The 67,067-nt window shown below is 35.9% G+C and overlaps 3 protein-coding genes across 3 annotated transcripts; all 3 read left to right on the forward strand.

Moving 5' to 3' along the window:
- The first annotated feature begins 20,225 nt into the window (after positions 1-20,225).
- Positions 20,226-30,254, forward strand: LOC142357883 (transmembrane protein 104-like). The gene is made up of 7 exons (XM_075409381.1): positions 20,226-20,310; positions 20,380-20,637; positions 27,089-27,290; positions 27,575-27,609; positions 27,687-27,820; positions 28,693-29,025; positions 29,444-30,254. Exons 1-7 carry the CDS (start codon positions 20,281-20,283, stop codon positions 30,057-30,059), a joined length of 1,608 nt encoding a protein of 535 aa, XP_075265496.1. The 5' UTR covers positions 20,226-20,280; the 3' UTR covers positions 30,060-30,254.
- A 2,564-nt stretch (positions 30,255-32,818) lies between these two features.
- Positions 32,819-41,581, forward strand: LOC142357894 (uncharacterized). The gene is made up of 5 exons (XM_075409389.1): positions 32,819-33,634; positions 35,610-35,652; positions 36,176-36,368; positions 36,901-37,061; positions 40,114-41,581. The coding sequence occupies exons 1-5, from the start codon at positions 32,850-32,852 to the stop codon at positions 40,978-40,980; spliced, it is 2,049 nt and encodes a 682-aa protein (XP_075265504.1). The 5' UTR covers positions 32,819-32,849; the 3' UTR covers positions 40,981-41,581.
- Positions 41,582-46,366: 4,785 nt separating this feature from the next.
- LOC142335187 (peptide methionine sulfoxide reductase MsrB-like) lies at positions 46,367-54,280 on the forward strand. The gene is made up of 3 exons (XM_075383568.1): positions 46,367-46,612; positions 49,031-49,307; positions 53,982-54,280. The coding sequence occupies exons 1-3, from the start codon at positions 46,413-46,415 to the stop codon at positions 54,105-54,107; spliced, it is 603 nt and encodes a 200-aa protein (XP_075239683.1). The 5' UTR covers positions 46,367-46,412; the 3' UTR covers positions 54,108-54,280.
- The last annotated feature ends 12,787 nt before the right edge of the window (positions 54,281-67,067 follow it).

Here is a 67,067-nt window from a genome sequence, read left to right on the forward strand (position 1 = left end):
AATTTTGTTTTTTCTTAAACACTAGCTCCTGGAAAACAAGCTCTTAAGGCTTTGAACTCTTAAACTGTTCTTCAAAATTGTGTAAACTGGGTCATTTTAATGGTTTTTTATTGGTGATGTTCAGTTTAAAAATTTACAACAGCTACCAATCTTTAGATTACAATTCAAAACTTTGCGTGCTCTGGTGTTTCATTTGCTCAAATAGAAATTTGTTTAGCGTAAGCCACAACTTGATCAAAATTTCGGGTAAAATGTTTTTTCTTAAATTCGTAATTTTATTTTTATTGATGCTCATTTTTCTGCAAGTGCTTTCAGAAAGCAGATGCTCAGCAAAAAAATCTCATTTGGACATTTTCCTTCAAATCTGAAATCAAGAAGAGAAACTGATTAACCCCATAAAATACAATCTTAGATGACCGATACCTGAAGTTTTTTCCCCTCTGTCTTAATTACAACCTCTGAAACCTATTGGCATGGATACTTTCCATTATATCTCATCCTTTAGAAATCCTGGATCCTTGTAGCAATCGCTCCCATTTACAAAACAGTTGAGAATATGGGCTCTGATGATTTGTTCCCTCTAAACTTTTATTTTTTTTGTTTGCGAATTCTTGCGTAAATTACATCAACGCAACTTAATTAAAAAATTTTTTTGCCGATCTGTTCAGTTTTTGCATCAGTATTGGTTTAACAGTCGTTGGTTCCAATAAAGTGGTTGTATTGTGGAAGCATCGTAAGGATGCGCATTGTCCAAATTCCCGGAAGATTTTGTTTTTTCATAAACACTAGCTCTTGGAAAACAAACTCTTAAGGCTTTGAAGTCTTAAATTGTTGTTCAAAATTGTGTAAATTGGGTCATTGGAATTATTGACTGTCAAATTTTAATGGTTTTTTATTGTTGATGATGTTCAGCTTAAAAATTTATAACAGCTATCAATCTTTAGATTACAATTCAGAACTTGGCGTGCTCTGGTGTTTCATTTGCTCAAATAGAAATTTGTTTAGCGTAAGCCACAACTTGATCAGAATTTCGGGTAAAGTGTTTTTTACTTCCTAATTTTATTTTTATCGATGCTCATTTTTCTGCAAGTGCTTTTAGAAAGCAGATGCTCGCAAAGAAATCTCATTTGGACGTTTTCCTTAAAACCTTAAATCAAGAAGAGAAACTAATTAACCCCATAAAGTGCAATCTTAGATGACCGATACCTGAATTTAATTCTCCTTTGTTTTAATTACAATCTCTGAAACCTATTGGCATGGATACTTTCCATTATATCTCATTCTTTAAAAATAGTACAAAAAGGATATTTTTAACTATGGAATAACACCAAAATTAGTCAAACACTCCTACAGTAACGTGTCTTGATTATCTGTATACATTTTTAAATTTTTCTAGAATTCCATAATTTGCACCTTAAAATTGTTGAAACATTAAAAGAACTTTAAAACTGTTAATGTGAGATTTTCAATTGTATCTTTTGATTGAGAGATCAAACATGCCCACTTGAACTTTGCTTTTTTATAAAAGAGAGAATACTATATTTTTGTATTAGAATAGCTGTCGCTAAAAATACAATTAGTGTAATCTATTTTTGTAGAAACGCAAATTGTTCTTTTTAAGTTTAACTAATCACACTCCATTTAAAACGGAAATCAAACCATGTGCTAGCCTGTTGGATTTTAACTGCTGTTGACTCGGCTGTCATAATTGTTTTCATTCAACTTTTGAGTACTTGTAAACGTACACTTTTATCTCAAAACAATAGAGGTAGTGAGTTTCACTTCAACAAAACATAAATACATAATGAAAGAATGATTGAGAAGAGGATGAAACTATTAGGATAGACTATTCTCTACAAAAATTATATGTTGTTTGCGCTTGTTAAATCTATAGTTGGCCATAGGTCACCAGAGCAGCTATTTTTGAAAGATCTTTTCATTTTTCTAATGTATTGGAAGTAGTACGTTAAAGTTTTCAACACCATCAGCTGACTCATACCAATTATTTTTTACGTTTTCTTAATTCTCTTGACAACTGGCTACTAGAACAAAAAATACACACTCCAAAGCCCAATATAAGTGTTTCTCCAAAAAAGCATGAAAACTGAACTGATTTTAAATAGATTTAAAGCAGAGAACTCTAATTGACTAAGACAAGTGCGTGAGAAACATTACTTATACTGTGGTCGTAAACCTATGTTGTAGAGTTTCATTTGACTTGATACCAACAACTGTTGTTTTTATAATTTTTTCAATTGTGTGTGAAAACAAAGGTGACTGTCTATGGTAAAAGTGTATTGTTTACACTGGTTCGATTTTCTTATATTGCTGTCTCTACAACTACAATCCCAGAACTGTTGAGATTGTTACCCTATTTGCGCGAGAATGATGTGATAAAAATAAGAGTTTTGGCATTCAAATCTAATGCAAAAGAACGTTTCCCAACTCTTAATGTCTTCCTGCAAAATTTTTTCAGCAATTTTGGTGTTTTTGAGACTAAAAAGCAATAACCAATCATCCGAAAAAATTTTCCAGTTCCACTTATTTGCGCACGGAGGTCAATAAAACATAAGTTGATAAGAAGTTGTTCAAAAACTGACACTTTGCTTGAGTTCAATTCAATTTGACACAACTCCATTACCGCGAAAGTGTTTTCTGCAAAAAATATGAACTGTAACGCAGCCATAGAAAATTTAGAGATGGTATTTTCTTTATAGGATTTTGGTGTAACAGTTTGTCAAAAAGTTTATATAAATCAAGCAAAACGGTTAAAAAAAATTTTACTTTATTTATTTTACTATATTAAATTTTACTATATTAATCAAATTCATGTAGGAATGATTTATTGAAATATAGAATAGTGTCTTGTGATGATTCCATTCGTCAAAATCCACAAAATCCAAATTGAAGCGGAGATAGTAATTAACTATTTTCAATATAACTTGGGAATTGTTTGTACAAGCTTTTATCTAACAGTTTAGAAAATGAAGTAGTTGTCGAGATAAGCCGATAGTTCACCAGATCCTGCATGTCATTTTTCTTATATATTGTTGTTATGACAGCCCTAGTGAGCATCGTAGGGCAAACAGAGTCATTAAGGCATTGATTTTTTTAATAAACTTCAGATGGGCGGTACTGGTACTGGTACTTTACCACGACCAGTTGTCTTGTAAGGATTTAGATCTATAACGATATCAGAACAGTTTTTTCATATTGGTCAAAAACTTACTGAAGAGTCAGCAACATCAAAAAAATGTGTTTCTTCATTTTTGTTACCAAAATAAATCAAAGTTTTGGAACACAAATATGGACTATTCTGAAATTTTTTGTCGTCAAAAATAATCTCAACAAATTAATTTTTTACAAAAATTTTTACAGCTGCTTATTTGCCCCCTGACGTTATTGATAAAGCTCAAGCAATGTTCAGCAGTACTAAGTGAGCGGAAACAGGTCCAAGAGGATTTCTCCTGTTTTTCCTTTAATATATTCAACAGTTTGTTTCAAAGCTTACTGTATAGTGACCAATTCTCTGCCTAAACCTCAAAAGAACATTTTGATACACTGTTTGACATTCACGCAAAAAACTTCTGCATTTCTCGACAAACCAGGTTTTTTTCTAACAGTTGAGGAGTGTTTTTCATGAAATCAATTTCTTAAAGGGTGCATGCTTCTACAATGTTCTTGATAAAAGATAAACAGAAAAATGATTCATGTCAATGGCATGTGATCTGATCAGTCATGTATTTCGAACTGTGGCATATCTGACAATGAGCTGCTAAGCACATTTAAACAAATTGTTTTATCCCATTTTTTTATTATGATCTTCTTTTGTCTTCCAACGCTTACTCGGTAAACAAAACAGAACCAAAGTGGTCGGATTTGAAACAAAAAAGTCAATTAAAAAATATTGTCGTTGGCAGCATTTTTAGTTAAAAAATGATTGCTGTGAGTTTTCGTTTTCTTTAATACAGGCGAAAGCTTTGACTAGCTATTGACAAACAATACACTAGAATTACTGATTCAATTTTTTTTTGCGAAAATGAAGTTCATCTATGCTACAGTGAGCCAAAAAGCTGATTGCAAGATGAAGTATCCATATTACTCAACACTTTTTCAAGGAACATATACTGATATACTTTTAGGGTTTAGTTTTTTTGTGTGTTATGTTCAAAAAATTGCAGCCCTTTTTGAATCGTACTTTGATTGATCAGACGGTTTTATATACTTACCGTCTCTGGAGCAAGTTTCAAGGGCGCAAAAAGCATTACACAGCCCTCTTTCTTTTTTGAGTTTATTGAATTTCTATCAAAACTATGTAATTCATAAGTATTGGGAGCTACATTCCTTAAGAACGTTTTATCATCTGCTGTCCCCCAATTTTCTGATATAACCAGAATAGCATTTCTCCGATGTCTTTAACAAAAAAGACTTCAGTTGTTTACGCTTTTTAGATGCTGTATGAAAGTTAATATTAGCAACGCGTAAATTTTGTTTATATCTTTCCGACACAAAAAAAAATTTTGTATCTAATGTTAGCGTCCCGATTTTGCTCAATGTCACCACGATGGTTCAAAAATAGTTCAGCTCACAAAATAAATGTGTGTGCGCAAACGGATGCGTCAGATATCCCAATGTTTCAAAAAACAATTTCCATTTTTACAAACATCAGAGAATAGTTCATTATCTGATTTTTGGAACTTGTACAGATTTTTGAACCCAATCTATTCAGTTATCCGTTTTGGGCTATTAACTCCACTTGGTAAGCGATGAAATTTCCGACATCCATTGAAGTGATTGCAACACAGGCCTTCTCAGCTAAATTCATCATCATTGCACAGGCATCCTCACCTGGCTACTCATCCACACCAAAGATACGCTTAAATTACCAGCGCAATTACTGCTTATCGTGTTAGCCTCTATGACTCAAGACAGGTCCTCCACAGCAAAGCAACGCTTCTTTTCCAGTTCCCGGTCAACACAAAAACCACATAGGAAGTGCTTTGTAAAATAGTTTTTGGGGATGGATGTCGGCAAAAGGGTGTTTGTCTAGATGATGCAGCCACTCCCATGCAGATGATTGCTGCCTTCTTCTTTCTTGCCCGATTTGTTTGCAGATTTATTTCTAGTATGAACCATGTTGTCTTGATGTTTTGATTTCATTTGATCTGAAGAAATTTATTTTACAATCGGAGCTCTTTTACAAAGTTATAGCAGCATTTCAATTCATCACAACGTTTTATTAAATCTTAGTTATCATCTCTATTTCTCTTTTGTAGTGATAGTGTCTCTTGCATCCCCTCGTTAAACAATTAACGTAACTCTAACTATTTAATAACATCAAAGTTGTACAAACAATCTACGAAGACTGTACAAAAATCAATTATTATTTTCTGTACTTTCAACCCCAGTCTGTTTATGTGAATCAATGGCGGGTACCTTCCGGCAATATGCTTTGTAGGTTTTTTTTTGTCAGCCAGGTCTGTGGGCAATTTTTTGTGTCCACTCTTATAGGAAGCTTTTGAATTTATTTTCATCTTAACGCTAAGAAAAAACTGTTCCCAGACCCGATGTCATTGGGCAGATATAAGGCAAGGTCCTGGCCGTCGATTGTCTTGTTAGATATCCGCTTTGTGCTCTATATATTTCTTAATGTGTCTCAAAGAAATTTGTCTTACAAGCAATTTTATTACAAGTGGGAGCCATTTCTGTGATACCGTGTGATTTCGGAATCTCAGATGCCGCTTTATTTTTGTGAAATATACTCTCATTGGTAGGACTAGGAAAAGATATAATTCCGTGTCTTAGAAACTTTTGTATTTTTTACAAATTTTTGCGTAAAACTTTTTAACGCCAATTTATTAAAAATCGTTTTTGCCAGTCTGCTCAGTTTTTGCTTGCTTTACTTTGAAAAACATTGGTTCCAATAAGATTGTAGTATTGTGGAAGCATTCTAAGGATGTGCATTGTTCATTTTTTTTAAATTGTTGTTAATTTTGGCAATTCTTAAAATGCCCTTTTCTGTGTTTTAATTACAATCTCTAATGCTTATTAGTATTGATACTTTCCCATACATCTCTTCCTTAAAAAAAACAGGAGTAAGTCTAACTGTGGAATAACATCAAAATTAGTTTGCACTCTACTACGAAATTTGTACAAAACTTATTTTTTGTTTTTCGTCTGTTCTTTCATTTCCTCTCGGGGTTTTGGGAATCAATGCCGGGTATATTCCCTGTTGAGTTGGTTTTGTTAGTGTGCCAGGTCTTTGGAAATTTCTCAGTAGATTCTAACCTATCCAGTATGTGCCAATATAACTTATCTTCCAAAAATGAGATTCTGTTTGAAATTGTGAACTTTGCTTTTACTTGTCTGCTGTGCCTTCTAATGATGTATTTTTTTGTTTACGGATTTTTGCGTAAACTACTTTAGCGCAACTTAATTAATTCGTTTTTTCCAATCTTTTCAGTTTCTGCCATCGTATTGGTTTGACGGTCGTTGGTTCCATTAAGTTGTGGTATTGTGGAAGGTTTTTAGGGTTGCTCACTGTCCAATTTTTTAAAAAGAGTTGAAGAAAGTTTTCAGAATTTTCTTACACACTAGCTTCTGGAAAACTGCTCTTAAGTTTTTAGATTTGTGTTTAATCTTGTGTAAATATGGTCTTGGGATTTTTTGAATGTCAACTTTTGATGATGTCTTACTGTTTATGATGTTCAGTTAATGATGTTTTTCGTCTGTTCTTTCATTTGCTCTCGGGAATTTGGGAATCAATTGCGGGTAAGTTCCCTGTTGAGTTGCTTTTGTTTGTGTGCCAGGTCTTTGGAAATTTCTCCGTGTGCAGTTTGATAGGAAAGTTTTGATTTTAATTTCACCTTAATGCTCAAAAAAGCTCTAACAGTAGATTCTAATCTATCCAGTATGTGCCAATATAACTTATCTTCCAAAAAAGAGATGCTGTTTGAAGTTGTGAACTTTGCCTTTACTTGTCTGCTGTGCCTTCTAATGTTGTATTTTTTTTGTTTACGGATTTTTGCGTAAACTATATTAGCGCAACTTAAATTATTCGTTTTTTCCAATCTTTTCAGTTTCTGCCATCGTATTGGTTTGACGGCCGTTGGTTCTAATAAGTTGCTGTATTGTGGAAGCTTTTTAGGGCTGCGTATTGTCCACATTTTCATGTAGAGTTGAAGGAAGTTTTCAGAATTGTTTTACACACTAGCTTCTGGAAAACTGCTCTTAAGATTCTAGATTTGTGTTTAATCTTGTGTAAATCATGTCTTGGGATTTTTTGAATGTCAACTTCTGATGATGTCTTACTGTTTATGGTGTTCAGTTTATGATGTTTTTCGTCTGTTCTTTCTTTTCCTCTCGGGGTTTTGGGAATCAATGGCGGGTAAATTCCCTGTTGATATGCTTTTGTTTGTGTGACAGGTCTTTGGAAATTTTTCCGTGTGCAGTTTTATAGGAATTTTTTTATTTCAATTTCACCTTAATGCTCAAAAAAGCTCTGACAGTAGATTCTAACCTATCCAGTATGTGTCAATATAACTTATCTTCCAAAAATGAGATGCTGTTTGAAGTTGTGAACTTTGCCTTTACTTGTCTGCTGTGCCTTCTGATGTTGTATTTTTTTGTTTACGGATTTTTGCGTAAAATACTTTAGCGCAACTTAATTAATTCGTTTTTTCCAATCTTTTCAGTTTCTGCCATCGTATTGGTTTGACGGTCGTTGGTTCCATTAAGTTGTTGTATTGTGGAAGTTTTTTAGAGTTGCGCATTGTCCAATTTCTCAAAAAGAGTTGAGGAAAGTTTTCAGAATTTTTTTACACAATAGCTTCTGGAAAACCGCTCTTAAGTTTTCAGATTTGTGTTTAATCTTGTGTAAATATGGTCTTGGGATTTTTTGAATGTCAACTTCTGATGATGTCTTACTGTTTATGATGTTCAGTTTATGATGTTTTTCGTCTGTTCTTTCATTTCCTCTCGGGGATTTGGGAATCAATGGCGGGTAAGTCCCTGTTGAGTTGCTTTTGTTTGTGTGCCTGGTCTTTGGAAATTTCTCCGTGTGCAGTTTGATAGGAAGTTTTTGATTTTAATTTCACCTTAATGCTCAAAAAAACTCTGACATTAGATTCTAATCTATCCAGTATGTGCCAATATAACTTATCTTCCAAAAAAGAGATGCTGTTTGAAGTTGTGAACTTTGCCTTTACTTGTCTGCTGTGCCTTCTAATGTTGTATTTTTTTTGTTAACGGATTTTTGCGTAAACTATATTAGCGCAACTTAATTTATTTGTTTTTTCCAATCTTTTCAGTTTCTGCCATCGTATTGGTTTGATGGCCGTTGGTTCTAATAAGTTGTTGTATTGTTGAAGCTTTTTAGGGTTGCGTATTGTCCAGATTTTCATGAAGAGTTGAAGGAATTTTTCAGAATTGTTTTACACACTAGCTTCTGGAACACTGCTCTTAAGTTTTTAGATTTGTGTTTAATCTTGTGTAAATATGGTCTTGAGATTTTTTGAATGTCAACTTCTGATGATGTCTTACTGTTTATGATGTTCAGAATATAACAGGTATCAATTCTTTAGATTACAAATCAGAACTTGGCCAGCTCTGGTTTTTCATTTGCTCAAAAAATTTTGTTTACCGTAGGCCATAACTTTTTCAACATTTTGGGGAAATGTTCTTGACTTCCCTAATCTAGTTTTATTCTTTGCTCTTTCTTTGCAAGCACTTTTAGAAAACAGATGCTTAATAAAATAAACTCATTTGGACTGTATCATAAAAAACTGAAATCAGAAACAAAAACGTAATAACCCCATAAAGTGCAATTTTAAATGACCGCTACTTAAACTTCAATTTTCGTCGTCTTAGTTACAATCTCTAATGTTTATTGGTATCGATATTTCCCTTACATCTCATTCTTTAGGATCAAGTGCATTTTTGACAATAAAATGACATCAAAAATAGTCAAAAAGTGTTTAAAAGGGATATAAAATTGTTAAATTGCAGTAACCTGCATCCTCAGAAGCTAAACGCTTGGTAAGTTAAAAATTTACAATTTTTCATACTTTCATTAACGTGTCTTGATTATATTTTTATAAATTCGAATTTTCCTAAAATTCAATCAGGTTTCTTTTTATATTAGTTAAAAGGTAAAAAGAAATTTAAAACTGCTAAAATGAGTATTTCTCTTTATAAGTTTTGAAGAGGAGATTTTGGTTTTCATTATCGATTTAACGTTGCTCACATACCAATTTAAAGGTTTTTTTTACACAAAACATGCTTTCTGCAATTAATATTTCATTGTTGAAACCCGCCTCTTGTGCTCGTCCCGCGTTTTCAGTTGTGGCTGGCGTCTAATAATGTGTAGAGCTTCTATGGTCATAAGTTTTTCAGTATCCTGGCACTGATCTAGTTATCTAATCAAAAGCTGTTAGAGGCATTCCACAATATGTTGGCCCACCACTTAATTATTTTTTGTACGATCCAAAACTCTCGTGTCAAATATTGACAGGTTTTGCCGACATAGTGGGCAATGAATCCACAAACACTGATTTTGTATACCACATTAGAATTAATATTGTTATCAAAACTAGTTTTCTGGAACAGTAATCGTGTTCATAGTTTTCGCGTGGCAAAGATGGTTGTCGTTTTGCTCGTTTTTTCCAAATATCGCTTCAATTGCAAGCTGAGGTTACCTCGGTACTGCAAAAAAACATCCTTCGTTTCGAAGAAGATTTAACATCCTTCACTTCTGATTTTTGTCCTTTGTACATCTGTTGTACTTTCTCGCCACCACTGTTCAGTTGAGGTTTACCTACAACTTTTTGTAAAGTATTATTGATTATCCTAGAAGTCCAGAATCCAGGGTTTCGATTTTTTGACCAAAGTTTTTCATTTTCCCTCAAAGCTTTTATGAAAATTTAGCCATTTTGCAGTGAACAGTCTGTTGTATGATATTTTTCTTTCGTTGGATTTATGCACAGCTTTGGAAATTCTTGACAATACTCCCATAACAGCTGTTTCCTTTTATCACTCATAATTAATTTATTTACAGCTTTTCACATTGATCTTCATGTCTGACAATGCTCAATTAATAATTTCGTCTGCCCTCTCTTTTGTGAATTATAATTTTCTATGAGAGGTGTTGGATTTCTGAGCAAACTGTGGTGAACTTTCCGGCTAACTATCTAAAGTGTTAATTTTAAGGCAGTTAGACCAATATCATACCGTGTTCTCCGCTTTAGCGTAAAGTTGATCATCAATATTTTGGCATTTTTTATGGAAACTATTCTTGCATTTTTCACAATTGACACCTCGTTTATAAATGATTTTACGATTGCATTCTGATTAGGCCTCAAGGTCATCTTAGGGCGTAAATTTACAATTTTTTTGGTTGACTTGAAATGATGTTCAATTGATTTTATTGAGATGTTTGCCAGGGTTACTGCAAGTGATGCTTCTCCTAATAAATCGTCCAGCTAACGAAACCATTCAGTCATTGTGTTTAAATTAGATATATGTCTCAGCTAGCTTCCAGAGAAATTCAAAGTCAATCATGATATCTCCGGGGCTCAGTCATTATAATACAGGCGTCTCAAAGCTATTTTAATTAACTCAAAAAATGGGTAATTTAAAAGTCGTTCTTGAAATATCTGCGGCGTGGTCACTAGAGTACAGGCTCCTCAAGGCTATTTCAATTACCTCATTAACTAGGACGTTTATATAGGCACTCTACTACGAATATTGTAGAAAAATTATCTTTCATTTTCTGTTCTTTCAATCCATATCGGGTTTATGGGAATCAATGGCGGTTATTTTCCGACAATCTGGTGATTAGGTTTTGTTTGTCTGCCAGGTCTGTGGTCGATTCGTTGTGTCCAGTTTGATAGGAAATTTTTGATTTTATTTTTACATTAACGTAAGATTATATCTTTTTCCAGAGCCGATGTGATTGGGCAGAGATAACCCAAGGTCATGTCCGTCGATTCTCAATTTATCTATCCGGTTTGTGCCGTAAAAATTATCTGTTGATATACTTTCAAGAGTTTTTTCTGAAAACCGATTTTATTTCAGGTAGGAGCCGAATTTGTGTTGAGCTTTGTTGTGGTAAAGGGAAGTTTGTCAATGCCCAATGCTTTTGGCGATGCTGGATATCTGCTCGGGATCATTATAATCTGCTTGACTTACTTCATCAGCTACGTTTCTGTTACCTTTATGACAGAGGCACTCTTTGTTGCTAATGCTGTAGCTGCTAAATCTAAACGATCAGCGTAAAATATATGTCTATATATATATATATATACATATATATATATATATATATATATATATAAAACCTCGCAGTTTAAATCAATTAATCTCTGGGTTGTTGCGCAACTTCACTTGCTGCAAGTGAGAGAAAAAAATTTACCAATGAAATTTGAACTAAAGCTAATGTCTGCTGTTGGTGGCGAGCTAAAGGCAAAAGTGATCACAAATAAAGCATAATCAAAGTATAATTATATCAGTCTCTTTAAACAAAATGAATAAACTATTGTTAATTATGGATATTTCCAATCAAACTTTGCTCAGGTTCATTACTCTTGACATTTGAAAATGTCATACAATCCTCCTTAAAAAAAACTGGCCCTCCAGTTTTAGAACAACGAATGCCAATTTTCCATTTTATCCAAATGAATATCGTCTATGTTCTTTCAGTCATGAGGGCTCTGGAACTCATTAATTATATGCTGTTGATGGTACGGAGAGCTACCGTAGAAACCATTCACGTTGTTTTTCCGCATTGCCTCGCCCTGGAAATTCTTCAGAAGACAAACTATTGTAGCACGGGTCACATGAAAAAAACCCATTTTTTAAAATTGAGTTCTTTCGCACTGGTTGGTAAATTGGTCGGTAAGTTCTCCCACATTGCAGTTTCAGTTGTTGTGTTAGGTTCGAACGCCAGTTTTGCTCCACTGCTGTTTACCATGTAAGATATATATATATATATATATATATATATATATATATATATATATATAAACACTCGCAGTTTAAATTAACTAATCTTAGGATTGATGCGCAACTTCATTTGCTACAAGTAAGAGAAAGAGAAGTTTACTAAAGAAGTTTTGACTTAAAGCTCACGACTGTTGTTGATGGTGAGCTAAAGGCAGAAGTGATCACAATTAAAGCATAATCAAAACAAAATTGTATCACTCTCTTTACACAAAATAAAGAAACTATTGTTAATTATGTTCATTTGCAATCAAACTTTGCTCGGTTTCGTAACTCTTGACATTTGAAAAGTTCATAATCAGCTGGAAAAAAGCCTCACAAATTGACGATGGTCAGCTAGTGTATCACAAACTAAAGTCTGACGTCAGTAAATTGTTTTTAAAATTATAGTTAAGTTAGCGGTCAATTTTCCTTATTTCAAAAAGATTGTCACAAAAAATTGGGTTTTTCTCATTATTACCCCAATTATGGTATAGTTACCATGATTAGGGCAATAGGTTATATGATCACTAAGCTGGGGTTATCATAGGAAAGACCCAAAACTATATCACTGGATTCCTTTTAGTGTTTTGAGGAGACTCATTCTGCCCAAAGCATAATGCCCATAGAGAAAGGTCACTCATTGAAAAATTAAAAATTGTGGGCACCAATGCCTTCTTTTCTGTTGTTATTTCTTCGCAAGTTCCCATTTGCGTTTATTGTGATTTCCTTTAGATATAAAAACTTTTAATCAAAGTTATTTGATCTTATGCTCTATTTTGAATTGTGGTCCTGACAGGTTGTTACTACTTCTATACGATGCAACATATTTTACATGGGATACAAATACTTCATTTGAAGCATTTCTATATAGCAATTCTTTCTTTTTTTGATCTTTATTTCTCCAGTGAAGTTCTTTTTTATTCTTGCTTTTTTAATTTTTGCGTGATTTAAATTGTGCCTAATCGGAAATTAAATCTCTTACTAAAACAAATGAGATTGTAAGACACAATGAGATATTAGATTGATAGCCGAGTTTTGAATGCTTCAATCTAGCGCGCTGGAGGTTGAGGGTGCATGTTTCTCCCGGGTCCGAATTTTCTGCTCCTATTTAGGCGACATCGCCTTCTGATATTGCTGCGCCTGTTTGAGAGAAAATTTTCCATTCTTACCAGGAAAAAATCCTAATATCGTTAACCCAAATTTTCTCACTAGAAGTTGACAAACAATCTACGGTCAGTTCCATGTTCTATTGCCAATTGAAGGCGGTGTTGAATATTGCCAATTCAATCGGTGTTCACATTTTTTTTTAATTGTTTACTATTTCGAATACTGAACTATTTCAATTACTCAATCATTATTTAATTTTTCTTTCGTTCTGTTGATAAAAACATCGTTTAGTTTTAATTTATTGAACCTTCAAATAAAAGCACAATTTATAAAGATGCTCTTTATTTCTGTGTAGAAAGGACTGTTGAAAAAAAACCTCTAATGGAAAAATGTTTGCATGTTCATTAATGCCTCCCTATGCAAACCCTTGAGTAATATATTGTGGTTTTGAGAAAAAGGCCAGTTTTTTTAGGATCATTAGCTATGTTTTCATTCGACCAATTTATCTTCTATTTAACTCCTGCGCTAGATCTTTTTTCCTTTTTTTGTTGCTGGAGGATGATCGACGTTCATAACATTTCTTTTTCTTTAATTCCTTTGCGGGAAAAATATGATTACATTACAATTGTCCAGATCACTACCAAGTAATAAAAATCTATTTTAATTGCTGCAGAGGATCATGATTTACCTCATCGCTGCGAAAGTTTCATTAAATGCAGAACTATCGATGAAAAAGGTAACATAACACAGCAAACAGAAATCATAGTCGAACCCATGAAAGAGTTTGAAGACAAATCACATTTATTAATAGCGAGATAGTTGAATGACATGGTTGATGGTGTGGTCCAAAGAAAATGTACAATGATGCGAGAATCGCATGCGCGCAAAACTTTGAAAAAATTCAAGAAGACAACAAAATAACCCTGACAATAATATAAGATATAGAGATGAGTTTGATTTCGAGAAGCATGTGAACGCAAGTTCAATGAGCTTGTCTTGTGAGAAAATGACATAAGTGAGGTCACTTTGCACGAAATACGAAACAATATTTTCGCGAAACTCAAAAAATATGGGATTTTGCGACCGAGTTTATCATAAAATGAAATTAAGAAAGGATGCTGTGCTATTCAGACGTACATACGGCAGCTTGAGCTTTGAGAAAAAAAGGCATGAAAAAAATTGTTGAAGACCTGGAACCAGTCAACTTAGTCGAACCAACACATTCCGACTGGGCAGCACCATCATTACTTGTACCAAAAAAGGATGAAATCTATCGCTTGATTGCAGGCTATCGCGTTCTGAACAAACAAAAAGGGAAAACATGGTGGCCTCTACAACAAAAAATGAGGTCATTGATTCACTTGAGGGATAAATGTACTTCTCAAACATAGATCTCTTGTCGGGATGCTTTTAGATAACGATCGAGGAAGTGAGTCAGAAATTAACAGCTTTTATAACGCCTCTGGGCCTGTATAAGTAGAAAAGACAACCTATGGGACTAGCGTCTGCATCGGGTGCATTTCATATTCTATTGGAGTTAATTCTTTCTTGCTTCTCTTTCGAAACGGCTCTAGTGTATCTAGATCACGTTATCGTTTTTGGAAGAAATTCGACGAAAATCTGAAACATTAGAACTGGTTTTCCAACGTTTAGCGGTGAATAGATTAAAGATTAAGGGATCAGAATGCAGTTTACTTCAAAACGTGTCAGGTACTTGGGGCACATTATATCCAAGAGTGGAGTCAAGGTTGACCCAATTAAAGTAAGAGTCGTAGAAAAAATAAAAGAACCATCATCCCTGAAAGACTTCAGGGCCTTTCCAGGCCTTGTAGGGCCATGATCAAAAATTTATTCCGTTTTTCCGAAAAATAGCAGAACCTCTTTACAGTTTGCTGAATACGTCAAACAAATTTGAATGGAGTACAGTGTGCAAATATTCAGTAACCGAGTTAACAAGGAAGCTTTTGGACGCCCCAGTGTTAGGATATCCAAATGATAGGGATTCATATGCATTAACTACGGATGCTTCCTTGACAAGAAATGGAGCAATTCTTACCCAAAACCAAAGAACGGAGGATAAAGTTATTGCATATGCCAGCAAAACTCTGTGTAAAAGTCAGTGAAATTATTCAACCACACAGCGGGAATTATTTGCAATCGTTCAATCACGCAACATTTTAAAAACTATTTACTTGGTCAGCACTTTTTAATTATAATGGACCACTTGGATCTTGTCTAGATCTATAGTTTTAAACAACCAGACGGTATTGTTGCAAGATGGATAGAGAAACTTGGGCAGTTTAACTTTGACATCAAGCATTGAGCAGGCAAAAAAAACCCACGCTGACTGTCTGTCTCGCATAAAAACAAAAGACGATGAAGAAACAGCTTTTGTTGATTTTATTGAGATGGATGCAGAGCAAGACGATGCCGATTATAGCAGTCGAAGTTGGCAGTTATACAAACTGCAGAGAGTGAAGCTGCAAGATTCGCTGCAAAATGACAAATTACTGAAAAACGTAAACTCCTGGGTACAAAACAAGAAAAGACGGGAACCACGACAAAAAAAAAATAGAGCATCGAAAGAATTATGGAAATACTGGGTTCAGTAAACAGAAAATTGAGCATCGAAGGAATTATGGAAATACTGGGTGCAGTATACAAATGTTTGTCTCATAGACGGGACTTTTTATCGTAAACTTTATACAGAACCAAACTTTGAGACTGTTTCAAAATTGCATGTACCATGGGAGAGACTGTCCAACATGCTTGAGTTGTTGCATGACTCTCCAAGCGCAGGTCACTTTGGGGTTGAGACAACATACCAAAAGGCTTGTGAAAAATTTTATTGTTCGTGCATGAGAAGGGACGTAGGAAACTGGATGGAAATCTGTTACGTGTGCCTAAAAAGGAAAGGCACTAAGCAGAAACATCGGTTTTCACTCACAAAATGGAAACCTAGTAAACCATTTAGGCAAGCACTTCATGATATCATGGGTCCACTTCCCGAGTCTCAAGAAAACAAAAACATTTTGTTTATCGGTGATCAATTCAGTGAGTGGTACGAAGCCGTAGCTTTACCCAATGAAGAGGCAAAAACCGTGTTAAGAGCGTTTGTTAAACACTGGATAGTGAGATTCGGCTGTCAGTCAACTTACACAGTGACCAAGGGTCGAATTTTTTATGTCAAAATTATTTCGTAGTCTTTGCAGTGAATTGGGAATTCAGACGGTATCAACAACGTCCTACCAACCACAAGGGAACGCGATGATTGAAAGAACAAATTGGACAATAGAAGAATGTCTCTCCAAATATATAGGCCCATATCAGCATGAGTGGACCAAAATTCTACATTTAGCGATGATGGCCTATCGATCATCAATCCATAGTGTAACAAAAGACAGCCCAACGCATGTGGTACCGGATTATTCGCTGTCGCTATTTTTAGACTGCATGTATAACACACCACAGATCGCAGTATTTGAAACACCAAGTGACTATGTTTTCACAATGAAAGAGGAATTACAGGAAACGCATCAGATGATGAGAAAACCTATGGATGTCGAAAAAGAAAGTCCTATTATGATCGCATTAGGTATTGACAGAGCTATTAAATTGGAAAAAATTGTTTTTTTTTTCAACCCAACGGCTGCAAAAGGAGAAAAAAGAAAATTAACTTTTTTCTATAGAGGACCACACACAATAGTTGAAATTGTAAACCATTTGAAATTCAAGGTAGAAGATACGAAGACGAGAAAAGCTGTTAAAGTCCATTATGGCCGACTGAAAAAATTTAAAACACGAGAAAAAGCATTCACGCCTGAGCCTCAGGCGGAACGAAAAGCAACAGTTAAGGAGCAGAAGAATACCAATTTGAACAGCTCAGACTATGATTATAAAAGTGAAAAGGAATCATCTACGGACAGTGGAAGCAATCTAAACACAGAGAATCAATCTGATTCTAAGAATTCACTAAATGTTACAAATGGCATGTCTGAGAATGAAGCTAAAGAATCAAAGCAAAAAATTCTAGAGGGAAAGAAAAGGCAAACAAAGTGCCGAGGGAGGAGGTGCAACTACTTCAAACCTACAGAGTACACTGGAAAAGAAGTAGCAGAAACAAAAAATCAAAAAACAGAAAAAAAGCCGCAGGAATCCAGTAGTAAAACAAAAACTACTGAAGAAAATACTAATAGTGATCCCAAGGCACCAAAAATGGCTAAAAAGTCTAGAAGCCGATTAAAATCGGTGTCTGATATACTAAAAAATTGCTTTACTGAGCAAGACGAAGAGTACTTTATCAGTCAGGAAACTGATGATGTTTTTGTTTCAGGAAAATCCCGAAAGAAATAATGGAATTGAAAAAAGGCAAGTTCGTCCAGAGCATCATGTAATGGAGTATCACTATGTTTGTATCTGTCATTGCTAGACATTTTTGCTTCTCCATCACCCGGTATCAAATTATTCGGTTATGATTTTGACAATATCAGATCAAGAAAGACATATTCTCTAAATCACAGTACAAACTGTGATGAAAAATCCGAGTATCGGAAACAATAAAAAATGTGGTTTGACATATGCTGAGGTAACTGAAAAAATTTTATGACAAGTCATCAAAAACACTTATGTCAAAGAAAATAGTCCAAGCTTCATGGCGAAAAATGGGCGCGAAGCGCTATTTATGCACAACCTGTAGAGTGGTTTTCACCTACAGGAAAAAACTTATTGAAAATCTGGTAACGAAGGCAAAAGTTTACATCGGAAAAATTTGGGGGAAGGTGCTACAAGGAAACCTATTAAATTTTAAGCATCTCCCGGGTTTCTGTTTTCATCAAAACCACATAAATTGAAGACAACTAAGTTAACTACTTTTTTTGAAAATCGAGGTGAGCAAACATTTCAAACGATCACTTAGTTTAATAAAGAGGACTCTGCAAACAATTTGGTAACAAAAAAACCACTTTTATCAGTGAAAAAATTTTACACAAAAACAAATATGAAAATTTTGCATTCGAAATCTTGGAGGAAAAAAAATAGTTTTTGTGGACAGCAGTGAAAACAACAGGAGTTCCAGGTGTTTTTTTTCCAAAGAAAAGTTCAAAACCGAAAACTGGTAATCTTAAAATAACCATGGAAATGTTTCTTTCAAGCGCTGTTGACAACTTTAGTTTCGAACTTGTCAAATTTCAAGTTTTGTAATTTAAGATCCGGAAATTTATACATTTGGTTAAAAGCGAAGGACATTGCTGTGGTTCATAACAGTCTAATTCACTTTTTTTCAATTTGTGAAAAATTTTTCTAAATTGTTCATCTATTTAGGATTAGTTATTATTGGAGCGTCCTGGCAACAACTATTGCGGAATCTTGACCCCATAACGGGAACACGTATTTATAATCAATTACTCAAATTAATAAGTAAACGCCGAGAACAAAATAAAATTATTGAAGAAAAGAGTCCTTAAAAAACAGTTGTGTGAAAAAAAAAGAAAACTTCTAGAGCTCGAGACTGAAAAAAGAGAGAACAGAGAGAAAAAGAAAGAGAAAAAAAATTGTCCTTCCATTTCCCCGGGAGTGTACCGAGTGTAACTTTTTTTTCTGTCACGGACTCCGAAAGTATCCAAGCTAGAACGTCTGGCACCAGCCAATATTTGGTCGCAGGCTCTGAAGACTGAATAGGAACTGCAAAATCAGTGTTTGCAGTTGGATCATTTGAAGAGTACTAACTCTTCACTTCAAAAGACCTCGTCGAGTTTCGACAGGAACTGGATAACAATTGCAACAAGACCAAAGAGGCATCAAAAGAAGTATTGGGCAGGTGGAGCGCCGAGTGTGAGGCGTTACGGGATAATGTAAAGGCAGCAGCAGGCCAGAAATGCTGAACAGGAGCAATCCATTGAGGTATTGAAGAAAGAGTTGGCTGATTTGAAAGTCAAAGCTGCTAAGAAGGGCGAAGCCATCGAAAAAATGAATGGCCAATTGAGGTCAGAGCTTGAACAGTTGGAACACTACAAACAGTATTTGGCCAACGAATGCCCAAAAAAAGATTCTCGGGAATCGTACAACATATTTGGAATTGAAGAGGCAGAAAAAGTTATGAACAACGAAAACTGATAATTAAACCGTCCATATGATGCTACATATTTTTGTATAGTAAGCCGTTCATATAACAAGATCTGTGAATGAAAATATTGTTTGATATTGATTGAGTGGTGCACTCTGTTCTTGTTAAGAGGGGGCAGTGTGAGTGTCAAACGTATAATAAAAAATGTACTAAAAACCTTGGGTTTCAAGGTTAAAGATTTAGTTTTTGAAACTTGATATTTTACCTTGATCTACTTAATAATTTAACTTTTAACTTTGCATTTTAACCAAGTACTACGCTCAATTAGCCAAAGACATAGAGTGTTACGCATGGGAGGCTACGATACGTGTCCTTCATTTTTGCTTAAATTTGATCATCAATATTTCGGCATTTTGTATGAAAGCAATTCTAACATTTTTTTCACATTCGACTCCTCAGGGCTGCCCTCGATCATTTTTAGGGAGCTTATTGACAATCTCTTTCGATGACTTGATGTGATGTTCAAATGGTTTTATCCAGATGTTTGACAGAGTTACTGCAAGTGTTGCTTCCATTGCTAAGCCATCCACCTGACAAAACCATCTGTCATTTCATTTAAATCAGACATTTGTCACAGCTAGCTTCAGGAGTAATTTAAAAGTCGTTCTTGAAATATCTGCGGCGTGGTCACTAGAGTACAGGCTCCTCAAGGCTATTTCAATTACCTCATTAACTAGGACGTTTATATAGGCACTCTACTACGAATATTGTAGAAAAATTATCTTTCATTTTCTGTTCTTTAAATCCGTATCGGGTTTTGTGGGAATCAATGGCGGTTATTTTCCGGCAATCTGCCGATTAGGTTTTGTCAGTCAGGTCTGTGGGCGTTTCGTTGTGTCTTTATCTTGGCTTCTAAAAAAAAAAGGGCCGTGTACACCATCCGGCATCGATGGATGTAGGTCGAAAAATAGGGTATGATGAGTAGCACTTAGTAGCCGGATGCTGCACTCCAAGCTGTTCCCCCGTTTCGTTGTGTCCAGTTTGATTGGAAACTTTGATTTTATTTTCACCTTAACGCTGAGAAAATATCCTTTTTCAGACTCGATGTGATTGGGCAGAGATAAACCAAGGTCATGGCCGTCGATTCTCAATTTACCTATCCGGTTTGTGCCGTAACAATTATCTGTTGATATACTTTCAAGAGTTTTTTCTGAGAACCGATTTTATTTCAGGTGGGAGCCGTTTTTGTGTTCAATTTGGTTGTGGGAACGGGAAGTTTGTCAATGCCCAATGCTTTTGGCGATGCTGGATATCTGCTCGGGATCATTATAATCTGCTTGATTTACTTCATCAGCTACGTTTCTGTTACCTTTATGACAGAGGCACTCTTTGTTGCTAATGCTGTAGTTGCTAAATCTAAACGATCAGCTGGAAAGAGAGCCTCACAAAATGATGATGATCAGCTATTGTATCACGAACCAGAGTCTGATGTCAGTATATTGTTTTTATAATTTCAGTTAAGTTAGCGATCAATTTTCCGCATTTTGGAAAGATTGTCACAATGTAAAAAACTGGGTCTTTCCCATTATAGCCCCAATTGTGGTATAATTACCATGATGGGGCAATAGGTTATATGATCACTAAGCTGGGGGTATAATGGGAAAGACCCAAAAAAACTATACTGGGAAAGACCCATGGCGTTATGGCCGTAGAGAAAAGTCACTCAATGAAAAGTTCAAATTGTGGGCTCCAATGCCTTCCCATCTTGTGTTTTTTCTTCGAAAGTTCCCTTTTGCGTTCATCGTGATTTCCTTTAGGTATTAAAACTGTGAATCGAAGTTATTAAAACTTATGCTCTATTTTGGAATGCGGTCCTGACAGTTTTCACTACCTCTATGCGATACAACGTATTTTACATGGGATATAAATACGTCGTTTGAAGCAATTGTTGTAAACGTTTGCTTTTCCCCTTTCCTTCTAAATATTTCTTTCGATTTTCACTTCTCCAGTGAATTTTTCTTTTTGATTCTGAGTTTTTAATTTTTGCTTAATCAGAAATTAAATCTCTTGCTAAAACAAATGGGATTGTAAGATAGGATGTGACAAGGGACTGATAGCCGAGTTTTTAATGCTTCAGTCTAGCACGCCGGAGGTTGAGGGTGCAAGTACCTCCCGAGTCGGAATTTTTCGCTCCCATTTAGGCCATTTCACCCTCAGAAATTGCTGCGCCTGTTTTCCGAGAGACATTTTTTTTAGTCGGTTCATGTTTTGTTAAATTTGTCCGTTCCTACCAGGCATAGATCCTAATATCGTCAACCCAAACTTTCTCCCTAGACCTCGCCAAACGATCTACGGTTAGTTTTCCTGTTCTATTGCCAATTGAATTCGGTGTTACCAATTGAATTCGGTCTATTGCCAATGAATTCCGTCTATTGCCATTGAATTCGGTGTACTATTGCCAATTGATTTCGGTCTATTGCCAATTGAAGTCGGTGTAACGAATCATACTCCGACGCAATAACGTACATACGCACGAAAATAAGTTTTGCTCATCTGCGCAGCGCTATCATATGCCTCAGAGGGTGCCGTGGCTCCAAACGGCTGACCGACATTGATAGTTATTGCAGTGCCATAGTGCGGGAGCGGAGACTAGATTCATAACAAATTACCTTATATAGAATTTAAATTCTTTTGACGCAGCTCTAAAAGAGTTATTAATAGCCGCACAGCGATAGCTGAGGCTATTATTGGCCTTCTCTTGGTTTTTTACAATTCAAAGAATTTGAATTGTATTGGGGCGCTGTCTTTTTTTTTTTAAGATCTGTTCACACATTTTCATGATTTTTGAAGTCAAATTGGAGTAGTGATTTTGGTCACGCCGAAACAGGAAATGGAGCGAAAAAGCGAGTGGTTTTGCGGCGTGAAATTTTTTCGCTCTAGTTTTAAAGTAGAGTGAGAATATGGTGTTTGAACAAAAATTCGCTTTATCGGTAGTGATTTTTTGTTCACATGCGGCAATTTCACTTTGATTTTTACTGTTTTTTCGATTTTTTGGATAGGATTTTTTTTCTAAATGATTTTTCCAATCCATTCATAGTCCGTTCTAGGTCTAGTTTTCTGTTTAGTCAATGAAAATTCTTTGAATTGTACGTCAGGACTTGTCCTGCTATGTTTTTTATTTCGTCATGATTTTTGTTACGACCATATGACGTCACAGCCATTTTTTGTTCATTCGTTCATGCAATTTCAACTGAATTGCATGTGTGACGTCATTTTTCGCTTTTAGTGGAGCGAGTTTTTTGTTCATGCGCGTGATTAAATTTTTGGTCACACTTGACTTACCTCACTCTCAAAAATGACTTCCTCACTTTAAAATTGACTTTTATTTACTTTAATTCAAAGAGATAAGGTCAAATGGGTGTGTGTCACTCTAAATTAAGGTTATTCGAGATCAGCTAATAGAGGCAGCAATAACTTATACAGATTTTTAATCAAAATATAACAGATCAGCCTTCAATGAAAAGACGAATTTTTTTGGTCTGTCTTTTTTTACTGTTTTTTTAGACTGCCGATCTACGAATCTATTGCGGCTATTTTCTGGCAATCTGCCAGCTATGTTTGTAAATTGTCTTTAGAATTATATACGATGCAGTGATGTCTCATAGTGGGGGATCACTACTCGTCCATTGGATTGTCCTACGCGGCTTAAGAGCAAACCCCCTTTAACAAAGAATAAAAAATATTGAAGTCGGTGTTCACTTTTGGCAATTGAAATCGGTGTTCACAAATTTTATGTTTGTTAACTATTTCGATTACTGAACTATTTCAATTACTCAATGATTGTTTTTCTGTTACTCTGTTTATAAAAACTTCGTTTAGTTGCTAATTATTGAACCTTCAAATGAAAACACAATTTACAAAGACGCTCTTTCTTTCTGTTTAGAAGGGATTGCGGAGAATTGTTCTCAAATGGGAAAATATTTGCATGTTCATTAGTGCCCCTTTATGCAGATCTTTGAGTGGCTTATTGTGGTTTTGAGAATATGGCCACTTTAAGCAATCATGAGCTATGTTTTCATTCTACCAATTTATCCTCAATGTAACCTCTTCGTTAGATCATTTTTTCAATTTTTGTTGCTGGAAGGTTTTGCTCATTTGTGCGTTTCGCTGCTGTACTCTAATTTTTTTTATTCACAATAAGTGTTCAGGATTTCAACTTGTCAGCTTAATGTCTCGCGCGTTTAGGTCATTTTTAAGAAATCAATAATTCGACGTTGCTAAAAAAGTATACAATTACATACATTTTGATAATCATGTTAAATATTCTTTAAAACTATCTTTCTTGTGCATAATTTAGAATTTACGGATATTTGTTTTCATCATAAATCAGAATTGTACGAATTGTAAGTACTCTCAACCATTTTTGAGTACGCAAAGCTTTTTTTTGCCTTCGAACTGAGCTTGAAGCAATTATTGTAAATGTGTGTGGCTTTTTGGAAATTTTTTGTTTGACGGTTTTGCCGCCTTTTGCTCTAGAACATTCTTTGGCTTCCCGAATGACCTTTTCGCACTTTCCTAGAGTTCGTTGGTTAAATTGATTGTGGGTTGACGAAAATCAAAGCCTTTTTTAGCTGAGTGGTTGTCAGGCTAACAACCCGGAGGTCCGGGTTAGAGGCCCAGTGGTGTAGTTTTTGCAACCATAAAAGTTTTCTGAGCTACACCCCTCCTAAAATAATTGCCCACCGTCTGTCGTTTGAGAGCAATTCAAACGTTAGTAGTTTGTTTCGTTTTTTGTTTTTTAGACTTTTACAATTTACATTGTTGTTTTAATTGATGTATCTTAAATTTTCTTTCACTGGACCAGTTTTTATCGTTAAGTTAAATATTAATTTGATCGTTTTGATTCTGTGAAGTGTGGTCTTTTGAAAAGTAATTTTTCAAGTTTTCATCTGTTTTTCGTTGTGTGTTTTTATAAATAAACTTATGGACCAATAACAACTAACTAGTCGGCCAGACAAATGAAATTATTCTAATGCTCAATTGCTCCTGAACGAATTTAAAAGCAATTATTGTAACTGTTTCTTAAGCAAAAATTCCGCTCGTCCGTTTTCCAGAATGTTCGTTGGTTTTCATGGCTTTTTGGCGCTTGGCTTGCAGGCAATTGTAAGCAAAGATATTAATTGAGCTTGCGCACAGATAGCGGAATAGTTGATATTGTTTTGTGCTTGACGTCGGAGCAGATAATTTTGCAGATTTTTCTACTTGCGCTCATATGTTTTTAGTTGCTCTCGAAATAAGTTTGAAGCAATTATTTTAAAGTGTTGGTCTTCTTTATGCAAAATTTTTGCTTGGCCGATTTGACTTTCGAGTGACTTTTGCGCCCTTGAGTTTTTCGTTGTGCATGATTTAAAATTCTCTTTCTTTCACAATCTAAGCAGCTGAACTCAAGTGGTGGCAGTTCACTGCTAAAACTCAAAAGAAAAGTGCGCCGAAATTGGGGTAATTGTTTTCACTTTAATGTTTTTTTAAGTGACTATAGTGGCATATAATAACCTATATTGACGTCATTTGAACCCCGCATAGTAATTTTAGTTAACCCCACTCCCAATGAAGTTGCTGGTAATAGGTTAGAGCATCCAATATTCGTTTGAGAGGAATTCTGTGGACATTAGTCGGTTGGGTTCTCTCGATTGTTTGACCTTTTACTTAGGCTACCTCCTCTTAAAATATCGCTCCTGTCGTTCGAGAGCAATTCGTACGACGGCAGTTGGCTTGTGTTAAAGGGTTCTAAATCAGCCGTTTAGTATATATTATTTTAGCATCGTGTGAAAACAGTACGCCTGAGATGTATTGGGCTATAAATCTGATCTGAGAGGGTAATTAATTGCTCTCAAACGAAGTTTATAGCAGTTATATTAGTCCTGTCGGTCTTTTTTTAATGCGATTTTTCGCTTGAGCAATTTTTCGTCTGACCCATCTGACTTTTCGACCTCAAAAACGGGATAAACAGGTAGCGCCCAGTGGGCATTAAGTGCTCTCAGAGCCTTTCAGCTATGTTACAGCTCAAACTGTTTTGGAGACATACTTTTGGTGTGAAGGGCGGTTCTTACAAGTGGAAGACCTCCCCTTTATTTCCCACCCCCAACCTACAGTTATCCCCATCAGCCCCCGATGCAACCAAACCCCCACCCCCGCCCTCACTCCCAGTGTCTATCTACTGACGCCCAACCGCTGGCTAAAAACACGCTATTTTATACTATTTGTAACAATTTTTTCAAGCTTTTTGAAAATTTTGTCATGTTTTGAGATTTATTTGCCCTAGGTGTCAAGGAACCTCCTCTAGGGTTTTTTACAATTTTTTACAAAACGTGCAATTTTCCATTTTTTGACATTGGCCAAAAAGCCTCCTCAAATCTTGCAATGTTTTTCACTTTGTATCATTTAGGTTTTTTCAGCGTCAGTGGTCGAAAAACTTCCGTTAGGGTCTGATAACAAATTGCTTGAAAATTGATTTTGGTCATGTATTAGTTTCCAACTTTTTAATATCACAAATTTTAGCAATTTTTTCAAGTTTTTGAAATTTTGCCTTGTTTAAATTTCTCGAGCCTAGAGAGCCACGGAACCTCCTATAGGGCTTGATAATAGGTTACTACATAGTTTTTAGTTAAAATGGAATATTTTTCAAGATTTTAATATCACGAATTTAAACAATTTTTTGAAAATATTTGCAAAAGTTTTTCTTTTTGAATTATAAGTTCCGGCACCAGGGGGCCTCGGACCTCCTCCAAGGTTTGATAATAAGCTAGTGCATAGTTTCTAGAGTTAGTGGAATGTTTATCAATATTTATGTGACTCCAGTTTTTAGCAATTTTTTGATAAAAGTGAATTTTTTTTTCAAATTTTTGGAAATTTATTATGTTCCAAATTTATGGATCTTTGAGCCAGTGGAACTATTTCAGGCTTGAAACAGGAATACTGGATAGACTCTTGAGACAAGTAAATGGTTTTGAAGATATTTATATCCTGAGTTTTAGCAAGATTTTGTTAAAATGTGCAATTGTTTTCAAAATTTTTGAATATTTTTTGTCCTTTTCTGAGTTTAACGATCACTACTGGCCAACGCAGCTTTTTATGTCTTTCGGATAGGCTACTTGACAGAACTCCAGAGACAAAGAATGGTTTTGAACATTATCACTGCGAAATCTTGAAACTTTTGGGTTTCTTTCCTTCTCTTTCTCGTTCACGTTTTATCTCACTCACACTCTCCCTCTCTCTTTGTTGATGCCGCTTTCCGACTGCTTTTTTTGTGGCATAATGTCATCATCTATTATCCTCATGAACGCTGAGTTATAGTAGAGTTGTTTTTTATCATAAATGACTTAACAAGCACTTTGTTATTTGCTCTCAAACGCAATTTGTAGCAAATATATTAATCCTATTTCTTTTAATGCAATTTATTCGCTTGACTGATTTTTGGTCTGGCCCATTTGACTCTTCGTCCCCAGAAACGAGATGAAGAGGTAGTGCCCGGTGGGCATTATTTTCTCTTAGAGCTTTTCAGCTCACTAGTCTCCAAGTTTGCGATTCACTGAAACTGTTTTTGGAGATTTATACTTATGGTGTGCAGGGCGGTTCTTAAAAATTGATCTCACACCCCACCCACCGCCCCCACATAAGTCTCCCTCAATCCACCTTTGCATCCCCGCGGCGGTACATTCCCGCTGCGCTCAACTCACGTCTCTTCAATTAAGCTAAAGCTAGCCTCACTAAACCGTGGCTAGCCACTGACGAAGTCAACCGCTCGCCAGTCGTTCGAGAGCAATTCGCCCGACGTTAGTCCGTCATGTTTTTGTGTTGATGCTCTGTCGCGCCTTTGGTCAAAAGTTGGCGCATATAGAGTGATTTGAGGTGACTGCTTCCAGAGAGACTTTATTTTGCCAGGTGTTTGATTTCAACAACCAGTCTAGCCGGGGTCTCACTGACGAGGATGTTCCATTGTTGCGAAACGCTGCAAATGGAACAGTTGGATCTCATCAGTCGGTCAACAACGGCAACGTGTTGTACTCCGGCAGTCACAGTCCCCGAGTCTCCAATGGCCTTGTGTCACCCGAGGAACAGTCAAACCAGTTCTCCAATCAGTATGGTCAGTTCCTTAAATGATAGCTATCTTGTTATACTACGCCAACGTATAGCTTTTAAGGTCATGTCATAATAATTCAGTTTAACCATTGCTTGGGAAGTATTCAGCTACACTAACCAATAGAAGGATGACTACAGTTGGTATTGGTACTATTTTCCCTCATCTTTTATTGCGATTGAAACACGTTAAAACTACTTTTTTTTTGCTTTTACCTGCTTTAGAAAGCTTGTCTCGATTTTTTTAAAAAATTTTTCAGTAAACCCAGTTTTAGAAAGTTTTTGTTTTAGAAAGTGTGTTCGAAATCAAGCAGAAATTTGAAATGGTAAGGAAGATAATCTTTTTAATTGATCTGTATTACAAGTGTGTCTGTGTTTGACTGGAATCATTTTGTGAATGTAGGGAGAATTGTGCAAATTGTTTGCCGGAAATCAGCTCTGGACTATATTCTTCTACATCTGTATTTGTGTGTATCTTTTTGGAGATCTAGCTATCTACGCCGCTGCTGTGCCTAAGTCTGTGCGCGACGTTATCTGGTAAGTAAATAATTTCATCTGCCATACAAAACGGTTGGATAGATCCAGAACGGGTCGCCGAGTAATTATTCAAAACTTTTTAAAATCCGCTACTCGTTAGTACTCGATTTTTGGCAAAAGTTAAGTAAGTTTCGTTTCCACAAAAAAATTTTTAGAAAAAAAAACTTGAAAACTCCAAACCATGAACTACAAAACACGATTTTTATGTAGCAGACATCTGGCCCCTATTTTATCTGCACGATTGGTCTTACTTTCTCATTATGAACGTGATCGTGAAGAGTCTGGGTCGCTTAGGTATCAGCAAATGAAAGAGTGTGATCTGAAATTAAAACATCAATTCCAAATTTAATATGGCATCATGAAAGAGCGAATCACGCTCTCTTTGTGTCCAGTTGACTATTTTTTTCTGAAGTTACCCTTTTCTGGTGAAAGGTTGAACTAAATTAGCTGTTGATGATTTTTTTTAGATGTTTAGATGAAGTATGTTTTGTTGCTCTCGAGCGAGGTTTGAAGCAATTATTGTTTACGCGTGTCTTGTGCGCAATTTATGCTTGACCCTTTTGCGCTTTTTTCCTCGAATGTTCCTTGGCTTCCTGAGTGACTTTTTCATCCTTTAGTTCTTCATTTCATAGTTCTCTAAGTTACTCGCGGTCTGAAATAACGCTCAATGGTTAAATTGATTGTTAGCGGACAAAAATCAAAGCCTTTGTAGCGGAATGGTCATTATTTCAGGTTGACCTGGAGGTCCGGGTTGGAACCCCAGTGGGGTAGTTTTTAGCAACCATAAAACATTTCGAAGCTACGCCCCTTCTAAATTAAATTTAGATTTTTGTCACACCTCAAACGCTTGTGCACTTAAATGCATATTTCAGCTCAAATCTCTCCGGCTTCGAATATCTGAATCACAATGACGAGTGTTGGCCCGATAGCTCCCTCAATATTTCTCGGTACAACGTGTACCGCTGTATACTGGCCGCGTTCATAGCAACTTTTGGCATTTTCGCTTTTTTCGATGTCTCCAAGACAATGTTGCTCCAAATATGCACAGGATTAATTCGATGGACATCGTTCATGATGATGGTTATTCTGGCCTGTATGCAGATTGCTAAAGGGAAGGGAGCATCGAAAGCACCCAGCGTGGTCAATTTTCATGGAGTCTTTGGATTGTTTGGAGTTCTCATCTATTCCTTCATGTGTCATCACAGGTGAGAATAATAACGTTTTTCAAGTAAGGTTTTTAGTCAAGAAAAAGCCAATAAATATGAGTTTATGGAACCAAATTGATTTGCAATTTTTTCTCATTTATCAATTTTGTTTTATGTTCCGACTTTGTTTTGAAGTGTGAGTTTGTCATACCCTTTGAGCGTACTACGTTGAGCTGTTATCAAATAATGTATGAGTGTTTGGACAATTAAATGAAAAATTAACAAAGATTAAAGTGGCTAAATGTAATGTTCAATTTAATTTTGAGCGTAAATGTTAACATTACTGAATAATTTAAATTGAGCAGTAATATGAGCAATGTTATTTCAAAGTTAGTAGGTTCCAATATGCAACAATATCGTAATTATTCACAAATATCAAAGTTTTAGTATAATTATACGCACAAATGCCTTGTTTTAGTGTCCCGACATTGATAATGCCTCTAAAAGAGAAAAGATATGCAAAGGAAATGCTGCTAGTTGACTACACGTTAGCACTGGGATTCTACTTAGTCAACTCTATTGTGTCCGTATTCGCATTTGACGATCTTCAAGATCTATACTCTGAGAACTTCATATCACTCGATATTCCGAATGGATGCAAATACTTCATAGGATTATTCCCTGCCATGGTGCTGTGTACCAGTTTCCCAATCATAGCTGTAGTGCTACGAAATAACCTCAAAGCTTTGTTTCGTCAACTATTGGGAAGAACTGCTTTTCCTTTTCTTATTGACAGAATCGCGTTCCCCTTAGTGTGTCTGATATTTGCACTGGTTGTGGCTATGATCACAGATGACGTGACGTCATTGATGCGAGTGACGGGCGGAATATCCGGCGGATTTATCGAGTTTTTCTTCCCCGCTTTGATAGTTTTCTTTGCGAGGAAACGGGTGGAGGAAATCAAGAACGAACAAAAAGGGTTTCAAGTGCCAATTTTTGTGAAATCGTACTTCCAATCTGTTTTATATGTTTATGCAGTGTTTGCATGGACGGCTATCTGTCTTATCATGACAATAATCGGTTTCTTCTATTAAGGGAATGTTTTAAATCTATAAATTAGTTATTACTCATTTCGATTGAGACACATATCACCAATCAAATCTACTTCATTGTTATCAAATGACTATAACTTATGTTTACTATCCAGGTTAGTTTTGAGCTATTTATTTCTCTTTTCTTTCGTCTGTTTAGAATCTAGTCAATAATTCAAATTCAAATGATGCTAAAAATTTGTTTTCGTGAGCTCTTAAGTGAATTCAGTAGCAATTGTTAGGTTTTCCTCTAGGTTCTATTATTATAAAAACAGCAAAGTGTGTCTGGGTGTGTGCGTGTGTGTGAGCGTCTGTGTGTGCGTGCGTTTGTGTGTGTGTGTGTGTGTGTGTGTGTGTGTGTATGTGTATGTGTGCGTGTCTGTTTGTATGCGTGCGTGCGTAATTGTCTGTCTTTTTGTTTTCTTTTGTTCATTCTTTTGCTGCAAAGCTGTAAGTTGAACATCTTTTAATTGATTTCAAACAAATAAGCTCTATGGTTGTTTTTTATGCGATTGTTCGTCTGATGCTTTTAACTTTTCTTGAAAAATGGGTTAAACAGCCAAAAGACTGGATGGGATGAAATACAGATGCAGTTTTCTACTTAACAAATTCGATAATGGAATATTGCTACAACCGCTATATTTTTAAGATCTCGCAAATGCTTTTAACTCTACATCATATTAAAAAAATGCGTCTGCGAAAGCAGCAACTTCTAATTCTTCAGAATCAACAATGGTTTCCTTAGGATCTTTTCTTATAAACACTACGCAATCTGTAAAATTTGGTTAGCAATGTTCGGATGATATTCTAATTAACCATGGTGTTCAGTTCTATGGTCATCGAATTTTCTATACGTTACTGAATTTTCAGAAATAAAGGGAAATTTTGCTGATGATAGTTTCGCTTATTTGATGCGAGACAGCATTTCAGAAAAATTAAAACTGTTTGAAGAAAAACTGATATCTACGTGAATGAGAACCAAATAACATTGAGTGCGAAAAAAACGGAATTTCTATATTTGGGCGATTGAGAAAATTGGCAAAACATTTAATTTGAAGGTAACAATAAAACTTTAAAAAATCTGCCGTTATCTTGGAATTCAAATAGATACAAGCTTGACATTTGAATATTAATTGAATTTTTTTGAGCAATATATCAACCGCTATTCGCTCGCTCTATCTTGTTAGGGATCAAATACCTTCGAAAATGAGATCAGTAGTTTTTAAGGCAACTGTATTGTCACATCTATTTTTCTGTGGAGTCTTCCAAAGTCTTTCCGCTAAACGAATCCAGCGCTGAAACCGCCATAATAACTGGGATATCGAAGTCTGCTATTTGCGACCAAACTAGACCACGTCGAGACCTAGTGATCAATTCCAAAATTCCTCCGGCTAGCCTAACTTTAGCTTTAACGAAACTTCATAACGATCTAACGATGGGGAACAAAAAAGCGCTCACGAGTACAACGACACAAGGGAAACAAACATTTGATACTAAAAATTGAAGCTGAGCAAATGGGGTAACAAATTAAACAGTATTCACAGTCGGAAGAAACTTCCAAGCAATCCCGGGGTAGTGAGTTTAACATTTTTACATACGTTGAGATTTTTGTTAAATCAGCATGGGCAGTATCGACAAGTGGGATCCTTCACGCCCTATTCTAACCTGTAATGGTAACAACTAAAACTGATTGATTAATCTTTGCCTATATATGCCATTTTATTCTAATAGCTGATTTAAATAAAATTGAATTATTGGAGAACACGTGCAGACATGTTTGCAAATAATAAAATTGGTTGAGCAGCTCTCTTGGAGGCTTGCGCCTTACTAATCTCTAAGTATTCAATTTACCGAATTTGTCGAGGAGACAAGATTACATGATCTGAATAGCTGTTCTTAAGCTTAGATATATCCCCTCAGTCATCCTCACCCCTTAAGTCACTCCCGAATATTCCCTCCATCGCTTTTCGATGTGGACCCTCTCGTTGGGATGTCGACCCTCTCCTCGTCTAGCCCTCCCAGCCCCCTCACCCTCGTCCACCCCCTTGTATCATACATCCCTAATCCCGCACGCCTGACCCCACTTAATGCGCGCCCTAATGCTAGCATCCCTAAGCCCCAGCTGGCTACTACCAAAGCCACGCGGTCGTTTGAGAGCAATCGACCAACTTTAGCTAGTTACATTTTCGTTTTTTGTCTGAGGCTCTTTCGTTTTCCAATTATTCTTTTGCTTGAGCGATTTGATTACACCAGTGAACGTTTCACACTTGATTTGTTTCTTTTCGGGTGATCTAATTGGTAGAGGGATGGTATCGCTGAGAGGTTAATGGAACTGTATCAAGCGGAGATTTTGGGTGCGAACCCCTCCATTGTCGGAAATTTTTGCTCGTTCCTTTCTCCATCTGTATGACACGCAAATCTATTTTGCTGCTTTTTGGCAATCTACCGGCTATGTTCGTACTAAAACAAGTTGTTAATTTTTTTTAAAGTGAAATATGTTTTTTAGCAGTAGCAGTTAATTCTAATGGAAGGTAGTTTTAATGTTTTATTTTTACAGAAATTTTCACTAAGCTTGATAAGAAACTTTAGAGTTTTTCACTAGATTTTGTAGGAGAACATTAATTGGAAACGTTTGCGTCTTTTTCCTCGTGATATATATACGTTAGCAGTCCCTTGAATTGCCGGCTAACCTGCGGGCTAACAAAGATTGAGACTAATAACGATTGTGCAAGCAACTGGGACTCAAGAATAAAAAAAATGGACCAATAGTTTGATTAAATTATGACGAAGTAAATGTCTCCTAATGTCTCATTTCAGGTTAGTATGCAGCAAACAGGCGCCAACAATTGGCTACATTACGCCCAACAGCCCACAAATGTTCCAACACGAGCTCCGATCGGCAACATCAAGGTGCAGAACATCATCACAATTAACGCCCAATCCCCTAATGTTGTGATTGAATCACCCTCCTACAATGCTAAGGAAAACGTGCCTCCTCCTCAGGCCATTTCTAATGCACCTATGAAGCCTATGCATAATATCTACAAGAACGCTTTTGACTCCAATAGTTATCAGTTCCAACCAACGCAACCAAGTTTTGCCAATGGACGCAAACGGCCAGGATTGCACCAGACGTCTACTGATCAAAATGGAGCTTTGAAAGTTAATTTCGATGTAGACGAAAATAATATGCCCAAAAGCGCGAAAACTTCAGAAAGTTTGTTTAGCTCAGCTACGCATTTTCGACCGATCAGTGGTCTAGGAGAAACGTCACCACCAACTAATGATAGTTGTAGTTTAACGGCGGCTGAGACCCCGAAAAGAACAAAGTTGTCAGACAAATCATTTGATACAAAGCGGGAAATAGCTGCAAACTTCGGATGTATATCTGAGTGCAACGCACAGAAAGAGAATGTTTACCCGGATGTGAAAACGGAAGTTAAAAATGAGGCTGGTCTGATTTGTGGAGGTGTAAGATATCCTAAACCTCCATATTCATACAGCTATTTGATCATTCTGGCTTTGAAAAATAGCAAGAATGGATACTTGCCTGTGACGGATATCTACACTTTTGTCAGGTGAGACTTTTAATTTCTGATGTAATGTATATCCAGGAAGAATAACATCGATCTAGTCATAAAGAGAAGAGTAAAACGTTAAATTAGCCAAATTGTGTTGGTCGAAGTATTCTCATGTCTTAAACTAAAACTTCAGATGCTGTCCAGTAGAAATCACATTATACGAAGTCAAAAACCGAAAAAGTGACTGCTCTCCAATTTCTTAAATTAGAATGGTTGCGTGCTTCACGCAACTGCACTCGTAAAGTAATTATCCGTAATTGGAGACTATTTTCAGATAATTTCTGATTTCAGTTCAGCTTAACTTTAATATGAATCGACTGATAATCAATGGAATAATAATTGCTCCAATTTCTCGAACAAAATAATAAAAAAAACAGCAGGACAAGCCCTGACCTACAAATCAGAGAATTCTCATTGTTTAGACAAAAATCTAGACCTATAATGGACTATGAATGGTTTGGGAAAACAAAAACAATTAGAAAAAAAGACCGATCATAAAAATAAAAACGATAACAATAAAAAAAGAACAAAAATCCACTAGCGAGAAAGCGAATTTTGTTTCAAACACCGTTTTCTCACTCTGCTTTTAAATTATGATGAAGAAATTTACGCCGCAAAACCACTCGCTTTTTTACTCGACTTTGTGTTTCGGCGTGACCAAAATCATCACAAAAATCATGAATAAATGTTAACAGATCCTAAAAAATCCAGAAGAATTCCGGAAACGACTCAAAGACATTTTCGACAGCAAAGAAGCTTTTTAATAACTAATTTTTTTAACCCTTCAAGTGCAAGTAGTGAGCATGAAAGAGGAAGGATAAAATAACTGACCTAATTGAAAAAAATAGCTAAAAAGTAAGAATTACGAAAAATTCATTCACGTTATCAATTTGTATAAGTACAAATACAAACGTATCAAATACAAATTGATAACGTCAAAACATTCCTTCATAAAATGGCGACAATAAATTTTCTCATACAACTTTAGACAAGCGGAATTTAGAACGTAAAAATCTCTAATTCCGAAATAAACAGAAAAACTGTACGAAACTTAGAAAAATTGTAACAATTTTTTCCAATTGTATCTCAAAATTTAAAGTAAAAAATTGCTTGGAACCTGTATTTAATTTGTAATATAACCTACCTATGAGCATTAAGCTTAAATTCGGTTAAAAGTCAAAGCAAGAATACACAAAAATGGGCCAAAAGTCGCTAAAATAGCCTAAAAACGGAAAAATTCTTTCAAATTAACGTTAAACTTCCCAAAAACCTTCAAAATGCTATCAAAACAACCTGAAAACGTTCGTCTAAAATAACTTTTCAGCTTTATGGAGACGTCGTTGGACAGAAAATTTCGCACGCTTAGTGAATTTTTTACAGCTACATTTCTCGCTCTGTTTCAAAAGAAGGCATGAACAAAATAACCCTTCTCTTTCTCTGCTTTTCGCATTTGGCCACCAAAAAATTTTCAAACTCTATTCACTTCCCGAATATCCGGTTTTCCTTCTCGCTCACTTAATACAAAAACGAAACTACAACGCCTCTTCGATGTGAAACTGGTTCAACCTGATCATGTCTCCAACGTTTTAAACAAGTATTTGTATTGTAATTCCGAGAGCTTTGTGATCAAAATGAAGAAGTTTCACTTGTCTCGTTGAACTCAACTTAACTGATTTTTACCGAAAATTTAAAGGCAATGGATTATTTAGAAAATTTAAAGAAAATAGAATTTTTGAAGATAGCTATAAATGGTCCTCAAAAGCAGATAGTCGACCATGTAATTTTTACATTTGAACGTTTTCTTTGTTTACGAGCGAAGTTGCGGGAAGCAATCAACGGTTTTGTTTTAAGAAATCGTACAGGAGTCAAATTTTCACATCTGATGCTGTTATTGCACAACATAGGTTTTAGTTCAATAATTAAAATACTTGACAAAACCTAATTCCTCGAGTGAGTTATTTTGTTGTTTTAGGCGACATTACCCATACTATGAAACGGCAACGGATGTCTGGAAGGTAAAAAAAATTATTTAAATGCTGCATAAATTCTGATGAGGTCAAAGGGCATTGGATACGTGTGTTGTGAAAGTTGAGAAGACTGTAGTAAAACCATTTTTTGAATAGTGATTTTTCGTTTTGAAGAGACATGGATGTGTGATAGTTTTTTCGGTTGTGTTAATTTCATGAAGTCCTACGAGCCGCTGAAACATAGTCATGGCCTGCGAGGCGTGGTCAAATGTACAACATTAAAACTGTCAATTGGGGGTTTATTTCTGTGGGTTTTTTTTACTTGGATTTTTCCTATATAAAACACCGCTGTTATATAGTTCGAAAGCATTAAATTACTCTGCTGTTGTAAACTGCTCAGGAGGCGTAAATTCTTGGCTCGAGGACAATTTCTCTATTATTAGTCGGTTACGCTCCATTTGGCCAGTACTTATAACGGTATAAAGTGACACAAAAATAGTTCTGAATGAGTGTTTGTGATTTGTCTTCAATCATGCCTTCATTTTTCTCATGTTGTTCTGACGTGTTTCAGAACTCGATCAGACACAACCTGTCATTGAGTAAAGGCTTTGAGAAGGTGGCAAGATACAATCCGGAAGCCCCTAGTAGCAAGAAGGGCTGTCTATGGGCTATGAACCCAGACAAGAGTCCTAAAGTTGACGAGGAACTGTCTCGATACAGAAGCAAAGACCTACAACTTATACTTAGCAGTATGCGATATCCAGGTATATATAAACTGGGGTTTCGCATTTACTGAGCTATCTTTTGTGAGCTCTCGCCAACGAGTAGATTGCATTTGAACTGTTTCTCTACATTCAAAATGCTATTCAGTACAGATTGTTGAATTCGGTCAGAAGGTCATATAAATTTTAATTTAATGTGATTTTGCTCTATGGTAGAACTATCTTTTGCTTAGGGAAAATCACTTTTAAATTAGGTAAGCTTTCATGATAATTTTTTTAGAACTAATAGAATCCAATTTTACTGAATTGAAAAAAACCGAGATTTGATAAACCTGTAGTTGACGAACCGATAGTTGATAACGTTCAAGATCTAATTGAAGTACGCTCTGTCGAAGATAAAAGGTCTTCAGGCAAAAGCACGTGCTCTTTTCTCACTGAAACTGGGGAAATCTTAGCTCACAGAAAGCGGTAGAAGTTATTATTTTTCAAAGTGGCTCAATTTTTAATAGCTGTTATGTTTACTAAACCATAATTGGCTCTTATTTTTCTACATAGTTGTTGGTTGGCATTTCAGACAAGTTGGACATAATAGATAGTGGTTGCCATGGCTTCGGAGGTGTGGTTGATGCGTTCAAGTCCCAGTATGGTATGACCAACTTTGGTGCTTACATTCGACTGTACATGCGTGAGGCTCTTTTACAGGAGCCATGCATTCAGTTAGACGACGATCATTGGGTAAGAACATTACTGTCTTGGACATATTTTGTATTGAAATGTACCGCAAAATAACTGACGGTTCATCTGCCTGTTGCAGTTGAAGGGCAGGGTTTTCTTGAGCGCTGTTTAGAAATTTGTCGGTCATGAGAGTAATTAGCAGCGGCGTGTATTTTCGGAATTACGTCTGGGGTATATTGCAAGTTGCAAAAATTGAACTGAAGGAGGGGTTATTCTTCAAAATCTTTCTATGTATTGCACAAAAAGGGAAGTTGAAAGTTCTTTTCGATAGTTGTAGACTATGCAAAGGTGGCAGGACTGATTGTTCAAAACGGAAGGCAAAAGTCTAGTTATAGCTGGGAAGCTGTAAGCTGAGCGAAGCTATATTGCGGTGCTCTTGGTTTTTTACAATTCAAAGAATTTGAATTGTGTTGGGGCGCTGTCTTTTTTTTTTACAATTCAAAGAATTTGAATTGTATTGGGGCGCTGTCTTTTCTTTTTAAGATCTGTTCACACATTTTCATGATTTTTGAAGTCAAATTGGAGTAGTGATTTTGGTCACGCCGAAACAGGAAATGAAGCGAAAAAGCGAGTGGTTTTGCGGCGTGAATTTTTTTCGCTCTAATTTTAAAGTAGAGTGAGAAAACGGTGTTTGAACAAAAATTCGGTTTCTCGGTAGTGGTTTTTTGTTCACATGCGGCAATTTCACTCTGATTTTTACTGTTTTTTTCGATTTTTTGGATCAGATTTTTTTCTAAATGGTTTTCCCAATCTATTCACAGCTCATTCTAGACCTAGTTTTTTGTTTGAATTAATTTTTCATTTTCGCTAGGGGTGTTTTTGTTTCACATGCGGCATTTTGACATTGATTGTCTGTTTTTTCTTATTTTTTTATCTGATTTTTTCTAAAATGGTTTTCGCAGTTCACTCATAGATATTCTAGGTCTAGTTTTTCTGTTTAGTCAATGAAAAATCTTTGAATTGTACGTCAGGACTTGTCCTGCTATGTTTTAAGATCTGTTCACACATTTTCATGAGTTTTGAAGTCAATTGGAGTAGTGATTTTGGTCACGCCGAAACAGGAAATGGAGCGAAAAAGCGAGTGGTTTTGCGGCGTCAAATTTTTTCGCTCTAAATTTAAAGTAGAGTGAGAAAACGGTGTTTGAACAAAAATTCGCTTTCTTGCTAGTGGTTTTTTGTTCACATGCGGCAATTTCACTCTGATTTTTACTGTTTTTTCGATTTTTTGGATCAGATTTTTTTCTAAATGGTTTTCCCAATCTATTCACCGCTCATTCTAGACCTAGTTTTTTGTTTGAATTAATTTTTCATTTCGCTAGTGGTGTTTTTGGTTCACATGCGGCATTTTGACATTGATTGTCTGTTTTTTCTTATTTTTTTATCTGATTTTTTCTAAAATGGTTTTCGCATTTAACTCATAGTTCATTCTAGGTCTAGTTTTTCTGTTTAGTCAATGAAAATTCTTTGAATTGTACGTCAGGACTTGTCCTGCTATGTTTTAAGATCTGTTCACACATTTTCATGATTTTTGAAGTCAAATTGGAGTAGTGATTTTGGTCACGCCGAAACAGGAAATGGAGCGAAAAAGCGAGTGGTTTTGCAGCGTGAAATTTTTTCGCTCTAAATTTAAAGTAGAGTGAGAAAACGGTGTTTGAACAAAAATTCGCTTTCTCGGTAGTGGTTTTTTGTTCACATGCGGCAATTTCACTCTGATTTTTACTGTTTTTTTCGATTTTTTGGATCAGATTTTTTTCTAAATGGTTTTCCCAATCTATTCACAGCTCATTCTAGACCTAGTTTTTTGTTTGATTTAATTTTTCATTTCTCGCTAGTGGTGTTTTTGGTTCACATGCGGCATTTTGACATTGATTGTCTGTTTTTTCTTATTTTTTTATCTGATTTTTTCTAAAATGGTTTTCGCAGTTCACTCATAGATATTCTAGGTCTAGTTTTTCTGTTTAGTCAATGAAAATTCTTTGAATTGTACGTCAGGACTTGTCCTGCTATGTTTTAAGATCTGTTCACACATTTTCATGATTTTTGAAGTCAAATTGGAGTAGTGATTTTGGTCACGCCGAAACAGGAAATGGAGCGAAAAAGCGAGTGGTTTTGCGGCGTGAAATTTTTTCGCTCTAAATTTAAAGTAGAGTGAGAAAACGGTGTTTGAACAAAAATTCGCTTTCTCGCTAGTGGTTTTTTGATCACATGCGGCAATTTCACTTTGATTTTTACTGTTTTTTTTCGATCGGTTTTTTTCTAAATGGTTTTTCCAATCCATTCATTGTCCGTTTTAGGTCTAGTTTTTTTAGTCAATGAAAATTCTTTCAATTGTACGTCAGGACTTGTCCTGCTATGTTTTTTTGTTTCGTCGTCTGACGCTCTTTTTTCGTTTTACATTTGTTCACACAGCAAAGCTGAAAAAATCAAATTTTCTGAATGACTTCTTCCTCTCACTAACGGCATTTGCGCGCGTGACGTCATTTCTCACTCGCTTTTGCAAAAAGGTTTTAATTTATTTGCGTGATTAGATTATGATCATACGTGACTTACATCACTCAATAAAATGACTTATGCACTTTAAAACTTAAGTTTAATTTGAATTTGTTTAAGGTCAAAGGAACTCATATGTGCAGTAAAGGTCCCTAATAAGAGGCTTCTGTGGAATGAATTTTAATAAGCGTTATTAATTTATCGCTGAATGTTTTTTACCTAGTTTTTTGAGAGGCGTCGATTTTTTTCAATTTAGATCTGTATCTGTTTCTATCTCTATTTTATGGCACGCAGGTGTATTCTATCGCAGCTATTCCGGCAATCTGCCGGCTATGTTTGTAAAACTGTCAGAAAGATCAAGAGAATGTGTGCAATCTTTTTGATTATCCCAATTGTTGTTAGTCGCGATCTTGTTCAATTTGGCCGAATCATATACTGCATAACTACAAACACAACTCTTGCTAGTATAGCCGGCAAGACTATGTTCCATGGCTGTTTACTGTTGTGTCTTACTTTAGTGTTGCGTCGTTTGTTCATTGCTGCAATAAAGGCACTTTTTCAGGAATCGGTGAGTCTGCCTGAGAACCCAGTGTCAGTGAATGGCATGTATGTATCACACCCCCAAGTTGGTCAACATCCAGAACCTCTGCCACCTCCTCCCCCTTACACACCTGGAAGCATCAGACCCCCGACAGCTTTCGAGGCACCAATTGTCATCCAACAGCGGTCTCTTCCTGTATTGACTAAACAGAGCGTCTTTCCGTCTTTTCCACCTTCGTTCATTCCGCAAGACTATCACCGAAAGGATTCCAATTCTTATTACCATCCGCAACCTATTGTGCTCAAACCAAGAAACTTAAACTCAATTTCCACTTCGAAAGGACTGGCAATAGATGAAAATGGACTGGCTAAAGCAAATTCACACGCTGTGTCATCGATTGCAAATGAAAACTTTCAAAACAGTTTCTGGTCACCGCCTCAGTTGTCCTCTAGCGTTATCAGATCCAGTCCATTTGACGATCTTGCAGCGCATACTTCTAACGGCCATCACGAAAATTCATTAAGCAATTTTGGTCTGTCCCATTTTATAAACTCAAACAGTGGATCACATAGCAACTCTCCCCACATTGTCAATCATAGCGATGCATCGGTGGCCTTCCTCGATTCTGTAGCGGGACTCCCGGTGGTTCCGGGTTGCACGCCCTACGGAAGTCCCTCGTTGGACTTCAGTAGTGCCGTCACGCCTTCTAACCACCATCACCTTCACGAGTCGTACCATCAGCTGAACTCAGGATCAAATGATTTCTTATCCCCCTTTTCGAACCCGGCAAGTGTGGGAACAGGACATGGAGATAGCAATGAGTACTTGAATTACGGTGAACACTTGTTTGAAAGCTTAAACAGTAGCTGTTACACAGGACAATGTTAAGCTTTTGGTCACAGTCATTATTGTTAGGTACTTGTTAGGTCATTATTGTCACAGTACCCTTTAACATGGTGAAAAATGGTGGCATGTACAAACGGTTGGTTTGAAAGTTCTACGAACACACTGTTTTGCAAATGTTGAAGTTGTCCTACTCGCAAGTGTTTTGATTTCCTAAGTGCTTCCCTTGTCTCTTGTCAATTTGTATACCTGCTTGTTTGGCAATCTTTGAATTTTGATTACTTGTTTTCAGCTTATGCTATGCTAATATTATTAAGTGCCTTAAAGTAGTCTCTAAACGTATTAGAAGATAACTAGTGACTATATTTTGTTTAGAGGCTTTTAGATTAAAACTTATCAGTAAATGTTTGTGCTGTTTCCTTGTCAATATGTGCTATGTCTAGGTTAATTTTTTCAAGTTGCTATAGTTTTGTCTAAAAGTTATTCTTAGTCGTATTTATTTAATGTCAGTCCTTTTTCTGCTTTATACTTTGTGATGTTTTGTGATTTGATATTTGATAGATGCACTTCTATACGTGTGTCTCTACTTAATTATAGTGAATTTTCAATTACAAATTAATATTAATTGAAAGTTCTTAATATGAAAGCTTTTTTAGAACTGGAAACCATGTATTAGTTGATGCGAAAGAGCTCTGCCTCTAATGATAAGCGAACACTTTTAACACAACGAACACTTCAGTGCTGAACGATGCTACTTTTTTACACTCGTTAACAAAAGTAATGCATTTCAGTCATTATTTTGTTACATTATAAACTGATTAATTGCTCTTGAACGAAGTTCATAGCAATTATTGTAAACGTGTGTGGCTTTTTTATGCAAAATTTTTGCTTGACAGTTTTGACTTTTCGAGTAACTTTTACGCCCTTGACTTTTTGCATTTCGCGTGATCTAAAATTCTCTCTCAATCACAATTTCAAGCAACTGAACTCAATTGGAGGCAATTTAATGCTAAAAGTCACATGAAAAGTGCGCCGAAACTGGTGCCATTTTTCACTTTAAATCTGAATAGTGGTATATGTTAACCTCTAATGTGGTTATTTGAAGAACACTATTGAAGTTTTTAGTCCCATTTAAGCTCCCCTCCCCGACTGAAGCAGGCTGCAATTGATTAGAGCTCCCACTAGTCGTTCGAGAGCAATTCTTCCGACGTTTAGTCGGTTATGTTTTTTATGGCTGCAAAGCTGTAAGCGGAAAGTTAAAATGCTTGACTCTTGTTTTTTGTACACTTGTGTTAGTATTAGTAGAACTGTATTAGTAAGAAGAAACGGGACTAGAAGGGTAAATGGGTCAGTCGATATTTTGCAAAGCCAGTGCATCTAGAATTACTGATTGCTCTCGAACGAAGTCTGAAACATGATTCGTGATGTCTTTTTGTGCAAAATTGTTCCTGCAGTGTTTTTATGGCTGCGAAGCCTTAAGCGGGGTGTAGCTATATCGCGGTGCTCTTCTTTTCACGACTCGCAGAGGAGTATTGTTATTCAGGTTTCTAAAGCTGAAGCAAGTTTGACCCTGCCTTGAGCATTAATTTCTTTTCGAATAATGACTTTTGTGTTCGAACGTTGGACTTTAACAGTAGCTTAGTTTCTAATTTATAGTGAATAAGGAACAGTAATCGAGAGTTTTTGATCCTGCAACAGTCTCGACACCCCATCCAAACTGCAATTAAGCCCCCTCCCACTTAACCCCATCCACCACAACCCTCTCCCCCACTCATCTAACCCCGCCTCCGCAACCTTTCCCTACCAAGCCCATGGCCTCGCCGACAATTCATTGGATTATATTGCACAATTCTTAAGTAGTTTCCCGTATTCTAACGGCTGTGTTTTTTATTTCGACGTGTGACTCTCTTGCTTGACTTTTTGAGTGACTTTCACACTTGATTTCTTGATTTTTGCGTAAACTGTATCGAAGTTTACAAGGGCGGTTTCGCTTAGTGGTTAAGATCTCAGACTGTTATCCAGGAGAGTGAAAACTGAAACTCTTCATTGTAAAAAAGAGTTCTCTAGGATACACAGAATGGCTTTTTAATAGTTTTTTAAAGCGACGCTGATAAACAGCAACTCATTTCTGTATGTGTTGCTGTTGTGTTATGAATTTCTGAGGGCCTATCATTCTCAAGAATGAGCGATTAAAAAATTTTAAAGTAGAGTTTTGAGGCTCAAAGGAGAGATTTCATTAATAGATCAAGATGCTGACTTGAATTTAAGAGATGAAAAAGGCTCAAAACCGCCCGTATTCACATCCATTTTATATAGGAAAAATTAAGATATGAATCTAATCATAGCACCATAAGTTATAATGTGTGTCCTGACTAAATGTGGTTAGCTTATTTGAAATTCTTGGATTTAATGTATTTTTGTAGGCTTCCTGACCATAGCAACTTAGCCTTGCATTATCTTGCTAAGTTAAACTTTACAATTTCTTTAAGTTCAATTGTGGAACGCAATTTTAATCCTTCCCACGTCTTTTGGGACGGGTAATGGTTTCGTAATGATGTCGGCTGCTATCTTGTCAGTGGGAAAGTAGTGATTGTAAATTGTTCCATCTCTAGAGAGCAGAGCAAATTGTCCCAAAATTATTTATGAGAGCAGAGCATTATGTATGTTTCACCGTTTTTTGCTTTTGCGACGATTGAAGTTGGTTCTCAATTCGAATTGTTTCTCATATACTCGAAAAAGAATTGCGGTAGTGGTCTCTTTGTTTGATCATGTGTCAATGAAACAGGATGTAAAATTCAATTACGCACATGAAACAGTGTTTAGGATCAGCTGGTCAACAAAAGTAAAAATAGAGAGAAATTCATAGTGGTTTTTCTTTATGGATTTTTAATTACTCTCGAACGAAGTTTGAAGCAATTATTGTAGACGTGTGTGTCTTTTTCGCAATATTTTTACGTGACGGTTTTGTTCTCGAACCTTCTTTCATTTTCACTTATCGAGTGAATTTTTCAAGATCGACTGCTTGACTTCTGCGTTACCTAAATTGCTATTGTTCAGAAGTTAGGTCTGTTGACAAATTAATCGTGATTGAATGATAAGCTTCGACATAACGCTGATAGTCGAGTGGTTAATGCTTCCGACTCTTACGCCGGAGGTCTTGGTGCGAAGCCCTCCTTGGTTGGTGTTTCTTGGAGCCATAAAAAATTACTGCCCTCTGAATTAAATTGCACTGCCTGTCGTTTGAGAGCAATTTTTCGGTCGTTAGTTAGTTTGTTTTTAAGGAAGAGTGAGAAGTTCTTAGCGAAGTTTTTAGAATGTTTTCACGTCATGCATTTTCGGAGTACTTTTTTAGTTTCTACCTCAAAATTTATGGGACAAATTGTTCTTCGCGCAAAATGCATCTGTCAGAGTTCTTCTGTCTTTTTTGAGCATAGATCAGACCTTCAGGTGCAATGCTTTTCTCATCACATTGGTGTTTACGGCGCGTTTTAGCAGGTTTTGTGTCGTTCCTCTACGCTTTAGTCATCTTGGAATCTTTTTTGGTTGAAATCAATGATTTTGCTAGTTGGTCAATTTTTGATTTGATTCTCGTCAATTTTAAGTTTTTTTCATGTCAGAGAATGTTGATTAATTTAAGTCAAAATTTTGACCTGTTTTTGTCTACCTCTGAAAATTTCTACCTATTTTGTTTTTTTTTGCGCAATTCTGTATTCTGTTTTTTATTCAATTACTTATTTAGAAATAATTTATAGGTGACTTTACCAAGAGGAGACACTCGAATGTGTGATGCGCCAGTTCTTGACGCTCTAATTTTTAAAATGATTTGAAGTTCCAAGATTAAATTCAAGTCTTAAATTCGAGCTTAAAACCATTGAAAAGTAAAATAAACAGCCGGAATAATTCCAGGAACGACTTTAAATTTCGACGCTTATTCAAACAAAATTACTATATTAAAAAACGTTTAGAACCATCGGTGTGAATTAGCCTACAGAAAAAACGTATCATATTCTAGCTATTGGCCTAATCGAATGAAAAAGCAACAATAGCAAAGCAAAAATTGGACAAAGGAAAGAGCGTACCGGGCTATTGTCAATGACAAACAAATTTAACCGACTAACGTCAGACAAGTGGCTTTTGAACTGTAGGTGAGGAGTTGGCTTTGGTGGTAGCTAGCTTAGGCATAGATAGGTTAATCTCGGGTTATAGAAAGGCTGAGGGGCGGGGTAAAAATGATGGGCCTACACAATTCTCCCTCAAATCACGGCTTTCATCTGTCAATAAATCTGGGGAAACCAAGCTGCATATGGCAATTCAATAGTTGAAGCTAAGTACAAAATATTTTCAAATGTATCACCAAATTTAAAAAAATATTTCTTGGCAGAATACTCATGCCATCAAGCACTGCTTTTGTACTCTCTGGACTACTGGTTGACAAAACAAACCAAAAATGTAGCAAGAACGTGGATCTTATCAAACTCTTTATTTTGAAAAAATGTTTTGAACCAATGACTAATCGAACACCAAAGTTTAGCTCACAAGTACTTTTAATTCTACGTATTCTAGCTGCGTACTTATTTAAACTAACTATCAACCACATAAAAGAAAAGATACTACACCAAAATAAAAATGAAATGTAATGCATCAAATATTCAAGGCTCTGGAAAAACGGCTGAAATCTTCTAGATTTTTTAATGAACTGTTCGAAACTGAACAGGGCTAAATATACCACAGTATAGATTGATTGCAGAAAAAAATTGTCTCAAAAATAAAATTTTATGCGAAAATAGCGAAAAAATTAAGGTCTCTAGAGTCATTTTTTTCGGAAAAATGTCAATTTTTTTAAAACCAATATTTGGGCACCAAAAGATCATTCTATTATCAACTTTTTACTGTTAGACATTTCTAACGACTCAGTCAAATAACAATTATTATTTGAAAGCCCGAAAAACAACTATTCAAAGTGAAAAGCTCATTTTTTCTACGCGGCGCATAAACTAAAACCTTCTATCATCAAAACTACCTCATCAAAAACTATATCTCGACACTTTCAGCTCTTGTTTTTAGGTCAAAATACCGCATGAACAAAATTACTTACTGTAGGACCCGAAAAAGACCGATATAAAACCAATACTCTTCTTCGAAGGGTATAAATATGTAAAATACCTTTTGGTTCCATATGTACGAGGTCTCTTCTTTTTACGTCTTAAATTTAGTTAATACGATAACTTAACGTGTTTTTTTTGTGGATTGCTACATTGATGATTTTGAACTCAGATGAGGTCGTCAATCTTTAACTGTGAGCAATCAATATGAAGTATAAGTTTAGACCCATCGTAGTTTGCGTTCAAATATTTCGTCTTCTGCAAAATCAAATAATCAAATCAACACTGGATGTTTTCAGTAATCAATTGAGCTAAAAGCAAATGGGTAAACTATAATTGAGATCTGTCTTGCTAGTGCCATCTTCAGATGTTCTGATGGTTGAGTCGTCATCTGCAGCGGTGGCAAGCGCAATTTCTTCCAATAGCAACAGCTGCGAGTCATCGCCTTCTAAAGACTCTACTGTATCCGCGGCTGAAAGAAGTAAAAGACAGTGGAAGTATCAAGAGAAACAGAAATTGAGACAAGTGCTCTCTCCACTCCAATATCACATTACACAAGAAAAAGGAACGGAGAAGTAAGTTAGTTGATTTCAAGTTATTTGAATAGCACTTATTATGGATAGATCATAGTCATTATTATTATGCGATCGAAGACCGCAGTGCAATTGCGAGCACCAGCAGTTTTATAGAGAATGAGGTCTTATTGTAACTTATAAACTTTTTTGTTAAGACGTCTGTGGCCGTCTGCTGTCTTTTGAGCTGAGAAATAAAGAGGTTTCAATTAAAAAAGTGATTCAAAAACTGAATCGGTTGGCGATTTTTTAATTTCCTAAATTTCAGAAGAAAACGGCTAATTTCAGAAGAAAACGGCATGTGTGTGGAGGTATATATATGTGTGTGATAAGGAAGATCATTAATGTGGGTTTAAAAGTAGTATTCGGAGACGCGCGCATCGGCATTCTTTAAGTTTTGGACCAAAAAATGAACCACGGAGAGGAAGCTGTGGAGACGAAATTAATTAGTTCATGATTTGTAACAGCTAATTTGCCGACTCTACAAAAAATGACTGAAAGTAGTGATTTCTTTATGTTTTTGAAAATAGAAAAAACTAACAAGCTGAAATTCTATAGATAGACGCTTTCAAAAACAAATGGAAGTTTTTGCGCAGAAAAGAAAGTCTTTTTTATGCAAATCTTCTAGAATAATCTTTGACTTCTCAAGTGAGCTTTTCACGCACTTCTTAATTTTTGAGTGGTTTCAAGTGCCCTCACCCCGAAATAAAGTTTGTTGTTCACACAAAACCGATTGATGGTTAGAGGATTAGGTTTGAGGGTTAGAGGGTCGATGATTAGCATGTTATAGCCAAGTGGTTAATACCTCCGGCGGCGGATGTTTTAGGACCCGACCCATATTGCCCCTGAATTAAATTGCATCGCATTCGAGAGCAATATTGCCGACGTTAGTCGGTTTATGTTTAAATTTCAGAACTCTCAAATTTCTCAATAGAAAAGTTTTGCTGAGCTCAACAAGGGGAGCCCAAAATGAAACTTTATAGGAGAATTTTGGGAAATCCTTTTTAAAAATTCTCTGGAACAAATCTGTGTGACATTGATTAACCAAATTTCAAAAAACCAGAAACTTTTGTCGAAAAACCAGAAACTTTTGTTCAAAAATCGGAAGCCTCATAATCAAAATAGTGGTTCAGACCACAAATTTGTAAAGGGATGTCCCTCCCCAGATCTCCCACTTCTCATGTTGTTGATATAAAGCTTTGAACTTCGTATTTGAATGACTGGGATCTGAAAAGAACACGACATCCAAGGAACGTTATAGAAACGTGTCCGGACAAAACAGTCCCAGAAAAAACAGTTACAAATTGCCAAATATTCCCAGACAAAACAGTCGCAGACAAAATAGTCCCAAATAGAATATTGAAACAATTGTAAATATAATCTAGAAACAATTAACAAACATAATCTATGAGTTAGGCTTCTGAATGCATTGTTTTTAATCGATAGGAATTAAGACTACTCCAAAAACTTGTTTCAAAATACATTATTTGACAAAAACTATGTTGTAATCAGCTTAATATTTGTTCAAAGAAATAAAATCATGTGAATAATTTAAAGGGTTTCTTTGTTAATTGATGTTTATATGTTTGACTCTATGTTGAAGCAATTGTAAATGTATCGTTCCAACATCCTGTAACTGTTCAGGGTCGATACCATAAAAGAATTAGAGGGATGAAATTTCAACGAGAAATCGAAATGAATTGTAAGTAAAAACGGTTTTTCATCACAACAGTTTTTAACAGAAAACATTGTTTTTCCCTGAAAGTTGAGGCTCATTTTAGGCCAATTCAGGTCGATTAAATGTCACATGTTTGTCCCAGTTTTGTCTTGACACCGTTTTTTTGGGTTCTACATTTGCAACTTAAGTTACTTTTTGGACAGAACAAAATTCTCAGAATTTTTATTACAGCATTTTAATCTGGAAAACTTCCAATTTTTTCTTGTTACATTCCAATTAAATATCTGACGATTCTGTGAATGAATTTTTTATATCTTCTAAGTGGCTTCTTTTTCACCTTCCTTTGCGACACAGATGCAATTAAAATCAGAATATTTGAAATGAGAAAAGTGTTCTTACAAAATTTTTGAAGTGTAATATCACATGTTAGTGAAAGTGAAAGTGCTAATCTTTTAGAGTGGTGCCCTTGAAATTATCCTTTTTGGTGCAGATTTGCAAATCGATTTAATTTTTGGAATGAATCATCTTCGGTAAAGATTTCATTAGAAATTTAATTTTTTGCTTGCAAAAATTAGTCTGACTTCTTTTTCGTTTTTGGCTTCGCTCACCCAAAAATTAACAAAATGTTTACAAAGCTACTTTTTGGGGCCACTACTTCTCTTGAGGTTTATTGGAGGTCACCTAAAAGCCCGGATATCCCACAGTGATCGATGGGTTGTGTTAATTTCTCTGCTTTGTTCCAGACCTCATTCTGGCGCGTACGTCAAACTATTCGAAACAGGCAATTACACATGCGTAGTGTGTGGGCAACGAGTATTCAGTTCTGAGCACAAGTATCCCAGTCACTGTGGTTGGGCCACCTTTTACAACACAGCCGATCAGGCATCGATTAATACTGGAAGTACCAATGGCAGTGGGATACAATCATCCGAATCCCTATCTGGCAATACTGGAAGTTGCGTGGAGCGTGCAATAGATACATTTGACGGTCTAGTCCGAATGGAAGTCAAGTGCTCAAAGGTATGCTTCAGTTGACGTGTGCTGTCTTTGTTTTAAGATCTGTTCACACTTTTTACGACTTTTTAATGTCAGTAAGAAGTCAAATTAGAGTGGTGTTTTCAGTCTCGCTTGAGTAGTAAACGGAGCGAAATGTATTTAGGTTTCTGATTAATAACCGCCGTCAGCCTCTCAACAGCTATTATTTAAGCGCTCTCTTTTTTAAAAATCCAAAGCATTTGGATTGCATTGGTGTGGTTTTTTTAAGATCTGTTCACCTTTTTTTCGACCTTTTCACGTCAATGAGAACTCAAGAGTTTTGATTTTAGTCACTCTGAAGTGTTAAAATAAGCAAAAAATCGAGTGGGTTTGAAGAGTGTTTTTTTGTCAAACTACCTCAGTGAGGAATTAGTGTTTGAACACTTTTTTAGTTTTTCAGAGAGAATTTTGTCACTTGCGTCAATTTGACTTCTGTTTTCAGTGTTCCGTCTCTTGAGTGCTATTAAAAGGATACATATGTCTTCTGATTGCGCCTATTTGAAATAGCTTGAATTCGTCAATGGGCACCTATAGCTTTTTACGACTTTGACACTATTTGTAGTCATAAAATGTTAGCGATCATTTGAATTTTGCCCCTCTAAGTAGTACTCATGTCCTATCACTTAGTGTCATTAATGACAGGCACTATTGAATTCAAATTATATATAAATTTGACTTAGTTAATGATATGAGTCCGTAGCTAGTGGTTTTCCTTACTTGACACTATTTGTTCTCAAAAATTTTTAGTGAGTTTCTTGTTTTTGTCGACCTTTTTGTTTTATCATTTACTCGCAATAGGGTTAGGTCTCTTAGGTTCCTACTAGAAATTTAACTTATCGACTTAATGTTTCCAGTTTAAGGCTATTGATTTCTTTCCCTCTGACACTAATTATTTGCACGAAATGTCGATTTTCTTTAGTTTTGCCGAGTTTTTTTAGTTTATTCTCTCTTAGTTTCAGTAATGACAGCTCTGATCTGTTGCTCAGGATGCTTAAATTAATCGCGTCAATAGTCTCAGGTCATGGCTACTGCTTTCTGTGAATTGTACGCTGTTCGTTTTCAAAAAATTATTTTGCTAGTCTCTAAGTATGTAATTCATCGGAACTGTTTTGACGAGACAATTTCATGGTGAGAAGGGCAGTTCTTGATAATCGAAGTTTGATTCCCCTCAGTCACACCCCCGCACCCACTCATCCCCCGTCTCCCTAATACTCCCCTCGTCCACTCTCCTCCACCTGGATCCCCCTCTCGTCCAACCATTACCAACCCCACTCCCACTCTCAAAAAAATTGCTTAAACTACCACTCAGCTGGCTACTCTCGAAGGCAACAGCTTGCTGGTCGTTTGAAGCAATTCTCCCGATGTTTGTGGGTTGTTTTTGTTTGGCCATTTTTTTATTCTGTTGTTTTTTTTATCAATTAGTCTCAGTTAGAGTAGGTCTCATCGGTCTCCAATGAGTCATAAATGGACCTAATTAATGGTTCAAGTTCTAAACTAGTGGCTCTTATAACGTTAACACTTTATTTGCAAAATTGTACTGATGGTTTTTAGAGCTATGCCCGTTTTTTTGGGTTTGATTCTGGCTTTTTTTGATTAGTCTCAATTGTAACAGTTCTTATCGCCCTTCTAGTGCGGCATAATTACAATCCAAGAGTTGAATTGTATTGGTGCTCGGTCTTTTTTTGAGAGATGTTTTTACGCCTTTTTTCATGACTTTGAGCTTTCAAAACGGAATAAACAGGTAAAGCTCAGTGGACATCAAGTTTCATTAGGTCCATTAGCATCTTTAAGTAGTCTTCCAAGTGCTTAGGGTGTTGAAGCTACTAGAAAGGCTAGAATTCGAGGTTTAAAGGTTCTTTTATGAGTTTTCGAGCCGAAAATGTTGCAATTTTTCGGTTTTTCCCGTTGTTTTTCGATTTTTTTGGATCAGTCTAAATTTGAATTTTGTAGAAGTTGATGAAGGTATTTTTATGACATAATTGTCTTTCTGATCATTTTAAGAGCTATATTTTTTGTTCGTCAAACATAAACACCAAAATTTATACTAATTTTTACAATTTTTTGAAAAGATTTGTCATGTTTTGAGTTTTTAAGCCCTAGGTGTCAAGGAAATTCATCTAGGGTTTGATAATAAGTTTTTTCTCGGTTTCCATAGGTAATGGATTGGTTTTCAACATTCTAACATAACCAAATTGGCATTTTTTGATAAGACTGCAATATTTTTTCAAATTTTCTCAAGTTGATTATTTATGTTTTTCCAGCCCCAGGATTAAGGAAACCTACTATGGGTTTTGACAAAAGGTTATTGAAAAGAATTTGTTGGCCATGGAATTTTTTAAACATTTTAATATCGCGAATTTTAGCAATTGTTTAAAATGAAATTTGTATTTTTTCGTTTTCAAAATTTCTGATTTTTTAGATTTCTCCAGCCCCAAGGGCCGAGGAACAGCCTCTAAGTTTTGATAAGAGATTACTGCATAGTTTTTAATGGCAATAAAATAGTTTTCAATTTTTTAGTAATACGAATTTTAGCAGTTTTTTTTTTAAATAAATCTTTAAAAAAGCATTTTTGTCATGTTTTTCTGAATTTTTTTCACCAGCAAGTTTTTCCTGACACACGGGACCAGGAATCTCCTCTAGTGTTTGATAATAAGTTACTGCATAGTTGCTAGAGGTAATGGATTGGTTATCAATATTTTACTAACACGAGTTTTGGCAATTTTCTGATAAATTTTATTTTTTCAAATTTTCTGAAAATTATTATCGTTTTCCGAATTTGTTGGTCTTTATGAGACAGTGAAACTTGTTAAGGCTTCAAATAGAGATGATGGATAGTCTCTGAAGACAATGAATTGTTTCTGAATATATTAAAGCACGAATTTGAGCAAGATCATTGAAATTTGCAATTGTTTTTCAATTTATTGATAATTTTTGTCACTTTTTGAGTTTAACGATCTTTACTGGCGAACGACTCTTTCGAGTCTTGCAGATGGGTTTTTGTGACAAAACAAAATGGTTTTATTAAAGTTTTTGGAAATATAGAATATTTCGTTTTAATTTTGGACTTTTTGGTTTTTTTAAGGATTTAACATATTTCTCGAGTTTATCTACCTTTAGTGGATAGTGGATAATAAATCTCTTTCAAGGCTTGTGCGTGAGTTAATGAGTATATTGAATTGCACAATTTTTGGCCTTCAGGGTAAAAGCATCAAGATTTTTAGCAATGATAAATTTTTTGTTGAGTGTGTTTGATTATTATAGTTTTCAGATTGTCTTTCTGGGATTGTTCAATTGATCTGCTGGTCAGTTAATTTAGTTCTGTTCTTTGTTTCAATTCTTTGGATTGTATTTCAGGACTTGTTCTGCTAGATTTTTTAATTAATCGTCTTCAATTATAAGCTTTTTGCTTGACTTCGATTGTGATTGATTTTGTTCTTTTGGTCCTTTTTCAACTGATGGGATTTAAAATTTAATTTTCAGATTCCAAGTTTATGCTATGCTGTTGTTAGTGATTTTGTTATTTAGTTATGATATTTGCTTAGAGGTGCCCAAATTTTGCCGCTCATTAATTTCGGCAAGGTTTTTGTATGGTGTACGCTTTCTAAGAATGCGTGGTGTCAATATTTATCTAAAATATGGCGATGATTAATACGATAGTAGTTTTCGGCAATTTGATTTTTTTCAATTTTTTGTTTACTTTTGGGCATTTTTTGTCATATGCCCTCTCTGGGCTAACAAAGTATGATGTTGCTGGAAAAAGGTTGATGCTTAGGTTACTAGTTGTTTCAATTTTGAAATGTAATTCAGGACTTTTAATTCGTCGAATAAAAATTTGTTTCTCTTTACCCTAAGTCACAGCTGGTTCAACATTTTGCGTGAAATCTTTTTGACTCCACTAGGCTAGTTTAATTCATGCCTCATTCTGCTCAGAAAGCTTCTAAGCAGGAGTTGCTCAGCAAAGCAATCTAAATTGACGGAGGCAAAGATAGAATCAGGAATAGAATCCGGATAAACCCATAAAGCCTAATTTTAGGCGCCCGCTACTTGAACATTGTGCTAAGTCCTATCGGCCATCTCTAGTGCTTATTGGTATTGATACAAGACTATGTATCCTCTCAGTAAGAACAGGAGCAAACTACAGAATGAAACCGAAAATTTTAAGTTCAAAAATATTTGTTCAATATTTTTAATATAAAAATTTAAAATTGTTTTTCTAAGCTCAATATTCATTTTTTTGTTCCTTCAATCCCAATCGAGATTATGGGAATCAATGAGGGCCCTTTCCCGGCATTTTGACGGGTATGTTATAATTTTTTGCTGGCAATTTGATTATAAAGCATTTTGCCTTATTAAATATTTTTTAAGCATAAGACTGCTCTCAATTTAAAGGGGGTGGGTGGTCAACAACATTACATACTGAGTTTAAATATAAGTTTTAAAAACGTCCGGCTAAGATACCTTTTCTGCAGCAAAATTAGCTAATTAATTCAAATTGATACTTTTTTTTCCCGCCAATATGCCACTTCGGTCAAGATTATGGTCCAAAGTTTCTATGCGCATAATACATAATAATTCATAATTTGCATAAAAGTTGTAGCCCATTACTATTGGTCGCCATAATGTTTCAACTGCTTATTTGTGCTTTGTTTGGTGCTTTAGTGTGGTGCTCATTTGGGTCACGTGTTCGACGATGGTCCCAAAAAGTACGGAGGGGAGAGATACTGTGTGAACTCAGCTGCACTCAAATTTATCCCCAGTTCTCAAGTCAACACACAAACGCAATAGACCCACTTCACTTGCAAACTCTAATGTTAAATGGAGTGAACTCGAGATTGCGTCTATCCAAATATTTGTACATATGATGCTGACATTCATGGCCTATTACATACTAAAGCTTTCTATCATTTAGATTATTTTTGCATGGTAAAGTTTCGTTATTTTACAATCTGTTCTGTCAAGGTTATTTTGAACTGTAGCAGAAACCCACGATTAATGCACAGTGAGGCGAGAAACAGAAAAAATCTATATTGAATATAATGAGGATTCTGACGTAACTAGTTTTGTTACTAACAATGGGTGAAAGTGGTTCTATTTATAATCCAATAATATTTTAACTGATTAATAGCCGCCTCAGCTTCTCAGCCGGGTATTATAGCGCTCCTATTTGTTTTTACAATTCAAAGAATTTGAATTGTATTGGAGCGCTGTCTTTTTACGACTCGAAGATGAGTAATGGAGAAGTACTTTTTTTAAATCAATTTTATTGGAGTGAATTTTGAAGCAGGAAATGAAACACGTGAAAAAATTTTGTTGCTGAACAAAATGAAGAGTGGAGCGAAAAGAGAGTGGTTTTTACAACTCCAAGAGGAGTATTGGAGAAGTCTTTTTTTTAAAATCAATTTTATTGGAGTGATTTTTGAAGCGGGAAATGAAACGCGTGAAAAGATTTTGATTTTGGTGATTTTGGTGCTGAACAAAAGAGACGAGCGGAGCGAAAAGAGAGTAGTTTTTGTTCATACCGCTGTTTTTGAGAGCGAGAAATTGATGTGTGAAAAAATTTTCTCTAAGCGAGCGAAATTTTTTTGTTCACATGCGGCTTTTAAAAGCAGTTTTTTTGCAACTTTTGATGGTTATGAGGTTTGATTATTATATTGTATTAGTTTTAGGCTTGTTTCGATAGGAATTGAAGGTTTCAAGTAGTTAATATGTGTTTAACGCTAATTTGGAGGTTTTTGATCAGTTTTGCGGATTTTTAGACGAAATTTAATGATATTTTGCCTCTTCTTTGTTTTAATGCTTTAAGTTGGATTTGAATAGAAGCTTGTTACTTAAATAATATTCAGATACCAATTGTCTAAAGTTTTGCTATATATCGTTTTTTCTTAGGAAAATTGAGAAATTTTAAACCATTTTTCTTATATTTTTTGCAGTTTTTCTTTTTCTTAATCTTAGACAAGTTTCTTAACCTATTATGACTTGCCCATTGTTTTGCAAACTTTTAATTGCTCTAACTGCAAAGGAACGTTATTCGACTTTATGTTTCCTTTTACTATTTAAAAAAGTCTAAGTTTTTCTAGTTTTTCTTTCAATTTGTTTTAAGTTTTTTTAATGCCGTTTCTATTCTTCCTCAAAATTTTTATGGCTTTTGTAGAGGTTCAGGATTCACAATAGTTGTTGTAGTTGTTTAGTCATAAGTGTGAGCAATTTTCTCCTTCAAGTCGTTTCCGGAATTCTTCCGGCTATGTTTTGTTCATATCGCTGTTTTCTAGAGAGCGAGGTATGAAATCTATAGCCGAGCGAAATTTTTTGTTCACGTGCGGCATTTTAAAGCAGTTTTTTTCAATTTCTTTTGGTTAAGAGGTTTGGTTGTAATTTTCATTTAATTCTGGACTGTTTTTTATAGTGGTTTGAAAGTTTCGAAATTCATATGAATTTTATGCTAATTTGGAGGTTTTTCATGCATTTTACTGATTCTTGGGCTACTTTTTGCGATTTTTCGACGATTGTTTTGTTTTTTTTTTACCTCAAATGGGTATTGAAGAGACTCCTATTACTTGAGAATTATTTAGATAAGAAGTGGTTTTAGTTATGTGGATATGAAGCCTTTTTTGTTGAGAAATTGACAAAAAATGGCGAAAATTGAAACTATTTTTTTTGCAGTTTTTCTTTCTTTCTGTTTTTAGACATGTTTCTTAGCCTGTTGTGACTTTCCCATTGCTTTGCGATCATCTGGATAACCTGTTGGATGAAAGGAATTTTTCTTTGGATTTGTGCTTTTGTAATACTAAAAAATTTATCAACTTTTTCATGTTTTTAGTCCAAGTTGTTTGTAAGAGCTTATTTTTCCATGATTTGTCTTCAAGTACTTAAAAAATTTCTCATAAGTGGTTTTAGTAGGTACTGTTTGTTTTGATGAAAAAATATTGGCAGATAGTTATTTCGGAATCTGAATTGATGACAAAATTTGATCAGATTTTTTGTCAGAATTGATAATCTTGTTTTTACTTTGTTTTATGGTTTTGTTTCAAAATAATCATAAATTAGTTGAGGCACGTTTTGTCTAATGAGTAGTTGAGGCAGGTTTTGTCTGATGAGTAGTTTTGGTCATGCTAAAAGAGGAAGTGGTGCGAAAAAGCGACTGGTTTTGCGGCGTGAAATTTTTTTGCTCTCATTTTTAAGTAGTGAGAAAAAGTTGTTTGAACAAAAAATTGCTTTCCGTTTTGCTCGTGGTTTTTTGTTCACATGCGGCAATTTCACTTTGATTTTAACTGTTTTTTCGATTTTGTAGATCGAATTTTTTTCTAAATGTTTTTTCCAATCCATTCATAGTTCATTCTCAGCTTAAAATTTTTGTTTGAACTAAATTTCAATTTCTCGCTAGTGTTTTTTGTTCACATGTGGCATTTTGACATTGATTTTATGTATTTTTTTAAGTTTTTTTATCCGATGTTTTTAAAAATGGTTTTCCCAATTCTCTTGTAGTCCGTTCTAGCTCTAGTTTTTCGTTTATTCAATGAAATTTGTTCGGATTGTACATCAGGACTTGTACTGCTATGTTTTGTTCACACATTTTCATGATTTTTGAAGTCTGTCAAATTGGAATAGTGACTTTGGTCGCGCCGAAACAGGAAAAGGAGCGAAAAAGCGAGTGGTTTTGCGGCGTAATTTTTTTTCGCTCTAATTTTGAAGTGGAGTGAGAAAACGGTATTTGAACAAAAATTCGCTTTCTGGCTAGTGGTTTTTTGTTCACATGCGGCAATTTCATTTTGATTTTTACTGATTTTTCGGTTTTTTAGATCGGATCTTTTTCTTAATGGTTTTCCCAATCCATTCATAGTTCATTCTAGGCCCAGTTTTTTGCTTGAACTAAATTTCTTTTTCTCGCTGGTGGTTTTACGTTCACATGTGGCATTTTGACATGATTTTTGTTTTTTTTTATTTTTTTATCTGATTTTTTAGAATCGTATCCCAAAACAGCGGTTGCTCAACAAAACTCATATACTAGGTGTGTAGTAACAAAGTGTTCTGGTATAATACTAATAAATTTTAATCAAAATGTTTGCTTGTCGCGTGTGCATGCACTAAAGTTTTTCTAAGGTTTTTCAGGTGTTTTTCTACAAGCGGATGGATGGCAAAGCAGTTCTTCTTTTTCTTCAGATACGAGGTTGACAACTTTAAGTAAGTATTCAACAAAATAATGTTTTCTCACAATAATAAAGCCAGAAAAGATGTGATCAGTGAAAAATTCAGTAAATTAAGAACAAAAGATTATGACAATAATAGTTGAAGAAAGTTATCACGGTATTATTCAACTCGATATTAGAGTAGCAATTTTGGTGTGTCAAGTTATTGTTCAAAAGTAAGGTGGGGCTTGCTGATACTTGATTATTTGTTAAATGATTGTTCTAGGTAAACAATAGCGATCATGCCCATCAAGTTTTATGATTTTCGAAATTTTCTATAGGGCGTCACTCTCCCCTCCTCAGGGAAACTTCCGGACTTGAAAAAATTTGTCCTTCATTGGTCGACGTCCAAAGAAAATTTCGATACAATTCGGCCACAAGACTCCAGTCCCAAATGTAATTGTTCCGTGTATAGAATTATGATGACATCGTCAAAAAAATTTAAATTATGATGAGGCAACTATATATTGTCTTTGGCGAATATATACTGGTTGTAGAAAATTGAATCCATTCGAGGTCATTGTTTTGTCGGGGGCGTATGGAATAGAGCAAGATTGTAATCCAAATGAGCGTTGGCAGTTGTTAGAGTCGTCGATCAGAAAGAAGTTTATCGAAAGGGCTTTTTACTTTTACAATAACACTGCACCTTAAACTGGGGATGAACATTGATCAGGTTCAGTGTCGAGATCAGCAGTTGAGTGTGAAAGCATCGTACTGACTTTAGATGATGGCACATTCATACTACTGCGGCGAGGAAGGGATGGCTTATACAGTTTCATCTTATTGTCCTCGAAACGGAAAATTTCATACTGGTTCTTCCATTGCTGATACACATTATGAATTTCGTGGACATCAGACTTGACTACAAGACAATGGCGAACATTATCATGTTTGAGGAACGAAGGCATGTATTTTCGTATGATGTTAAATCTGTGGTAGGCCCAGATGAAGGCAATATGAAGGAATAGGTTCAGAACGAAAACAATTATGGTAAGTGATAATGACAGTTTGATGGGAACATATTCTTTTAATTCAGATCGAAAAGTTGGTTTTAAATTGGACATATCCATTGTCAGAGGTTGAACAATCCTCACGAGATCTTCACTAGTTTCTATCTTCGGGCTTCTTGGAAGTTCTGCTCGCACTTTCCTCAAAAGTGTTACGCCTGCCTCTGTTCGGGTTTCAAAGTACGGTAAGTCTTTAACATCCGGAACTGCTCCTATCAGATTCTCGAGTGGGTCTGGCAGTTGTACATCAATGAATTTTGCAGGAATTTTATCGCAACTCTCCAAATCAGATCTTATTTTGATGTTGTCTCCCACTATCACCTGGAAATCACAGGCAACAGTAATTATACAAATTTTGCAACCGGGAATTAGTCGATTCCACGATTTGTGTTGCTCCTGTAGGCTGTACTCTCTCATTTCGTATGTGTCGATTGCAGAGGTGAGCAGCCATATGCCGTATCCCAAGTTGTCTGCCTGTACTTGCGTTGGGAGGTAGAATACCTCTGTATCGCAAGTTTCAGCGGCTTTTAGGGAAGGGCTTAGAAATAGTGTCGCGAGACATGAGGGGTGATTTGCCTGAGATGCTAGCGGCTCGTGGCAAATTTTGTACCTGGAGGATCCTAGGCAGCTGTCGCATTGTGCTTGAGAGATCGTCATCGATTCCATTTGATCCTCGGAAATTGCAACATATGGGTCTTCTATAACCCATTTAATTGCCATTCGAGGTTCTGTCTGTGGCATTGGTACCACTCGAGCACTGTAAGTTGAAAATACTGTTTGGCGAGATGTAAGTGGAATCGCAAGGGTTAATATCAATCTTTCATTGACCGTTACAACATCGCGCAACAGCTTAGCATCATAATAGGACATAATGTCTGAATTTGGCGGTATTGCCAGTGACAGCCTGCTGCCTGTGAGAACAAGTTCGTCTCCGACTGATTGAAGAATTGCCTGTAGTGATTCCTTGGGAACTAGCGACATCGGGAGGTGTTGCTGAAGAAGAGTTGGTATAGCATTCAAGACGTTCATTCGGTATGTATAGATTGCAGATCGATAACTTTTTACATCAGAGTATAGGAGTGACAGTATAGATGCCATGGTATCATATTTAAAATTTACTTGCTGATTCGAAAAGAGCATCTGAGCGCAATCTCTAAGAATGTGGAAGTTCACTGAAATGGCGTTGAACTGTTCTTCAATGAGCTGCCAGTTTTGGTTCTGCGTCTCGACCATCTGTTGTTGCGCTTCCTCAACTTCTTTTAGTTTATTTCCGACTAAGAAGAATTTTTGGTCGGTGTCAGTTTTCATTTTGGTGACGTGGTCAGCAAGGATTGTTGTTATGGTTCCAAGATGATCAGTGTTAGCTGCATTTGTTTTCGCCTGGTCTTGACATGAGCCAAATATTCCACTGAGTCCACAGTTTCCTGATCCGCCCATCATAAATCCAGATCCAAAAAGTCCGATTCCTGCTACTGCTAATGCTCCTACATGAGCGCCTCGTCGTACACGGCTCTCTTGTTGTCCGTTGGCATTCGTTCGCAGGAACGTTGCTGTTTCGTTCCGGATAACCGAAACATCCCGTTTGGATTGGTTCACTTCGTGTTCAATTTTATGAAACATCCAGTTCACGTTGAATGATGAGTGATTTGATTGAAAATGAGAAGCGAAGTCAAGTGGACAATGGGAAGATGGAAGACTCCACATGTGATTTAGTTTATCAAGCATCGACACTAGTTCTGGTTTCAGTGTGAAATTATATGAAGGAAATGGGACCAGAAACTGTACAGGAATAAATTTTTCTGCTAAAAGAATTTTTGACTCTTCATTAAATAGAATTCCTTTTTTTAAAACATCCTCGAATTCGTGTTCGTAGTCAGTCGCAATCGTAAATAATGGCGTTTGGGTTAGGGCAAATAAGGTTAAGGTTAGGAGGGTTAGGGTGTCAGCAAGCCTCATCTAAACATAAACTATTCTTTATTATAATTAACTACTGTGTTTGTGTTTTAGATTTAAAATTTCGCTCCTCTTGTTTTGAGTTGAGTGGAAACAGGTAAAAGATGGAAGTGTGTTTTCTCCCTGTAAGTGATCTTGCTGTTTTCAGTTCCTTGTTATGTTGAAATTTGTTCTTGCCTCTGCTCTCTTAGCAGTCAGCTTGTGCTGTACTGTTGTCGAGTGGCGAGGCCATATCTTGAACTGCTTTCGCAACGGCTCATATATTGAGATGGGCAACACAAAGGTGTGGACGTCAGTGCGACCTTTGGCTGGTGGGCCGGCTGTGGACAACACAAGTGTGAATTGGTTGTCAATCATCACTATAATTGTGTCGGCTTTTTGCTGCTGCCAATTCTCTGACTTCACTTTTCATTACTTAGTGTACTTAGTCCATACTCATTTCTAGACTGACTATTGACTACTGTTGGACTTAATTCTTAGTGTACTTTAGAAATACTTCAGCTTTGTTTTAGATACTTGTGCTTTGGTGTTTTAGTTTTGCTTAAAACTCTGTGGTTAACTTGACTTTCGACTCAAACTTTTACATCTAAGAGAATTGGTGAACGCTTTCAGAGATAAGTTTTTCGGATAATTTTCATGAAGCGAACTTTAAGGAGTGGTTGTGTTAGACCAGAAGGTGTCAACGTTTTACATGATGTTGTTCAAAACACATCGAATCTCCACAAGGTTTTATCTGTCAGTAATGCGGAGGCTATTGACCGAACAAAACCTGCTTTGGTTGAGTCTGTTAAGTGTGTTAAGTACACTTCTGACAATACTCAGGTAAAAAATTATTAACTGTTCTCATAATTTTCATAAGTTTGTTAGTCAGAAAATCTATCTTGTTTAGCGAACTATTGACAAATTGGTCTCAGTTGATCGATTGAAATATAGTTATGACATTTCGGGAACCAGAACTGGAGAATTCGGCGCTTATGTTTATATGGGTCTTTTTCCAAAAAATCCATGTGATTACAAAGTCACAGTGCCAAAAGAATCCCAAATTTCCAATCTTTCTTATGGTTACTTGCTGGTCACCCAAGGAGAAAATTTTACACGTTGGCATTCGGATTTCACTGAAGCTACAGATTGACTGATTGCGCTGTACGGCCAAGGTGAAAAATTTTGGTTTTTTGCTCCTCCTGGGTCTGTTGCAAAACAGCTCGAAGATGGATACATTTTTGCTTATCAATTTAAAGAGTGTATTGAACAATATAGTGACAAAATCACTTTTTGTAAGCAACGAGTTGGGGATTCCATTTATCTCCCGTACAGATGGTTACACAGTGTAGTTACAGTTAACAACATGGGAGGCTGTACCTCATTACTATCGGTTGGTTTAAAAGTCCCAGAAGAACGTCGTTCCGCTACTTGAAAATTGGTTACAAATAATCTAACTCTAGGGAAGAGAAGACAGATTGTAAAAGAAGCTGGCCCAGTAAGTTACTTCTACTGCTTTGTTAAATTGAAGACGTATTATGACTACTGCAAAGTCTTTCCAAAGAGCTTGTAATTTCTTTTCGTTTTTCAGTGCTTGATAAAATTCAGTGCCAAGTTAAAACATGGTGAAATCAATTCAGTACTGGGAACTCATATCCTATGAGTGTACTGGTGATGAAACGTTGTACAGCTGCCATATTCATTGCAGAAAATGCATATTTAAAATACCGATTGCAATTTTTGCATATTTTTGGCGGGGAGAGAAAAAATTTTTTATTCCCTATCTTAATACGTTGGGGATTTGAGTTTTTTCAGTTTTTATGGTAACTATGGGTACCCTGGTGATGAAAGGCTGTGGTAGAGTCAACTATCATGCAAGGAGAGCCCAGAGATTTTTTTGGAAAATCAGAGTTTATTTTTGCACCCGGGGAGAGAAAAAATTTTTTATCACCAACCTTAATACATGGGGGAATTCAGTTTTCCCGATTTTCATAGGAAAGAGAGGTCCCCTGGTGATGAAACGTGGTAGGAAAGACTGACGTCCGGTCAGGAGAGCCTAGTAAATTTTTGGAAATTTAGAGTTCAAAATTGTCGCCGGAGAGAGAAAATTTTTTTTATACCGTATCTTAATACATGGGGAAAAATAAAATTTTTCAACAACTCGAAAACTACTAGTCCCCTGGTGATGAAACTTGCTCTGGATGTTTATGGGGTCTCAATTGTGCGTTGAAAATGATTTGTGTGCATATAACTTTTTTTTGGTTTTTTTTTAGTTAACCTCATTCTTGTCTTTAAGCTTTTTGATTAGATTGTATGAGGTACATACATCAGGAACTCAATGTGAACGAAAACATTAAATATCATTATGTTTGACTACGTTTAATATCAAACTAACAATTTTATTCGCTTTCTATATGTATGTAAATATCTAAATTGACATTTCGAAAGGTTTCTGAAATCATTTTACAAACGATAGGCCAATTTCTACTATCACTTTCACAGTCGATTTGAGAGATGGATAATTGATTAACTTTATTGTTTTGAACATGCCGACGTAAGCTTAGGAGACAAGTGAGTATCATATTTTTTGAGAATGTTTGATTTTTTGCCATTTTTGTGACTAAGCTGTAAACAAATCTGTAATTTTTTTTGTCTTCGAAACAAATAAGAGAAGCCAATTGCATCTTGTGTCCTTTGGACTTGTTGCTAGGTAATTCAGGTCAGTTAATCTCTGATAGGGATTATCAGCCGATACCGCTTGTGCAATTGAGTACGTAGAGGCAGAAATTTTCTGTGTTGTAAAGAATATCTGTGGATTAGGTCCAATAATAGCTCTGAGATGACCTTGTTTGCTTTTCTCCTCTTTTTCTTTACTCAACTTATTTTTTCGCTTGGCTCCTACAACTAAATTATGCAACGCTGACGACTGTTTATGTGATGATTTTGTTTTTGTTGATGTTTTAGTTGTTAATTGTGTTGATGAACTTGTTGAAGATGTGTCTTGTTCGCTTTCAATAACCTCTTGGCTTCTTTTCACATCAAGTTTTGTAGCGCGTGAAGGGCCTTGTTGATAGGCTAATCTCCTCGTGCTGTCTCTCGATGACTCTATAATTTTTTGGCGTTTCTGTTCTTTCGACAAGTTGGAGACGGGAATGAATATTCCTCCATCTCCTAACGAGATATTTACCGTTTTCCTTATTGATTGAGTTACGGCTGGTTTTGGTATTTTTGTGGAGTCTGGATGAAATGTAATCTTTTTATTCAAATTTTTCTGCGAAATAGGTGTTTCGAGTGTACTTTCATGTCTTATCCTCGGAGATATTTGTTGATTGATCATCGGAGGCTGGCCATGATGCTCAAAAGGTTCCGGAAAGTCGGCGAAAGGAAATTCTGTTCCCTCTTCTTGCATTCCTCCTGTATTGTCCATTGGCTTTACTTCTTCTGCTGGATCTTGGTTTTCGTGAGCCTCAGTTTCAAAATCACTGTCTGACTCCAAAAAGATTTCTGGAGGTTCAGGAAAATCGAGAAGTTCTTCCGGTTCTGATGGTTGTCTTGCTGGAGCAACCGCTGGGGGCGGATGAACAACTGGTGGAAGATGTACAGCTGGTGGTGGTACTGGTCTCGGCGCAGCTACTGCTGGCACTGCTATCTGATAGTTCAGTGTAGTTGTGACAGGGTGTTGACTTTCTTCCTGCTCAATTTGTTCTGGAACATCACTGATAAAAGTGTGTTCAAGAAGTTTTGGGATTTCGTGATCGAACATTTCTGGTTCTGGACGATATTTTCCCAATACTGGATCCGGTACAAAGTTGTCAGTGCTGATGTCTTCTAAATCAACTGGAGCTTCTGTAGGTTCGTAAGGTCTAAGTCTAATCCGATGAAGGCATTGTGTAAAGTTTGTTCCAACTTTACGAATTAGATAATTTGAATTCGTTAACTTTTTCCACTCGGTATAATGGTATCCAAACATGCATTGATTTGCTTCCAAAATCAGATTGATGGGATAATTTAGGATTTAAGATAAGACAGTACGTATGAAGTTTTAATGGATTTGCGTTTGCTTTAGCGTCATAATAAGTGCGATATTTGTGGTAGCTTTCAATGAGTGAAGATTTATTTTCTGCAAACTTTTGTTCACAAAATCAAATTTGGGATCTAGCGTTTTAATTGCTTTGTTATTGAATCTAACGTCAAGTGGTTTTACTGGTTCTCTTCCATGGAATATTGCCGTTGGAGAACATCCAATTGACGTGTAGTATGTGTTGTGAATGTAAGTAGCAAGAGGTACATACTTGTGCCAATTGGACCACTGCTCGTTTGTGTTCAGCTTAAGAATGCGCTTAAGTGCTCCATGAGCTCGCTCAACTACTCCTACACTCTCAGCGTGTTTCAAAGTTGCATGTCCAATTTTGATTTCTAACAGTTTTGCTAATTCATGCATGAGTTCTGCTACTAAGTTTGTACCTAAATCTGAAATGATTGTATGGGGAATATAGCTGTGCTGAAAAAATATTTTTGTGAGTTCAGTTGCAATTACTGTTGCAGTGATTCTTGTCAGTGGTACGGCAATCAAATATTTTGAAAATACATCAATGCCTGTTAGTACGTATTTATATAGTGTTGATGGCAATGGGCCAACGATATCTAACTGAAGCAAGTCGCCTGGAAACGATTGCAATGACGATAATGGTTGCAAAAAGGTTCGCAGGGATTTGTTTGAAATTGCTTTTGTTGTATGCATGTTAAACAATTTTTGATCATTTGAACAAAATACTCAACAAAACCTGGAAAGTAAAATCTTTTTCGGAACTCCTGCACTGTTCTAACTATTCCGACATGGCCTGCCGTAGGCGAATTGTGCAAGCGGTATATAACCTCTTCCCAAAGGTGTTTTGGTAGACAATATTGTAAGTATTTCACTTTTCCGGTGTGATCAAAAAATTGTCTGTAGAGAATATTTTCAATTAGTACTAGGCGGTCAAATTGTTTTTTGTACTTTTTAAGAGCAAAGGATGCATATTGCAAATCATCAATATGGTTTTGAAGCTTCCGCTGAAAAACGTTTTTTATAACCTCATCCTTTGCTTGTTCCTCTTTAAGATCTAATGGGTTAAGTTTTTCCAAACGGTCATTGAGTTGATCAGATGGATCACGCATGAGAATTGCGTTGATTTCATTTTCGCAATATTTGAGTCGAATTAAGCCTGAAATGTCATCTGGTTCGGTATTTGTTTTCGTTTGCAATTGTATTTGCATAAGAAGGTCATCGGAAATTCCTTTTTGTTTGAGTTCAGAAATCACATTTCGAAGGTTTCCAAACAACTCAAGGAAGCATCAGGTGATTTTGCAACCGTTTCTATCTCTATTTCCTTAACAGGTATGCGATCTGTTAATTTGAGCTGAATTGTCTGACTAGGTTCAGTTTGGACACGTGATAAAAAATCTGCGGCATAATTTGCTCTACCGGGGATATGTGCAATTACAAGGTTAAATGACAAAATTCTGTCCAAGAAATTCCAAAGCGAAGGTGGAATTGCTTTTGACTGAAAAAATTGCGTCAAACTTTTATTATCAGTCAAGACTAAAACTGGTTTTTCTGTACCCCAGATAAAATGCGAGAAATGATCAAGGGCGAAATACAATCCCAAGAATTCCTTGTAGTCTGTCGAGAATTTCAACTGAGATTCATTAAAAAGTTTTGTCCCGAAAGCTACTGGTGCGTATAGTTTTCGTTTTTTGTTTTTTTTTTGGTCTAGGATATAATCTTCAATCATCAGGACAAAGCCTGATCCGTAATAGCTAGCGTCACATAGTAACACATACTGTAAGCCTGGTTTTCCTAATCTTAGTGTTAAATTTGTAGCTTTTTGAAGATCTGTTTTCAAGATCTCTAGATTTTTGTCATGCTCATCAGTAATGAAGTGTTCCACGTTTTTTCTCAACAGTTTATTAAATGGCAGCAGTTTTTCACCTAAATTAGAGATAAAATCTCTCCAAAATTGCAGAAATCCAATAAACCTTTTCACTTGTTTTACTGTTTTTGGCATGGTTAGTTTGCTCAAAAACTTTTTAATTCTTTCACTTTCTGGCTGAATACCTGCTGGAGTAATTATTTTACCCAATAATGTTACTTTTTGCGTACCAAACTCACACTTGTTAGGAGAAAGTTTCAATCCTGATTTTCTAACACATTCGAAAATTTTTGTGAGGCTAGGAATAAGGTCTTCAAATTTTTCAACAGCGCTAACAATGTCATCCATGTGTTGAGTGCAAATGTTGGCAGCTAGGCATGGATCTAAATAATGCCTTATAAATGCGCTGAAACCTGTTACAGATTTACTGAGACCTTGTGCTAGGCATTTGTAGGCGTAATTTCGTGAAGCAAAGTTAAATGCCAAAAGTTGAACTGAAAGGTCATCTGCCATTTGTACACAGTGGTATGCTTGCGAACAATCTAGTTTTGTAAACAATGTTTTTCCGGCAAAGTGGTTTGAGGCATCGCTCATATTTGAGATTGGAAATTTCGTGTTTATATAATCATTCCTTAGTAGGTGGTTTATTCTTCTCAAGTCAATCAAAATTCGAAGCTTGCCTGATGATTTTCGTTGGGCAAACACAGGGCT

The sequence above is a fragment of the Convolutriloba macropyga genome, chromosome 2 (assembly GCF_964194025.1).
Source record: "Convolutriloba macropyga chromosome 2, txConMacr16.3, whole genome shotgun sequence".
Lineage (NCBI taxonomy): Eukaryota > Metazoa > Xenacoelomorpha > Acoela > Convolutidae > Convolutriloba > Convolutriloba macropyga.

Coding starts and splice junctions, on each gene's coding strand:
- LOC142357883 (XM_075409381.1), top strand. CDS start 20,281: ATGGCCGTCGATTCTCAATTTACCTATCCG. Junction 27,821..28,692: donor TCTGTGCGCGACGTTATCTG/GTAAGTAAATAA, acceptor TGCATATTTCAG/CTCAAATCTCTCCGGCTTCG. Junction 29,026..29,443: donor TCCTTCATGTGTCATCACAG/GTGAGAATAATA, acceptor GCCTTGTTTTAG/TGTCCCGACATTGATAATGC.
- LOC142357894 (XM_075409389.1), top strand. CDS start 32,850: ATGTCTCCTAATGTCTCATTTCAGGTTAGTATGCAGCAAACAGGCGCC. Junction 36,369..36,900: donor TAGCAGTATGCGATATCCAG/GTATATATAAAC, acceptor TTGGCATTTCAG/ACAAGTTGGACATAATAGAT. Junction 37,062..40,113: donor AGTTAGACGACGATCATTGG/GTAAGAACATTA, acceptor GCACTTTTTCAG/GAATCGGTGAGTCTGCCTGA.
- LOC142335187 (XM_075383568.1), top strand. CDS start 46,413: ATGGTTGAGTCGTCATCTGCAGCGGTGGCAAGCGCAATTTCTTCCAAT. Junction 46,613..49,030: donor CAAGAAAAAGGAACGGAGAA/GTAAGTTAGTTG, acceptor GCTTTGTTCCAG/ACCTCATTCTGGCGCGTACG. Junction 49,308..53,981: donor TGGAAGTCAAGTGCTCAAAG/GTATGCTTCAGT, acceptor TTGGTGCTTTAG/TGTGGTGCTCATTTGGGTCA.